The following is a 70,457-nucleotide window of genomic DNA, read 5'->3' on the forward strand; positions in this document are numbered from 1 at the left end:
GACCTTTTATATCTAGGTCATTTAATATGAGAATACGATATGAGATGTTCATCTAAGTCATAGATTTGAAGGGAGTCTGTAAACTTGGACAGGAAAAAATTTATCTTACATTCACTCATCTCTAACTGAAATTTAGCAATTCAATTTTTTTGAAAATCATTATTATGAAGAGTCCATAGGCTTCACTAGACTGCCAAAGGTGTCCACTAAAAACAAAACAAAAACAAAAAACAAAAAACAAAAAGGAACTCCTGATATAAAGATAATTTCTGCTAGAGTGCTTTCCAATTTTTCAAGGATGTTAAATAGTATTTACCCCAGCAGGTGGAGGTGTTAGGTTTGCTGAACATTATACTAACATGTTCAGTTGCTTCTAGATCTTGTGTACCTAATCTGTTATGTCTGTCAACTTTTCTAATTTTTAGCCAGTACCAAATTGTTTTGACGTTTACCACTTTGTAACATGGTCTGAGATGTTAATACTTGGCACACTTCCTTTTTTCCATTATTTCCTTTAAAATTCTTTTTTTTGGTCCCTCCAAATGAATTAAAGTAACTTTTTCTAGTTCTATAAAGTAATCCTTTAGTAGTTTCATTAATATGGACCTGAACCTACAAATTTAGGTAGTATTATTTTTATTTTATTAGTATGGCTAAACCATGAGCAATTAATCTCTCTCTGATATTTATCTTCCTTTATTTTTGTAAAGAACACGTTGTAGGTTTTTTCCCAAAGAATTCCTACGTATGTCTTGGTAAATGGACACCCAGATATTTCATACTCTCTGTAATATATTTCAGTGGAATTTCTTTTTTTGTCACATTGTTGGTAATGAACAAAAAGGTTAATGATTTGTTGGTTTGTTTTATATGACGTTTTGTTTCTATTAATTTTTAGTTGATTTATTTAGAGTTCTCTAAGTCATATCATCTCCCAAAAGAAGTATTTCCTCCTTCCCCCTACACTTATTCCTTCACTTCTTTTACTAGTGTTATTGTTTTATCCAGAATTTCCAAACTATGTTAATAGTGGTGACAATGTATATACTTTCTTTACTTTACCTCTGATACTGGAAAGGCTTCCACTGGTTCACTATTATAGATAAGGCTAACTCTTGGTTTTATATAGACAATGCTTACCACATTAAGGAAAAGTTCATTTATTCCTATGCTTTTGTAGCGTTTAAATGTTGTATTTTATCAAAAGCCTTTTCTGTATCCAGTGATATGACTGATTTCCATTATTCTTGTGATTAATGAGTTATAATGCTTATAGTTTTCCTAATAATTCAACCTTAAATTCCTGGTATTAATCCCAACCTGGTCATAGTGTATAAGCTTTTCTATATGTTGCTCTATCTTCTTTACTAATATTTTATGGAATATTGTTGCACTGATCTTCACTGGTAATACTGACCCATGATTTTCTTTCTCTTCACTATCAGGAATGTATGCGGCTCACAGAAGGAGAATGAGAAGATCCCTTTATTTCCTATTTTTAGAAAAAAAACAAACAAACACAGGTAATACGGAGTTAACTGTTCTTTCAATGTTTAGCAGAATTCAACTGTAAAGCCACCTGATACTAGAATTTTTTCTTTTGGTAGTTCTTCCGTAGGCTGTTTCTTTTTCTGAGATCAGATATTTAAATTACCTATTTGTTTTTCTAAGACAGACCTTCACAACTTGTAAACTTCTTTGGATCACAGATAGGTTGGACTAGAGACAGACTGTCAATGGTTGGTTACCAAGCGTCCCATGACAAACAGGAGAGTGTGCAATGGCAACCCTACATTTTTCACAGGCAGCCTGAAATCCTTTGGTGAGCCGCGTGTTGTGCTGGCCTAGACTAATAATTGGGGTATTTTATTATATTTGGCCATTCCATGCTATTTTTGCTGGCATATAACTGGGTACAACATTTTTTTTCATAATGTCCTTTATTGTGAGTTTTCCTTTTTCAAATCTGATTTTGGAAATTTGGCTTTCCTTTTTTAAAAATCATATTTGCTATTGATTAAAAAAAAAACAAGCTAGTTCCTAGTTTTATTTATCAATTCAACAGTTTTTTTTTTAACCTATCTCTTTTTTATTAATTGTCAGAGACTGATAATATCTAACTTTTCTAAAAATTCTATTCAGGTCATCAACTTCTTTCTTGCTGTTAGTTTTGTCTAATTCTGAAAGTAACATGTTGTGGTCACCAATAGCTTTGCTCTCTCTCCCTAAAATTCTTTAAAGTATTTAGATGTTATGCCATTTGTTGCACATATATTACAGCACTAATATTATTTCCCTGCTTATCTCTTTTAATCATGTTTATTTCCATTGGAACACTAATGCATTGTTGATGGGGTTGTGAACTGATCCAATCATTTTGGAGAGCAATTTGGAACTATGCCCAAAGGGCTATAAAAATGTGCATACCCTTTAACCCCGCAATAGCACTTCTAGGGCTGTATCCCAAAGAGATCACACAAATGGGAAAAGGACCACATGTACAGCTCTTTTTGTGGAGACAAAGAATTGGAAATTGAGAAGATGCCCATCAATTGGGGAATGGCTGAACAAGTTGTGGTATATGAATGTAATGGAATACTATTGTGCTATAAGTAATGATGAGCAGGCAGTCTTCAGAAAAACCTGGAAAGACTTGTATGCACTGATGCTGAGTAAAGCGAGCAGATCCAGGAGAACATTGTACACAGTAACAGCCACGCTGTGCGATGACTAACTTTGATAGACTTAGCCCTTCTCAGCAATGCAAGGATCTAAGACACCTCCAAAGGCCTTGTGATGGAAAATGCTATCCACATCCAAAGAAAGAACTATGGAGTTTGAATGCAGATTGAAGCATACTATTTGCTCTTTTTTTTCCTTCTGTTCTGTTCTCTTTTCTCTTTCTGGTAGTTCCTCCTATTCTAATTCTTCCTTACGATATCACTAATGTGAAAATGTTTAATAGGAATGTATATGCATAGCCTATATCAGATTGTGTGCCATCTTGGGGAAGGTAGTGGGGAGGGAGGGGGAGAAAAATTTTAAACTCAAAAGCTTATGATCAGTTATGACTGTTAATTATATATTTCCCTCCATCATATCCTCCTATATTCCCCCCTCCAACCCTCTGTCCTCGCCTTTTACACAGAACAAGGTGGGAAAAGAGGACTGTGATCATACTAGGAATCTATAATTGAAATGATCTGATTCCAAATTCTGCCCTTCCTCTTTTCATCTAGTCCAGCCTATTCACAAGCTCACACACTTTGTCTCCCTTTTGATTACCCCCTTTATAATCTTCCTTCCAAAACTGAAGTTTGTTTTGCTTGTGACTGTTCCCTCACTGACTCTTAACCTCTCTTTAACCCCATTTCCTTGACATTGTCTTTTTCACCATTGAGTCTGATATATTTCTGCACTAGACTTTGTGTTTGTGTGCTGAACTCTCATTTACCTGAGTTCGAGACGCCCTCTCCCTTCTCCTACATGTTTCTATACTTTTCTAACATACCTCAATGACGGATATAGTAAGTTCCTCTCACTTCTTCCCTCATATATTCCATTTTCCTAAAACCTTTAACATGTGACAAAACTAACTCCAGGCCCACCATTTCTCTTACTTCACTCCCTCTGTGAAACTAGGAGATAGTGTTGACTGAATGTATTTACCTTCCTAGGTTTCTGGTTTTAAAGCTATTACGGTCTTTACATTAGGAAATCTTCAAAGGCCTCTATTATGGTAAGGCAGATGCTGTCCTACAGAATCATACTCAGCTCTGTTATGGTAAAGTATTCCGAGCTGTAAGTCTTTTTCCTTTTTCTTTTTGGTATTCCAGAACCTTCTCTTCTCTGGAGTAGCTTCAATGTAGTCTTGGGTGATCCCTCCTGTGATTCTTCAGCAATTGAATTTTTTTCCTTCTGGTTGCCTAATGTATTCTTTGACTTGGAAGCTTCAGTTCTTGGCTGAGATGTTTCTGGATGTTTTCAATCTGGGGTTTCTTTTGGGAGGTGATTAACGGATTCTCTACTTTCACTTTGTCCTCTAGATCTAACAGAATTGGACAGTTTCATGATTTTTTTTAAAATACAGTGCCTAGGGGTCTGGGGTTTTTTGTTTTTTTTTGGTCATGGTTTTTGGGGAGTCCAAGGTTTCTTAAATTTTGTCTCAACCTGTTTTCCAGGTCAGCTGCTTTAATAGTAGATACTTTACATTTTCTTTTGTTTTCAAAAATATTCTTACTTTGTTCTCATATTTCTTATTGCCTAATGGAAACATCTAGTTCCATTTGCTCCATGATGTTTTTCAAATTTTGGTAAAATTTTCCACATTCTGTTCTAAGCTATTTATTCCCCTTCCAATTTTTTCCCTTCAGCTCCTATATCATTTATAATTTCACCTTTAATCTCTTAGTTAATTTAACATAACTGGAGTCCTTGTGGCCAAGCAGTTTTGTTTTCTTTTTTCCCCCTCCATGGCTTTACTGGTACTTTTGGAGTTATTCTTTTCCAGGTTTACCTCATGGATTTCTCTTAACTCATAGTGTTTCTTCACTGTATTTGGCACTTACTTTTGTTTACTTTTCTATACAGGCTCAGTTTCTAAATTGGAACTTTGTGCTACGGCTCTTGGAGTGGACTGCCAGGGTGTTTCAGTAACTTTGGAAGGTCCTAGGTGAACATGTACTGCCTAACTCACCTCTCTCTCTCTCTCTGGAGGAGCTGGCTCTGTCACCTGCTGTTCCAACAGGCCAAAGATACCACCACGCTAGCTTTAGGCACCAGTTCACAGTATTGGCTTCTTGGCTCCACTCAAAGTACCCACAGAGTTCTGGAAGTTTTCTTGTGTAGTTCCGCCATTTCTCTCTGATTTTCTTTATCATTCTTTCTTCTGATGAATACTAAAAACTTTTCTGAAGTGTTTGTGGGAGAACGAGGTTCCTCTAGGACTTTTCTCATCACCAACTTACCAAGAAGTGTTCTCCAACTAGACTATAATCGTGGTGAGGACAGAAAGGTTTCTTACCACAGTACAACAGGATTTAAAATCTGAAGGAACTTTAGAGCTCAATTCCTCCCAATTTTCTCATTTGACAAATGAGAAAACTGAAGCCCAAAGAATCTGGACGATTTGCCCAACATCACACAATTAGTAAGTAGAACAAAAATTTAAACCTAGGTTTTTTGACTTCAAATAGAATTTTGGTTCCACTGCCAAGCTTAACACTGTCTACACCTCTACAGTTAAAGAGGACTGACTTTGCCTCTGAAGTCCCTGAGGTGTATGGCCCTACTTAAATGACCACTCAATATAGCTAAACTTTTTAAAATATACTAGACCTAGTACTAATACCATGCATTCAGCAAGTATTTAATAAATGATTACTGAATGGACTCTTGTATACTGACTCAAAGTCAGGTTCTGTCTAAAAGTTTAGTGCTCTTTTCACAAAGTCACAATAAAAGTCAACAACAGAAGAATGTCTGCAATAGTTTTTAAGAACTTGCAAATCTGAGAAGGGGTGGCAGAAGCAGGATAAATCAACAGTTAAGATGTTTGTTCTTTATTTTATTTAGGTGAAAACCAGGGTAAAAGAAATAATGAATGTTTCAAACACTACTTACTGTGTAATCCTGGGCAAATCACATAACATCTCTCACCTTAAAGCGCTTTATAAATGTCAATTTTTACTACTTTTTTATAGACAAACACTTTTCAAGGTGCTAGGTATGAAAAGATAATAAAAAATGTTGTTTCTATAGTTAAAGAGCTTACAGTCTAATAAAGCATTTCTCAAGCTTTTTGGTCTCAAGAATGCTTTCACACTCTTAAAATTATTGAAGACAACCCCAAAGACCTTTTGCTTATGTGGATTATCTGTAGATATTTATATTAAAAATGAAAACATCTTAGCATCATTATGAAAAGTTTTTTTTAAACCTCTCAGGGACCCCCAGAGATCCCTAGACCACATTTTGAGAATGATTAGTCTAAAAGCCAGCAAAAGAATGACTGTATTAAAAGAAATTTGAGGACAGAGTGAGTACAGTCATCAAGGGAATCAGAGAAAGTTTCATAACCTGAGCTCATCTTGAGTGAAGAGAAAGATCTTTTAACAGTAAAAGATGTGGAAATAACGTATAATACATATGGGGAATACTGTGCTAATGAACAGTGGTAGGAGAGGGCAGTGAGAGATCAAGGAGATCCCTGGGCTGTCCAGTTTGGCTAGAACAGAAAGCATGTGAAAGGTAGTAAGGCTGGAAAGAGAGCCTGGAGCCACGCTGTTGCAGGCTGCTGAAGACCTTGATTCCTTTTTGGGGTTCCCCTCCCCCAACAGATTATGCATTAAGGAAGATTATTTTGGCATTAGTGTGAAGGACAGACTGGAGATTAAGAGGCCAATTAGGAAGATGTTACATTACTCCAGAGGAGAGGTAAAGATGGCCTGAACCACAGTGGTTACTGTATGAACAGTGAGGAGGAGATGGATGTAAGAGATATCTGGGAGGCAGAATTCCCAGAAGCTGATATCTGATTGGATATGGTAGGTAAGAAAGAGTCAAAGATCATGCTGAAATTTCTAGTATGGAAAAATTAATAAGTTCTTTTTAATACATATGGCATCTTTTCACCTTGATTATACAAAGTATTATAGCTAATGATTTCCAAAACTACCAGTTCACATTCCCAAATGAGGCATCTAAAACATGGAGAAAAAAAAAAAGAAAAGAAAAAGAAAACAGAATGAGGTTTTTCTACCTTAACTAAAGGCTGGAAAAAAGTATTTGCACTGAATTATTAATAGTATTAAATTTCACATTAAGAGATTAACAAAGCTGTGTTACTACTGTCTGCTGGTGTAATCCTAGAAATAATCAACTTTTTAATAATGCCTCTGAATTCTGAGTTCTATAGCCCTTCTTGTAATTCCAATCCAATTCCAGAATCACACATGTTCAAGTGGTAGCAATAAGAGTAGAAGAAACCAGCTATTGTTCACTACCAATTCCAATACTGTAGAGCTTGTAGTATTTGTGGGTGGGAAGGGGGACTACGTTTACAAATAATTATCAAACAAAATGATGAGGTGTACAAACAAAAAACTACATAAGGTCCAAGGAAAGAAAGTTCAGGGAAGACTGCAAGAAAGACACAGAATCTGAACTGGCCTCAAAGCAGTAGGATAAAGATGCAGTAAAATGCAGTGGATAGCATGCTAAATCTGAGTCAGGATAACCTAAGTTTAAAATCCAATTCAGACATTTAGTAGCTATGTGAGCACAGGAAAGTCATTTGCCTTCTTTGGGTCTTTGTTTCTCATGTATAAAATGAAGGAATTGGACTCATTATCAATGACATCTAAGGTCCCTTCTGTCTCTAAATCTATGTCCTACAATCTATCACGTTCCATAAGCAAACAAAGGAGAGTATGTGGATTCTGTGAGAGGCTTACTAGGTCAAGGAAGGTATTAATTTAGGGTCAAGAAAATTAGAGAAAGGAACAGGGACTGGAAAGAAGATAGGGTACATGAGGACAGTTCTCTACAGGTTATTCTCCTAACTGGAATGAGCCAGACTACTCCCCATCTCAGTAAAAGAATCACACAATCACAGAATCATAAATTATTCAAACAAGCACAGATAAGCCACCTCTCAGTCTTCAGAGTATCTTTTTAAAAAGCACTTCCCTTATCCTACACACATATCCAGTGCCCTTTCCTAATGGGTGACCATGAGCTAATCCATTCACCTCTCGGAGGCCCTGTTTCTGACCAATATTCTACGATCTATGATGTGAGCTATATATTCTCATTTGTAATTTCCTATGCTAATGAAACCACAGATCTGGTCCAGAAAAATTCAATAATAACAATACTCAAACTACATACTGCATTCAATTTTTGTAAAAGTGTGAACTTTGTAAACTGTAAAGTATTATACAAATATAAACCAGAGAGGCATGGCCCAATAGAAAAAGCACTGTTTCTAAAGTCAAGGGGACTGAGATAGAAATCACCCCCTGCCCCCTAGCTGACTGCTGGTGTGCCCTCACCCATAAAAGTAAGGAGAGAACTGAGGATTCCTCATTTCTAGATCTATAGTTTTATGATTCCACACACATCCTAGATTATGGTTAAAAGTCTGGTTCAAAGAATTCTTTTGACTACAGAACCAATTGAGTATTTTATTTTTATATCTAGAGGCAATTTCTTGTGCTCATTATGCAATATACACATACACAAACACATACAAATCAACCCATTTTTTTCGGTCAAAAGCCTTTCTTTGCATCATAGCCTCGGTTGACTGTTAAGAATTTCCTTCACTTATGCAATAAGAAATGAGTTCACTCAATGAGTTCATCTTGATTGGGACCCATTAGTAAATACTAATGTAGGAAAAATCCAAATGAAAAGGAAGAAAGTAAAAGCAAAGGCAACAGAATGAGACAGATGTACTCACAGTCTGGGCAGCAGCCATTAAAAGCCATTCGACAAATACCACAATTTTCATCATTGGCAACCCAAAGCCAGGAGGCTACACCATTCCAACACTTAATCTTCACCTTCATGGTGAGTTTGTATCCTAGGAAGGAAAAAGGGGATTATCTTGTTGAATAGTTTGGAGAGGAAACCAAATGGGGTAGAAGTTAAAGGTGACAATCCATTCCATGATGAAGGACCTGGGTAAAAACAGTGACTAAGTGCATTGATTATGTCTTTGTTTTTGTTCCTCATCTTCGAGATTCATAATCAACATAAATCTAGGGGAACAAGGTACCTTTAAAGGGTAGGGGGCATAGCAATACAAAGGGAATGATCTTTTTGCCAAGAAATAGTTTTAGGGCTTACTAGAAATACAGTCATCTCTAGACATTTGTGGGTTTCACATTCCGGTTTTTGGTTATTCGAAGATTGGCCATGGATAATTAAATGGGAATTTTTGGAGATTTGCAGTGTACTTTGGAAAACTACAGATGACTTGTGTATGTAAAGAAAACAAAAAAAGTTAAGTCATAAATGCATAAATACTGTATCACAGTATTAATCTATTTTCTCATTTACTACCATAAGTATATGTACATGAATTTATTGCAAACAGTTAAATTTTGTTAAAAGTTTGCCTAGGCAATGCACTGTTTGGGACCACCTCCTCTTTGTCTACCATCCAGACTCAGTCACATGATTTTCTCCAGCAGTGATTTTTGTATTTTGCAATCTGTAGAAGGGAATCTGCGAAGCAGTTGCTGCAGCTACATGGCAGCTGCAAAGTGGGCAAGATACTACTCTCTCTCATGCAGCAACTGCGATTTTTTTAATAGGTGCAGTGTGTTGTTTTGTGTGTGAAATAAATATAATCTGAACTATTAAAAATAAAGATTTGGGGGTGGGGCCAAGTTATTCCTGGTTTTTTACATTCTCAGGGGTCTAGCACCCCTAATACTCAAAAATGTCAATAGATGACTATACCTTTATCTGCTTGAAGCCTGAAAAAACAAAGCCAAAGGCCTGCCTCAGAGGAGAAGATTCAACTTCCCTGCTCTTTCTTGCTAAGAAACATGCCAGATATTTCCAGTAAGAAGCTTTGAAAGACCAAACAGGACAAGTAGGGAACAGAAACTCCCTATCTATTTGATAGGGGTTTGATACTATGATCAACTAAGCTTTTCCTAAAGGCTTTTTTGAAAAGCACAAAAGTTATCAACTGTTTTTAACTTTCACTTTTAAAATATGCTATACTGGGGCAGCTAGGTGGTGAAGTGGAGAGAGAACCAACTCTGGCGTAAGGAGGACCTGAGTTCAAATCTAGTCTCAGACACATAATACTCACTAGCTGTGTGACTCTGGCCAAGTCATTTAACCCCAAATGCCTCACCAAAAAAAAAAAAAAAAAGCTATACAGAAGTCCTGGGAAGCTTTTACATATGTGTGTATGAATATGTGTATATACATACGTACACATGTGTCTATGTGTACAGACCAAAGAGATACACACATATGTATGTCTACATATATCTATAAACTTACAGATATATATAGTGAAGTAGATCATTACAAGGCATCAAAACAAAAAGGCTTAGGACAGAAGATGGAGGGAAAAAGATTGATCACCTTCTAAAAGTTTGTGTTCTATCTGTACTCACTACCTTCTTTTCCTCCTTCCTGTGAGATAAGGTTTGAGGAAAATTTGGTATACTAAAAGAATCAATGACAAAATAATAAAGTATCTCTTAGTAAATAAAAATAGAGTAATTGTTCCAAGTTTAATTCTCCCCTGAAAAACGATGTTTCCAAAATCCATTCCCGAGTATTCTAGATTACACCACTTCCTGGATGGGCCCAGAGTCAAAAGACCCAAATTCCCATTCAAACTCTGCAAAATATGTGACCCTTGTCTAGCATCTTCACTTCTCTGAGCTTAAGTTTCCTTGTCTTTAAAATGGGGGCAGCAACATTTGGACTACTTGCTTCAAAGGCTTGCTAGAGGAAGGTTTCCTGTAAACCTACAAAAAGGCTATATAAAAACAAGAACTCCTAACGAGAAAAGAAAAGTAAGATTTGAGCAGTCTTGTCTTAGGATGGGAACACAACCATCACCCTAGTAGAATAAAAGCCACCTGAAGGCAAGAGTGGTTCCATTGTGGTTTCTGTATTTCGAGAATCTAGCATCCAGCAGGTGCTTAATAAAAACTTCATTGAACCGAACTGAATACATGAAAAAACACTATGCAACCTAAAGAAATCGTTCCTCCGAGCAGGAGGCCTCTCCTGGGCAAGGGAGCAGGTGGGGAGGGGGTGGCACACCTTAGGCCCAAATCGGTTTCCTTCCCTTTCTGGAGTCGCACCTGTTTGCTCCCCCACACCTAAAATCACAGCCGGCTGACTTGTCCCCGCCCCCTCCCCAGAATTCCCACCGGGTTCAGGCCTCACACCCAAAGCAAGCCTGAGCGTCGGCCGGCGCCCCCTCACTCCCGCCAGCCTGAGCCGTCCAAGGGCCCTCCTCCAGCTCCCGTTGGAGCCCGAGCCCCTCCCCCTGGAGTTCCCGCCTCCACCGGGAATTCCCATCAGAACCTCAGCCCCTTCATCCTCGCACCCTCCCCTGAGTTCCCACCTCCTCGGGAGTTCCCACTCGAGTCCGCGCTCTCCGTACGGCCCACTTCCCGAATTCTCCACTCTCGAGCTCTCGCCCCCCAACAGGACTCGCGCCGAGCTCGCCCCTTCCCGGTCCCGCCGTTTCCCCCCGGGCCGGGGCCCCGTCCCGAGGTAGCAGCCCCTGCTAGTGTTCACCCCTGAGTTCGCGCCTGTCTCCCGGCTCGAGCCCTTCCGTTGGCGCCCTCGTGACGAGTACAAAAGGGCCCAGAGACCTCGGGAATAGCAATCTGCAGCCGCAGCAGAGAGCGAGGGAGGCTCTCACCCGGAGCGCATTCAGCCCGCCCGCGAACCCGCTCCCCCGCCCAGCCGCCGCCAGCCAGCGCCCAGCAGACTCCCAGCAGACTCCCGCCCCACGGCCCGGAAGCAGACCCAGGCTTCCCGGAAGCGCCCTTCAACCTTCGGCCGGGAAGGAAATGACGCGCCGACGTGCTGACGCGCGGGGTTCGTGCCGAGGCCCCGATTCCGCGCCCGCCATGGCCGACAAGATGGACATGTCCCTGGACGACATCATTAAACTCAACCGGAGCCAGCGGGGCGGACGCGGCGGGGGCCGGGGCCGAGGCCGGGCCGGGGCCCAGGGCGGCCGCGGCGGCGGGGGCGCGCAGGCGGCAGCCCGCGTGAGCCGAGGCGGGGGGCCCATCCGGAACAGGCCGGCCATGGCCCGCGGAGGCGCCGGGGGCGGCGGCAGGAACAGACCCGCGCCCTACAGCCGAGTGAGTGAGCGAGCCCGGGGAGGGGGGGAGGCCGGGCCGGGACCGAGCGGGCCGGCCGGGGAGCTTCGAGGCCTAGGGGGCTGAGCCCTGTGAGGCCGGGGCGGAGCAGGGGATAGGACGGTGCGGTGTGTGGGGGCGTGCGGGGTGCGGGGGACGGGGGGGCTGACCCACGACCGAAGGATCGCCGGCCCCCACACTCCACCCACCCCCCGAGGCCTTTTGTTTCTCGTGGGCCACAGAGGTCCAAGGCCTGGAGCCTCATGGCGACCGTGCCGGCGGGAACTGGGGCCTGCTTGGGGCGGCGGGAACGTGGGGGCGGGAAGGAGACCGCCTCCGCCTGTTGCCAGGGCCGGCGGGAGCGGGAAGGGGGCTCAGGAAAAGGAGCACCCGCCAGGCCCCGGCCGGGGTGGGGGGGTACAACTCACCAACCTTTGTATTTGTTTCAGCCAAAACAGCTTCCAGATAAGTGGCAACATGATCTGTTCGACAGCGGCTTTGGAGGCGGGGCTGGCGTCGAGACCGGTGGGAAATTGCTGGTCTCCAATCTGGATTTTGGGGTCTCAGATGCGGATATTCAGGTAAGGAGTTTGGAGACTTCGCCTAAGCGACCCTTGTCGGGAGCCAAGTGCACAGCCTGGATTATGTTGTTTGGGCTTCGACCCTCTAGCTCCGCCTACCACCCCCTCCTTGCTTCAGGGAAGGTGGGCTCGAACACCCTCATCTTTCTGTAGGAAAGGCTGTGCCCATCAGTTGATGTTTTTGCAGTGGTTTAAAGTTCAGGGTACAGTGAGGAGTATGGGATTGGCCTGTGCTGGGCTATGGGGAACTTGTTGAGTTTGTATCTTTTGCTTCCAAGGTAGGCAGGCTTCTTAACTTTTGTTCAAACCTTGCTCCTGGAGGCAAAAATGATTGAGTTGAGCCTGGACAGTTTTTTAGGTAATTTATTTTTGTGCTGGAAACGCTGGCTTTGTTGAGAGAGGAGGTATAATTTCTCTCAGGCGGAAAGAGCAAAGAGGCAGTATTGTTTTGTTTGTTGCAGCCTTGTAACCTTGATTGGCTCTTAGTCAAAATATGTCCAGTGTTAATTCTTCTGTTACGGGTGTGTTCTTCTGCAAAGCACCTGTTTTGGGATTGTCAAAAAACAGTAATCTTTAAAAAACAACCAAACCGAAAAAAAACCCTCTTTTTTGTTAAGAAACTCCTTTCCTGGAGTAAAACTTTGGAGATTGGAAAATGGCTGGGACAGAATGCTAGGCTTTCCTGGGTCATACTTCCTAGAGCCCAGCCATATGGCTTTGCTGTGGGAGGACAGAGCAAGGCAGACAAGCACTCATGGTGTGTCAACACTTTTTTTAAGGTGGTTTCTGGCATCCACTGGAAACCGCTTTTGGTGAACTCCACTTCCCGCTGTGTGCCTGCGGCCGGAGTATCCCCACACTCTGGGTTCCCTCTCCAACTCCCAGCCTGCCGTGAGGTCAGGGCAGTTTCCATGGCAGCGCTTGACGTCAGACTTTGCGGCAGGCTTGAGTAGGAGGAGAGGGAAACGCAGGTGAGCCAGAATCTGCCTTCTGGGGGTGGGTCTGGGATCAGGATTACTGAATCTATGGGCCCTTAAATCTGTTCTAGTGGCCTGAAAAGCTTCCCTTGCTCTGTGACCTGGAGATTGTCCTCATTTCTCAGAACACTCTTTTGTTAAGAGTGGTTTTTCTTATCTGTGAAAAGACAGCCGATGAATATTGCACCCCTCACCACTGGGCAAAGCACTCTATGGCCCATAGCATCATACAGATGGCATGCCCCAAAGTTGGCGTGACCCGGGACAGGCCCAGCTGCTTTTGGAAGTTGCTGTTCTGCTCTCCCTATCCTCTTCCCCCTAGATGTGTGTTCCCTTCCAGGAACATAACTCCTAATATAAATATTTCTAGGGTCCTCTTCCTTGGACATCATGGGAGAGAGCTTTCTTAATCATTTTGCCTTTCTTTCCTATTTTTAGGAACTATTTGCTGAATTTGGAACTCTGAAAAAGGCAGCTGTACATTACGATCGGTCTGGCCGGAGCTTAGGAACAGCAGATGTTCACTTTGAGCGAAAAGCAGATGCTCTGAAGGCCATGAAACAGTATAATGGTGTCCCTTTGGATGGTAAGTTGAGCCTTCCATCAATGAAGGGCTGGGTGCTACGTTTTGTGGAGTGTGGGGCTGTCATCTGCCCATGTAGGAATATGATTTGCCCACTCTGGCCGAGCACACTTTGCATTTGCCCGCTTTGTCTCTCTCTTCCGTTCTGCCACCTTTCGTGCTGCCCCATACATCTGGACCAACCTCTTGTGACCCCCTTCTTCAGATCCTTCCTGAAGATTCACTTCTGTGAGGCCTTCCCAGAACCACCATAGTACACCTCAAAGAGCGGGGCTATAATGATAAAGAAAAAGGTACTGGATCTTTTTTCCACTAGGTCAGCCAGGCGTATTTCCCTCTTCCAACCCATATCCACCAAAGAAAAAGTTACTGAATATTTGCCCAGTTTTAACTTTGTCAAAGAGGAGGTTGGTGGTTTCTCTGTTGCCGTTTGTCTTTCTCAAATGTTTTCCAGTCTTTTCCCATGTTTGTATGTAGAATGAGACAACAAGGTACCCATCCAGTATTATTTGCATGGAGCCTAGAACATTGCTAGTACCATATAATTGTTCTATAGAAAAGTGATTGATGTTTCTTTCCTCTTCCTTTCCTGCAGGTCGCCCCATGAATATTCAGCTTGTTACATCACAGATTGATACACAACGAAGACCTGCACAGAGGTTAGTTTTTGGCTTCCTGGAATTTGTCAGGGCTATATAATCTTCTTGGAAGCCTTTTTAGGCATGTGTAAGTGAACACTATTCCTTTTAATTTTGTATTTAGTGTAAATAGAGGTGGAATGACTAGAAACCGTGGCTCTGGAGGTTTTGGTGGTGGAGGTGGCACCCGGAGAGGCAGTCGTGGAGGCAATCGAGGACGAGGCAGAGGGACTGGAAGAAATTCGAAACAACAGCTTTCCGCAGAAGAACTAGATGCACAATTGGATGCTTATAATGCCAGGGTAAGTACAGGGGTGGAAATGTGGGGTGGTGAGTGGCTCCAGAACTGTGTTGAGAAAGAATAGCCTCTTTCCAGCAACCTGTGTCTCTTAGGGACAGAGCAAGTCAGATTGTTGAGGTGAGGCATTCTCAGTCTTATCTGAGATACCTTTTGCTGTGTGTTAAGATACTTTCTCACAGTGCTTGTCTATTTTTTTTCTTTCAGATGGATACCAGTTAAAGTAGCCAACATATTCCCTGCATGGAACAGGACCCAGGAATCTCATTCTTTACCCTTTTCGATGGAGGGCGGAGTAGAGGACTGTGGCTCTGCTGTCAATGATGGATTTGTTTCTTTTATGTTTCGAAATAGGATTTAAAACTCATGTAAAGGTTTTTTTTTTAATTCTGAAACAGACCTGTTTTGTACCAAGTTATTTTTGGGATAAATTTTACTGGTTGCAGTTGTGGAGAAGGTGGCGTTTTCACCTTTGCCATAATAAAATAGAAATGTGTGTAGAAGTGGAACTGTTTGCTTCATCCCACTGCTAGTGGGCTGTGTACGTGGCGCAGAACTTTCATGTCCGAGTTGGTACGTTACTAAGTAGACGGGATGAATAGCCCCCATTGGGATTGCTATTTGGTCTTAACATACCATACCATTCAAAAAACTGAATCACATTTTGAGAACCCTTTTCCTGGCCCACATGTGCACAGTAGGGTCTCATGTTTTTAGAGGTGAGATTCAAAAGAGTAGATTGGTTATGAGAAATGAATGTAAATTTATTCATCATGAGACAGTGTTAAATAAACTTTTACATAGGAGATGAAAGAGGTTACTCATCAACATTTGGAACTGTGAAAGGTTTCTGAAATTTGATTTTTCTTCATGAATCAAATCCTAGAATTCACTTTTTGAAAAAATCTTGCCACAATACTGGTTTTCCTTGTGGTCTCTTTATGCTTTCTGTGACAAGGAATTAGGGGATAGTTAACTAGTTTCTTGGGCACAGAGCATAATACCTCCATATCTGGAAAGCTGGTAGTCTACAGTAGACAGGATGGCCTGTGACCAACTGGGGTAGTGACAAGCTAATGTTTGCTTATTCTGCTTTGACGTGGATTATTTCTGATCCCAGGCTAGAACTGCCTAGTTCCGTGACAATGCTGTACCAGTGTGCCCTGTATTTCTATTGCGAAATTAGTAGGTAAATTAGTAGCCCATTTCTCAGATTACCTGCCTCTTCCCTTTCCTAATATTTTAAAAGTAAACTCAAGGTGCTCCCTGGCACCCCTGTTCAGAGGGAGTGTTTTTTTGTGCACTAGTAATATAACTGAATCTTAAATTGTTTCACTCTTGTGCTTTGTGGTTGACTGGAATATTCAAGAGAGAAAAAAATATTCCTTGCTTACTCAGGAATTACTTATAAAATGTGTAGAATTTCTCAGAGTGAGCTGGGCTGGTAAACCCCAGCTCACCAATGTTGTGAATTGGGTTAAGAATTTAAGGATGTCAAGCTACTTTTACAGGGACTCCATGTATACCAGAGGCCTTTCCCTCAGCAGAACTGTACCAGTGTCCTATGGGTAAGAAGCAGATGGAAAGTCCATCTGGCCAAAGGATAGGAGTGCCCAAAAAGTGTCAGTGGCATGACTCAAGCTGCCATGCGTCATGCTTAAAGTAGGAAACTTGGCTAAATGGGTGGCCCTTTTAAAGTTAGATACACATCTCATTGTCATGAGGTCTGTGGCCTTCCATTAGTAGCTTTTCTTTCTTCCCATGGGAACTGATACAGAATGTGGAAGTTATTTGACTACTAAACAACTCAAAATAGAGGTTCTTTGAGTCCCTGAACCTCTACTTTCAAGATCTTGGATAACAGTGGGCTAGTAGCTAATTGTTAGGAATCCAAAGAGAGAGGCTGAGGCTAAGCTACCACCAACCCTAGCCCTGTTGTCTCATGGCCTATGGCTAGGATTGATCCCTGAGTGATAAGGAATATAATGGAGATAAATATAGTCTTAAGACTTGGGTTAAAAAAAAAATTGATTTCACAAGCAAAAGGTGAAGGCATGTATAGACTGATTTGGAAAAAAATTTTTTAGTGAATTGCACACTATCTCAGCCAAAAAAATCTTCTTATCCTGGGCTATGGTAAGAGAGGCATAGATTCCAGAAAAAAGGTTATAGTTGCTTTTCACTCAACATTGGTCAGACTTTGTTCAGTGTATTGTGTTAAGTGCTGGGTGCCACAGTTTAGGAAAAATGTTGAAAAGCTAGGAGACATATGGAAAGGGCAAATGGATTAATGAAGGTACCTGAGTCCAGGCCAAATGAGGATAAGCTGAAGGTACTAGAGATATTTTGCTGGAAGAGAATTGGGCAACCTGAGAGCTGTCTTAAAGTACTTTAAATGTCATCCTGTAAAGAGGTGTTAAGATTCATTCTGATTGTTCCCAGAGGGCAGAACTCCAGAACCAGTAAGTAGGAATTCTGAAGTGGCAAAATTTAGGCAGAACGGAAGGGAAAACTTCCCAGCCATTGGAGTTTTTAAAAAATGGAATGGACTTCACCCTTATTAGAGCTACTCAAACATAGCCTGGTTTCAGTTCTATAGTGAGGATTATTTTTTTGCTATACATTTAACAAGACAGGCACTGAGTTCTTTTCCTCATGACAACCTGAGAGGTAGACAAAGCAAATATCATTAACCATTTTGCAGTTGGGAGTCAAAGGCTTAGACAGGTTCAGTGTCTTGGCCTGAAGTCTCACAGCTGTTAGTGATGGATAGAGTTGGAACTGGACCCCAGGTCCTCTGACTGAGAGTCTGCTGTTGTTTTCACTCTGTTCATTACTTCTATAAGATAAAGTGTTTCCTTCTCCAAGTGATTTGCCTGTGGAGTTACTAGGAAAATGGGAATTATAAAAATTGATGGATTGGCTGTTGCCTCAGATATAGTCATAAGAGAGTTTACCTTAGAAAACAAGTAAACCAAGAAAAACCTTTCTCTACATTTATTGTGTGTTTGTAGGCAGAATGATTAATAGAATGAGAGCAGCACAGATAGAATATTTAAACACTTGGAAGCATTATGTCACAATGAATATCTTTTTGAGAACGCTATTCTTGGCCCAGTGGTGCATAGTATGGGGTCTCTATGTATTTAGAGGAAAGGATCAAAAGGTAGATCAGTTAATGAAAGATTGTTGTAAATTTATTCAATATGTGATCAGAGGCAGGCCAAGGAGGGGGTTCTATTTCCTAAATATATTTAAAGAAATACTCAAAGGGGCAGCTAGGTGGCACAGTGGATAGAGCACTGACCCTGAAGTCAGGAGGACGGGAGTTCAAATCCGGCCTCAGATCAAACACTTGACAAGTACTAGCTGTGTGACCCTGGGCAAGTCACTTAACCCCAATTGCCTTACTAAAAAAAAGAAAAGAAATAGTCAAATAGTATACAGCTATTTAATAGAGAAAATGAAACAGCTGAATGACTGAGTACCCACTGGCTTCAGAAGTTTTATAGAAATTATCACAGGAAATAGAGGATCGAAAAAGATTTCTTGGGGCTAGGGTAGTAAACAAGTACAGGGCACTTCTTATGTTTTCGTTGCCCATTTCTTGATTCATTTCATTCTTAACCATTTATATTATCAGTCACTTGCTATGTGCAATATACAAATTAAGTGTTCAGTAATGTTGGTTGTCATTTATCCATCCTGCACAAAATTCTTCTAGCTTAATTTTATTTTGAATTTTTTAATCTTACATTTATTGACTTAAATATAAAAAGGTTATATATCACTGTCATTTCCAGGTATATTATTCAGCTTTCCTACCCAGTGAACGAAAATTGTAACAAAGATATTAAAAGACAGAAGAAAAAAGTTCAGTAAAATCAATAAACAAAATCATAGTATAAGCAACACTCCATATCCATAGTTCCCTACCTCTACAAAGAATGAAGAGAGGTAGGTGCAGTTCTGGTCATCAGAATTAGTGTTGTTTCAACTTTTTACTCTTTCCATATCAAATGAGAAAATATTTGTAAAAGCACTTAGCACCAATGCCTGGCACATAGTAAGCACTATATAAATGCTTATTCCCTTTCCATTTACATTGTACTCATTGTGTTATGTTGTATTCCTGGTTCTGCTTACTTCACCTTGCATCAACTCAAATCTTCCTATGCTTCTCTGAATTCACATTTGTAGTTTCTTATACTGCAATGCTATTCTATTACATTCATCAACTACACTTCGTTTAGCCATTTAATCAATAGGTACCTACCTTGCTTCAGTTTTTTTGTTATCACAAAAAGTAGTACTCTGAATATTATATATGTGTGTGTGTGTGTCTGTGTGTGTGTTTGTGTGTGAACTTTCTGTTTTTGACTTGCTTAGGATATATGCTTAATAAAAGGTATGGGCATTTTAGTTACTTTTCTTGAACAATTCCAAATTGCTTTCCTGAATGGTTGAACTAATTCACAGCTTTACCAACAGTGTATTAATGTTTCTGGCTTTCTCCAGCCCTTGAGATATCAACTGTTTCCATCTTTTATCATCTTTTTCGCCAATTTACTGGTATGAGGTAAAAACTCAAGTTGTTATGAGTTAGATTTTTCTTACTTTTAGTGATTTGGAGTGTTGTTTTATATGTTTGCTAATAGTTAACAATTCTTTGAGAACTTTTTGTTTATATTTGACCACTTATCCATTAAGGAATGATTTTTGGTCATCTTTATGTTAATTTACTAAATATCTTACATTTCAGACCCTTATCAGATAATTTTATGCGCATCTTTTTTTCATCTGATCAGCCCTTTTCTTTATGCTGGTTGCATTGATTTTGTTTGTAGAAGCTTGTTTGATTTTATGTAATTAACATTTTAAATCTTTCGTGATTGCCTTTTATGACATCATTAGGTTAAGAATTTTCCCACTATCCATACCTGCAAAAGGTACCTGATCTGGTTCTCTTCTAATTATTTTATAGCAACCTTTTATATTCAGGTCATCTATCTTAAGATTATTGTGGTATATGATACAAGATATTGGTCTAAACTTCATTTCTGACTTTTCTAGCTTTCCCAGTATTTCTTGTTGAATAGGGTGGTGTCCTGCAGGTAGTTTATGTCTTGGGATTTTTTGAACACTGGGTTATTGAGTTTGATTGTTTCTGATTGTCCCTCCTGTGGTCTGTTCCACTGATCTACTGTTGTGTTTTTTACCAGTACAAAATAGTTTTGATGGTTACTGTTTTATAATATAATTTGAGGCTTGGAAGTATTCTCTATTCCACTTCAATTTTAAAGGTGGATCCCCTCCTTTAGTTAGAGGGGTGGTTGATTATGGTTGTGGAATTTTGTTATCCTACTTGATCAGTGTTTAGGTGGTTTTACCTGTTTTTGTTTTGTTTTGTTACAAGAGAAGGCTCACAGGCTAGGGGATCAGGGACAGAGGCCCCATAGGGTTGGACCTTAGATATCATCTGGTTCATCCCCAAGGTCACACAGCTCATAAGTGGCAGAGCAAAGATTCAAGTCCAAGTCCTGAGACTTCAATTTCACTGCTGTAAAATAATGGGGGGGAGGGTGGGGGATCGAATAAACAAAACTATTGTAAAATTTTTTTAAAAATTTTATTATGAACTTGACAGATATCAGCAAACATGAACATTTCCTTACACAAAGAAAAAAAAAGGATTGTATTATGAATATCTATGATGTATGGCTTGGTTTTTTTAAAGTATAAATTAAATTTAACATGGTAGTTCCAAACCCTGCCCTGCTTTTACGTGTGCCCTTCTGTAGACCATCACCTCTCTGTCAAGAGGTAGAAAGCATGTTTCATCATCAGTCTTCTAGAGTTACGATTGGTCTTTGCCTTGATCAGAATTCTTAAGTCTTTCAAAATAGTTTTACATTTCAGTGATGCAGTCAATGTATCAATTGTTCTGGTTCTATTCACTTCACTCTGTAACAGTTTAGTCTTCCCATGTTTTTCTAAATCTATTCCTGTCATCAGTTCTTACAGTGCAGTAATATTCCATTATGTTTACATGCCATCATTTGATAGGCTATTCCCCAAATGATGGGCATTCACTTTGTTCCCAATTCTTTATTATAAATATTTTTGTACATATGGGTCCTTGCTCTCTCTCTTTTTTAACCTTCTTGGGGTATATTATGAGTACTGTTATCAGTGGGTCAAAGGGTAACACAAAGTTTTCTTTTCTAATTCCAAATGCATTACTTTTGTGCAAAAACTTAAATTTTATGTAATCAAAATTGTCCATTTTGTCTTCCTATGATCTTTTTTATCCCTAATTTGGTCAAAAACGCTTTTCTTATCCATAGTTCTGAAAGATATCCCCTTCTATTCTCATCTAATTTTTTGTGATAAGACTTTTTATATTTAGGTCAGGTATCCATTTAGAGCTTATTGTGTCAAATGGTGTGAAATATTAGTATAAACCTAGTTTCTGAAAAACTTTTCAAGTTTGTTTTTTTTTAATCAAATTGTGAATCTTTTGTTGAATAGTGAATCTTTGCTTTAAAAAAATTTGAAGGGGGTATGTTTTAAAGCAGAGGCATAGATTTCATAGGAAGCAATAACAAAGTTGAAAATAACGAACTAATTTATCCTGCTATCCCGTATCCACAAATTCTTTCCACTTTGTGACCACTTAGAATCACAAAATTGGAAGGAACCTCAGAAGTCATCTTGCCTGATGTGTACCTAAAAAGGAATAGCTGTGTAACAACATTCTCCCACAAAAGTCCAGGTCTGTGTTTGAAAACCCCCAGTTAGAGGGAACTCAAGTTTTTCTTTATTCAGCTAAAATCTTCAATTTATGCCAATCCCTTAGAGCCATAATTCCCTTTTAAATCTTCTCCATTTTAACATGCCAAGACCTTTAACTGATCCTTCTCTGGAATAGTTTGTAGTCGCTTTAAGATTCTGATTAACCTCCTGGACAATCCCCAGTTGGTCAGTATCCTTAGGACTCCCAGAACTGAACACAATACTCTTAATGTGTTCTAAAGAGGGCTGAGGACAGCAGGATTATCACCTTCCTAATTCTTGGTACTAGAGTCTAAAATGGAACTTAGGGGGTGGGAGGTATGTGTTATATTGCACCGTTGGCTCACAGTGAGCTTGTAGTCTACTAAAATTCCAGGGATTTTGGTATAGGAAATACCTAACCAACCACATGTCTTCTCTTTGGTACATGTGTTACTGATATTGTGAACCCAAATGTAGTACTTTTGTCGCTACAAAATTTCATCTTATAGGTGTGGGCTATTCTAGCCTGCCAAGTTCTTCTTGGACCTTGATTCTGTTGTCCGAAACAGTCAATCAGAGGTCAGAAAAAACAAGCATTTATTGTTTTTTCCAACTAATATGTAAAGACAATTTTTAGCACTCATTTTTACAAAATTTTTAATTTCAAATTTTTCTCCCTCCCTCCCCTCCCCTCCCCTCTTTGTAAAAGGCTAAACAGTTTGATATAGGTTATATATGTGCAATCATGTAAAATATTTTCATATTGGTCACAGCTGTGAAAGAAGAAACAGACCAAAAAGAAAAGAAAAATACAAAAAAAATTAAAATAGTATGCTTCAATCTGCATTCAGAGTCCATCAGTTCTTTCTCTGGATGTGGTTAGCATTTTCCATCATGAGTCCTTTGTAATTGTCCTGGATCACTGCATCACTGAGAAGGGCTAAATAATTCATAGTTGATCATCACATAATGTTGCTGTTAGTTTTCTTAGTTCTTCTCATTTCACTTTTCATCAGTTTATACAAGTCTCCTGTTTTTTCTGAAATCTACCTGCTCATCATTTCTTACTGCACAATAGTATTCCATTACATTCATATACCACAGCTTGTTCAGCCATTCCCCAACTGGTGGGCATCCTCTCAATTTCCAATTTTTTGCCGCTACAAAAAGGGCTGCTATAAATATTTTGTGCATGTAGGTTCTTTTTTATGGTTTCTGGGATATAGATGAAGGAATGGTATTACTAGATCAAAGTTGCACAGTTGAAAACAAGCATTTACTAAGTGCCCACTAGGCATGGTGCTAAGCACTGGAGATACAAAGAAAGGCAAAAGGTAGTCCCTGCTCTCAATGAGCTCACTGTTTAATAGAAATTATAATCAACAAAAGGAAGGTACTAGCATTGGGAAGGGTTGGGAAAAGCTTCTTGTAGAATGTGGGACTTTATCTGGGGCCTGGAGGAAGTCAAGACCAAGAGATGAGAAGGGTGAAGTTGCAGGTATAGGGGACAGCCAATGAAAATGCTTGGAGTCTGGAGATGGAGTGCCTTGTTTGAGGAACAGCAAAGAGGCTATTCAATCATTAAACATTTATTTAAGTAGATAACTGTGGTAGGCAATGGAAACACAAAGACAAAAATGGAAAATTCCCTGTCCACAGAGCTTATGTTCTATGAGGAGAAACAACATAAAGATATAAGTAGATCAAAAATACATAGAAATTAAATGCTAGGTAATTTAATGGAGCTGGGGACAAGGATTGTCAGGAACTTTTGTAAAAAATGTTGCTTGAGCTGAGCTTTGAAAAAAAACTTGAATTTCTAAGAAGCAGAGTTGAGCAGAGTACATTCGAGTGAAGATGGACAACCAATGCAAGGACTTTGTGACTAGAATGTAGAGTTTATGAAGGGGAGTGATATATAATAAGTTTAGAAATACAGACTGGAACTAGATTCCAAATCATTGTATAAACTGCAAATCTGATAAACTTTTATCTGATAGGATTGTCTCCAAGACATTGATTAAAAACAACTCCTACTATTCCCCAGTGAATGGGGTAAAAGGATATGAGCAAACATTTCTTAAAAGAATTGCAAACTATTGAGAACCATAGGGAGGGTTTTTCTAAATCACTAATAGTAAGAGAAATGCAAATCAAAACAACTGAGTTTTTTCCTCATAACCCAGCAAACTGGCAAAATGACAAAACAGAAATAGTTTACATTTTAGGGCTATGGAAAGATAGACATCCTAATACAGTGTTGGGAAAGCTGAGGGAGGACTGATCTAGCCATTCTGAAAGGTAATTTGGAATTATGCTAAGAAAGTGGCTATAGTGCCCATATCCTTTGACCCAGGATCCCACTGCTAAGCATATACTCCAAAGAAGAAAAAGACAGAAAAAAAGGGTCTAAGATACTCAAAGTAGCACTTTTTGTGGTAACAACTGTAGGCAAGGTACAAGGGGCCCATTGTTTGGGGAATGGCAAAACACATTGCGGTTCATGAATGTAATGTAATTTAACTTCACCATAAGAAACCATGACTATAATAGGTCTACACCTCCAAACTGTACTTCATCTCCCTGGGTTGGGTTCCCAAAAGGATCACTGCTGCCTTGGGTTCTAAGGGTAATCCCATGGGTATCCCATTTCTACAACTCTGTAACTCAGAATCCCCTGGCAGTGTGTTTCCCATTAACAATCACCAGTATACTAAGTTGGCTCTTATCAAAGGCATTTGCTCAAATGACACTGCAAGAACGTTTGGTATAAAACATTTTGGGGCACGTGCTCTCACATATACACAGATTCCAGGAAAACTCACAACTCTGAAACAGTAGGGCCTCCAAGTTCCCTGCAGGGAGTGATGGTGGTGGTGAACAAGCCATCCTAGGAAAGGCAGGTCACACTCCTGCTAGGCATACTTCTCAAAAGGTCTCTCTTTGCTGGGCAGATCCAATCTTTACTACCTCCAGCCTGGGGTGCTATTTGTGCCCTTTTCAAAAGATAGAGAACTATAGCCCAGGATTGGCAGAAGCTTTGTTACCTGAGGGAATTGGCTTTGAGGTTTATCATCTTCTAAGTTGGAGGTGGGAAAGATATGAGGGATTTAAGAATTCTTCCTGATTCACAGCTCCCCACCTTCAATGTCAGACTTTACTCTAATTTATGGTGACTATTAAGTACTTTACCCAAATATTTATCTCTGTCAGCAAGGCCAAAACCAATCAGTGGTCATGTGCCTAGTAACTGCCAAACCTGGGTTCAGGGTTTCCTAGATTTTTGTTTTTTTCATTTTTGTGAGGCAATTGGGATTAAGTGACTTGCCCAGGGTCACACAGCTAGTAAGTGTCAAGTGGCTGAGGCCAGATGTGAACTCAGGTCCTCTTGACTCCAAGGCTGAAGCTCTATCCACTGTGGCCACCTAGCTGCCCCCAGGGTTTCCTAGTTTTTTAATAGGGCAGCTAGGTGGCCACAGTGGATAAAGCACTGAGGCTGGAGTCAGGAAGATTCATCTTCCTGAGTTCAAATCTGGCCTCAGATATTTAGTAGCTATGTGACCCTGGGCAAGTCACTTAACCCTACCTGCCCCAATTTCCTCATCTGTAAGATGAAATGGAGAAGAAAATGGCAAACCACTCCAGTTTCTTTGCCAAAAAAAACCCAAAAACCCCAAATGGGGTAAGGAACAACAACAACAACAAAGTTTTTTAATGTTCTCCTGTTGGACTGTGCAAATGATTGTTTGGGTTGGGAGAAAGATACTAAAGTGATTTAGTTTGCTGTACTTTTATGCAAATGAACTACTCAAAGTCTCAATTATCCTATTTGCCTGAAATGACCCCATTACCTCCAAAAATGCTTTACCTTTTCATCTCATTGTCTTTATTCTTGCCCCTCTTGTCATGTAAACTTGCTGAAGTCTAGAAGTGGCCTCAAAATATAGTATTATAAAGCAGTAGTTACCAAAACTATTTGGCACCAGTTTAAAAAAATAGAAAACTAGGTGTCTTCCTATTGGGCAACAGCTAAACAAATTGTGGTATTTTTGCAATGGGGGGAGTGCAATGGGCACATGCCCAGATCACCTAAGATGGAATCATCCAAGTGGAAGCTGTTGGGGACTTGTTTCTGAGAGATAGAACTGGCCCATGCACGGATATTCTGTATTGGCCTGCCACTTGGTGAAGAGCAGTCTTTTTCCACTGGCTACACAGCCGGAACAGTAGAGCACCTTTATTCAGCAAGTAACACTACTTGCTAAGAGGGTGGGCCTTCCTTCCTCCAGGACCCTGTTGTCAGCCACGTGGCCACAAGAAATGGGATTAAAGTTTTGGTGTGGTTCTGTTTCTCCTTTACATTTTTAGGTGCAGGGAGTACAGTCTTTGACCCTTGGACTTGAATTTGATGGAACTAATGCTATATGGGAATTGCGTTAAGCTGTGAACCTAATTCCCCTCCCCTCTCCAGAGACTGGGGTAAGGGTCCTATAGAGGGGATTGTGTCATCAGAGGTGTTAGGGAAAATATTTGTGTTTCTTATTGGTATACCCTTGAAGTAAATAAATACTTGTCAGTCAATAAACATTTATCAATGCCTACTATGTGCTCTATGTACTAGGGATACAAAGGAAGGCAAAATCTAATGGGGCAGGGACTGGGGGCAAAAAGGGACCACATGCAAACAAATACATATGATGTTGTGATTAAAGGGAACTAGGGTGCTAGTCACTGGCCCCCTAAAAAAGGGAGCAAAATAATTGGTGGGGATTGAGCCGATGACATAAGAATAGAAACTACCCAATTCTCTAGAGAACCTAAATGTAGGGATCAGATGAAATATAGCAAAACTGATCCTCAGAGTGGGACCAGAGTAACCCATGTTTACTTAGGAATGTGATGGAATAGTATAGTGTCATAAGAAATTATGAATGAAATGGACAGTTCCAGAGGAAACTGGGAAGATTTTTATGAACTGACACTAAATGGTAAGCTGAACTAGGAGAAAAATTTATAAAATGATAACACTATAGAGAAAAGGCAACTTAAAAGACTTTTAGAACTCTGATCAATGTAATGACAACTCATGAATCTAAAAGAATGATGAAACACTACTCACCTTTTGACAGAGAGGTGATAAATTTAAGAAGCAGAGACATACATTTTTAGATACCACCAATTTGGCCATTTGTTTTGCCCAACAATGCAGCTATGGATTAAGGGATATTTATTAGGTTTGTACACAAATGTGCTCAAAAGGAAATGACAGATTAATTAAAAGAAAAGAAAAAACAAACAACATTTGTGCTATGAAATGACTTTTTTTTAAATATAATTTATTGGTGGGCAGTGGTGGTGCTTTGAATTAAAATCCAGGCACTGAAGCACATGGCCAAATAAAAATGGTAAAAACTTCACCAAGGCAGCTAGGTGTATTAATGGATAGAGTGCTGGACTTGGAGTCAGAAAGAACTGAGTTCAAATCCAGCTCAGAAACTCTCTAGCTATGTGGCCTTGGGCAAATCACTTAACCTGTTTGCCTATGGATCACTGCATTGTCAAAAAAAAAAAAAAAAAGTGATCCACTGGAGAAGGAAGTGGCAAACCACTCCAGTATCTTTCCCAAGAAAACCCCATGGACAGAGGTCCATGGGATCACAAAGAGCTGGGCACAACTGAAACAACTGAACAACAACAAAAAAATTCACTGCATTATCTTGCTACTAAAAAAAAAAGCATTACAATGCATCGTCTTAATGAAATCTGTTATTGTGAATGTGTAGGAAGTAGTAACTGAAAAAAATAGCACATTAAACGCATACGATGTAAAGGGAGTGCCATTCGTATTTTTAAATCCACGTGTAGTTGTTCCTCCAGCATCTTCATCCCTTTATCCAGGGATCATAACACAAAAATATTTGAGTTAGTGTTCCCTTACCAGTTGTCTGTGTTTTAGAGCAGACATTAGAACTTGTACAAAGGGCTCTAATAGGCTTCAGTTGCCTGAAGCTGGTAGTGGGGTCCCAAAAATAACATTTTTATCTACAAAAAAAATTTTAATCTACAAATTCAGACCAGCAGAAATACAAGTAGTGGGGACTTCCACTCCTACATATCCATGATTGTGATCTCTGGTATGTCTGATGATAAGATTCATCATAAAATGTACAGTTGTCCTACCACATTCAGAGGAAGTGACTGTAAAAAAAGAGGAAGAGAGACATTAAAACTTCAGGTAGGGCTAGGCCTGAAAGCCACAGACTGAACTGTCATCGTTATATTGGGGAAACAACCCTCCTAGCTCTGTTTGATCCCAGGCAAATGGAATAAAGACTAAAATAAAAAACTCAGTCATGTATCAGAATAGTCAGTCATGTATGAGAACTCCACATAAAGGGCTAGGCCTGGAATCAGGAAGATCTGAGTTCAAATCCAGGCTCAGGCACTTATTAGCTATGTGACCCCAGACAAATCACTTAACCTCAGTTTCCTTAACTGTAAAATGGGGATAGCAACACCTACCTCCTCCTCTGAGAGAGAGAGAGAGAGAGAGAGAGAGAGAAAGACATTCCCTTCCCTTCCTCACATATTGAAAGGGTGTCTTAGCCAGAACATGATCCATATGAGAAACTTTTCCATTCAGTGGGTGAACAAAGTCAAGAGAATCTTGCAATTGCCTTCATAAGGCTGTCCTCTCAGCCTTCCTAGCAACATATATTCACCAGGCTGACTATGGCATTAGATTGTAAGCTCCTTGAGGGCAGAGACAGTTTTGTCTTTTTGTATCCCGAGTGCTTAGCACAGTGCCTAGAATACAGTAGGCTCTTAATAAATGTTGATTGATTGAGGGAAAGGCAGCACTTTTGTAGGCAGCCCTTGGCATCTTCCCATGCATAACAGTTACTGACTCAGAAGAACCAAAAAAAACTTTTATCTGGAGTCAAATTCAGATCAAATAAAAATCATAGTTCTAAAGAGTTTTGGCTTTACACAGGAAGTTTCACTGTTTAAAGATAACATTAATACCATCAAGTTCACAGTATGGCATAGTATGTTACTGAAAAAAAAATTCATCTTTTATACTTGTACAAAGTGTTTCTAAAAATTTCTGACTCTTAACAAGTTCCAATGTAAACATCAATCATCACAAACTAATAATTTCAAAATGAACACAATCACATTCTGAGATTTTATATAGAAGGTGAATGTATGACAATTCACTCTAAAATAGAGAGATACTTGTTAGAGTTGGCCTGAATGGTTTAATATACTGCATGTCAACCTTTAGGGCAAAAACCTTTTATAACTGGGGTCTGTGGATCCAAAAGTCCTGATATTTAGTAGCAGTGCTTAAAGTCTAGGATTCTCTGGTGAAGTCCTTTCCTCATCAGGCTTCAGGCCTTTCTCTCTTCTCCATGGCTAAAGTGGAGAGCACTGGCCTGGGAATGAAATCCTTTACACATAACATCAAACTCTTGTAGCAACTGACAAACTTACCACATACAAACATATAAAGGTCGTCTGTCTCATTTTTCAAGTTTAGGTAGGACATGAGACAGTAAGAAACTGGTACATATGAAGCAATTGTAAAATTGAACATTCTAAATCTATTTTTAAAACTTACTCAAATTGGTATAAGTTTAATACCCTCCCATGCCATGTGATTCTAAACTCCTTATGACTTCACTCTTCACCTGTCCTGCAGTTGAAACACACAAAAAAAGGTGCAAAAACTTCTAAAGATCATTCCACTCACCACTGATACAAGGAATGTGTACACGCTTATGGAAAACGTGAAATCCAGTAGGCCAGGAAGATGTACAACTTTTGTTGTGAGAGAACTTAGCGGGTATCATGTCTAAATAGCAGCCCTTAGTGAAACAAAGCTGGCAAGTGAAGGGCAGCTTACTGAAGTTGGAACTGTACACGTTTTTCTGGAGGGGTCACTGTGATGGGGAGCACCACGAAGCTGACGTAGGTTTCACAGTCAAATCTAATCTAGTCCACAAGCTTGTATGTCTCCCAAAAGAAGAGAATAACAGGCTCATGACAATGCAATTGCCACTTTCAGGAAAGCGCCATGCCACCATCATCTCTGTGTATGTTCCCACTATGACAAACCCTGATAGGGTCAAAGAAAAATTTTATGAAGATCTGGAGACCCGAACTTGTAGTTCTGGGTGACTTTAATGCCAGAGTAGGCACAGACTATCAGACATGGCAGGGAGTCCTCTGGAGGAATGGAATCAGAAACAGCAACAGCAATGGTCACTTACTACTGAAGACTTGTGTCTCATGACCTCGTCACCAACACCATCTTCTGTTTACCTAAACCCAGTAAAACTTTGTGGATGCAACCTCACAGCAAACTTGGGCATTTAATAGACTGTGTCATTTTAAGGAGAAAAGAGACAGGACTAATGGGAAAATATGCTTAAAACGAATGTACAAGTAGAGCCTATATCAGATTGTACACCATCTTGGAGAGGGGGGAGGTAAGGAAGATGGAGAAAACTTAAAACTCAAAATCTTATGGAAGTGAATGTTGAAAACTAAAAATAAATAATTCAATTATTTTTTAAAAAGAGAGAGAGGATGTGAGAGTGATGAGGGCAATGTGTGGCACAGAGTGCTAGACAAATCATAGACATCCCCTCCAACCTAAACATTTACATTCAACAAAAACTGAGTCCCTAAGGCAAGATGACTACCAAAAAACTTAACATCAACAGATTAGAGTGCTTCACCATGACCCAACAGTTTGTTGCTGACTTGGAGGGAAAGCTGAGCTAACTTACATTTGGCAAGAGGGTAGCAGAAAAGGAATTGGGCAGCTTTTAGGGATTTGGTTTATAGCACTTCGTTTACTCATCTGGGATTGCTTTGATGAAAATGATACTAAATGAAAAATGAAAACTCCACAGAGTTTACCAGCAGGATGGTTCATCCATCTCTAAGAAGGCAGCATTCAACTCCATCAAAAGTAAAGTGTGTGTGAAGCTTAGAGAGATACAGGATTCTTGGCTCAGTAACAAGGTAGATGAGATTCAGTTTTACACTGATAGTAACAACCTAAAGCACTTCTGTGATGCCCTGAAGGCTATTTATGGGCCAAAGATCTATGGTGCAACTCAACTACTCAGCACTGATGGAGCACTGATCAGTGATAAGGACATAATCCTAGACAGATGGGCTGAACACTTCCATAACATTCTCAACAGACCATCATCAACCAATGCTAAAGTCATTGACTATACCTCAGGTTGAAGTCAATCCCTCTCTAGCCAAATTTCCAACTGAACAAGAGGTTTTGAATGCCATCAGGCTCTTCGTGTGGCAAAGTGCCTAGTGCCATTTCCAGCAAAGATTTACAAGGCAGGGAGTTCAGGACTCATACAAAAGCTACTGAAATCTTCTGGGTTATATGGCAAGAGGAAGTTATCTCCCAGGAGATCAAGGATGCCCCTATTGTCCGTCTCTATAAAAGAAAATGAAGCAGGTTGTCCTGTGACAAATCACAGCAGGGTCTCTCAGGCATTGCCGGCAAGATCTTGCCAGAACCCTCCTTAATAGGCTAATCCTTCACCCGATTCATCTACCTGAGAGTCAGTGTGACTTCAGAAAAGGCCAAGGAGCAGTCAACACAGTCTTTGCTGCTCAACAACTTCAGAAGAAATGCCAAGAGCAGAACAGGTCTGTCTGTACACAACATTTGTTAATCTGATCAAGGCCTTTGGTACTGTCAGTTGTGGGAGGTTGTGGAAGATCATGACAAAATTTGGTTGCCTAGAGTTCATCAGTATTGTGTGCCACTCCAGGATGGCATACTTGCATGGGTTCTGGATCTCTGGGACAATGATCTCACACTTTCCAGTCACCAATGGAGTGAAGCAGGGCTGTGTGCTTGCTTCCATGCTTTTCTATTTTTTTAAGGAGAGCAAACAGTATGCTTCCATCTGCATTCAGATTCCACAGTTCTTTCTCTGGGTGTAGATTCCATGCTTTTTTTTAGCATGATGGGTTCAATGATGTTGTCAAATACCTTCAATGAGGATGAAAATGGCATCAAAGTCAGCTACGACATTGATAGTAAAGTATGGAACTTGGAAAGGTTACAAGCCAAGACTAAAGTGGAGGAAGAATTAGTGTGACTTTTTTTCACAGATGATTATGTACTCAGTGCAGCCTCTGAGGCTGAGATGCAACAGAATTTGGATGAATTCTCTGCCACCTGTGCTAATTTTGACCTCACAACACCAAGAAAAACAGGTTCTCTACCAGCCAGCACCACACTATCCATGTGTGGAACCATCAGTTACAGCAAATGGAGAAATTCTGAATGCTGTGTATAAGTTTATTTACCTTGGCAATATACTTTCCAGGTATATAGACATAGATGATGAGGTTGACACATATATTGCCTGAGCTAGCTCAGTGTTTGGGAGACTCTGAAGGAAAACGTGGGAGAAAAGAAGCATCAGGCTACTTGCCAGACTGAAGGTCTACAGAGCCACTGTGCTGACCTTATTGTTGTATGCCTGTGAAACCTGGACAGTAAACCAGCCCCATGACAGGAAACTGAATTGCTTCCATTTGAATTGTCTTAGGAAGATTCTGAAGATCTCTTGGTAAGATAAGGTACCAGACACTGAAGTCCTTTGTGGAGCTCAGCTGCCAAGCATTCAAACTCTACTGCAGAGAGCGCAACTCTAATGGGCTGGTCACATTGTTTGATTTCCAAATATATGTTTGCCTAAAAGACAATTTTATGGAGAACTCACACAAGGTAAGTGCCTTGGTCAGAAGAAGTGATACAAGGACACTCTCGAAGTCTCCCTGAAGAACTTTAGTATCAATTTTGAGACGTGAGAGACACTGACACAGGATTGCCCAGCATCAAAAACGCGCTGTGCTCTATGAGCAAAGCAGAATTGCAATAGCTCAAAAGAAATGAGATGCACAAATTTAGAGAAATCTCCATCCCAAATGTTCACGAGGAGTATTTGTTCCCGACCTCTGTTAGACAGCCTTCCAAGCTCATATTGGTCTGATCAGTCACAGTTGGACACATTGCTGTATAGTGATCCAGACATAGTGATGTCATTTTGGTCTTCTTTGAGTACAAAGGACAACAATCAACCAATAAGGTTTTTTGTAATCTTCAGCAAAACTGAGTTATTTTTTCATACACAGTGAAACACATCCCTCACAATATGTATAAGCATAAGGACTACCCAAACCTCTGATAGTAGGCTAGGTCTGGGTCAGTTAAATTTCAGTGTAAGAATGTCTCTAGGCTTACAGACCAACTTCAAATTATTAATCACCACCCTTTCCCTAGATGTAATAAAACAATAAACATTTCTTACTCTCTAGGGAAAGGTATGAGAGAGAGAGGTCTGGGTACATTTGTACACAAATTACAGAAAATCTTCACTTTTAGATAATCCTAGGGAGGTGCCTAAGGCAGCTAGGTGGCACAGTGCATAAAATGCCCAGCCTAGAGTCAGGAAGACCTGAGTTCAAATGCAGCCTCAGACACTAGCTGTGTGACTCTGGGCAACTGACTTCACTCTCTTTGTCTCAGTTTCCTCATCTGTAAAATGAGCTGGAGAAGGAAATGGCTATCTTTGCCAAGAAAAACCTCCAAATAGGGTCCTGAAGAGTCAACCATGACTGAAAAACAATAAAGTGAGGTGCACCTCAAAAAATGCCTGGTAGGGGAAAAATGAGACATTAATGCATTGTGGAATTGTGAACTGATTCAACCACTCTGTAGAGCAATTTGGAACTATGCCCAAAGGGCTATAAAACCATGTATACCCTGTGACCTAACAATACCACTACTAGGTCTTTATCCCAAAAGAGATAAAAAACAAAAAAGAAAAGGATCTATATGTACAAAAATATTTATAGCAGCTCTTTTCTGGTGGCAAAGAATTGGAAATTGAGGGTATGTCCATCAATTGGGGAATGGCTGAACAAGTTGTGATATATGAATGTAATGGAATACTATTGTGCTATAAGAAATGATGAGCAGGAGGACTTCAGAAAAACCTGGAAAGACTTGTATGGACTGATGCTGAGTGAAGTGAGCAGAACCAGGAGAATGCTGTACGCAGTAACAGCCACACTGTGTAATGACTAATGAGGATCTAAAACATCTTCAAAGGTCTCAAGATGGAAAATGCTATCTACATCCAAAGAAAGAACTATGGAGTTTGAATGCAGATTGAAGCATACTATTAGCTATTTTTTTTTCTTCTGTTTTGTTTTGTTTCCTCTTTCTGGTGGTTCCTCCTGTTGGTTCTAATTCTTCCTTACAACATCACTAATGTGAAAATATGTTTAATAGGAATGTATATGTATAGCCTATATCAGATTGCCTGCCCTCTTGGGGAGGAGGGAGGTGGGGGGGGGGAGAAAAAATTAAAACCCAAAAGCTTATGGAAGTGATTGTTGATAAATCAAAATAAATTAATAAAAAAAAATAAAGAGCTAATCCAACTCATGAAAAAAAAATAATTTAGAAGTCCACATTAAAATATCATATGTCTCTGGGTCATGCCAATATACTGACAATACTGTGCAAATCAGTTTACAGTTTTAATGCTATACCAATCAAACTATCAAAGGAATATTTTATGGAAGTGGATAAAATATTAAAATTTCTTTTAAAGGAATAAAAAATATAGACCATTACGGAAAATAATGTAAAAAGGTAGGGATGAAGACGGAATAACACTTCCAAACCTCAAACTATATTATAAAGCGGCAGGATTCAAAACTGTTTGGAAGTGGTTTTAAAAAATTAGAGAAATAGATCAGTGGAATAAACTTGATAAAGAAGAATGAGAAATTATAGAACTTAGTAACCCAATTTTTGATAAACTTCAAAACAAATTCCATTGGGGAAAAAAATCCCTATTTGATAAGAACCGGAAAAAGCTGGGAAGCAGAAGCTTGGCAGAAATTAGGCTGAACCAACACTTTATACCTTATTTGATAATAAATTTGAAGTGGACACACAACCTGAATATTAAAGGCTATTCCATAAAAAAATTAAGAGAAACAGATCATGTACCTCTCATATTGGTGAGTCAGAGATGTATTTACAAAAGATACTATAGATAATTTGATTACACAAAATTGGAAAGGTTTGAAAAGGTTTTGCTTAGGGTGTGAAGGGGTCAAATGTGAAAAGACTTTTGTATCCAATTTTTTGGTTAGGAATTTCGCATCCAAGATATTTAGACAACTAATAGAAATTTGTAATACCGAAAGTCATTCCCCAGTTGATAAGTAGTCAAAGGACATGAATGAAGGGTTCTCAAAAGAAAGATTGTCAACTACTACTAATAAACATACATAAGTGTGTTCCAAATCGCTCTGTCTGGATATTGTCCAGTTTAGGTAACATGACCCTTTGAGAGGACTTTGGAGCATGTCCAGATTGCTTACTGTGGAGTCCTCTGCATCCCCTGCCACATGAACAGAAGTAGCCTCTTTTGATTAGCTGCCTGCAGCTTACAAGTTGGTAAGACTGAGCCAGTCAATCCTCTTTTCCACCACTCTTTTTCTGCTTTTACATTGAACCAGTGAGAGGAGGACTTTCCTTCCTCTCCTTCCTCCCCTTTCCCCAGGCTCCAGAAATGAGCCTAGGGGTATTTATTTCTGTTCTGTGTTGTTTGTCCTCAGTTTCACATGCCAAAGGTGATCCTAGGGACCTGAAGTCTAAGCCTGACTCCAACTTTAGACCCAAGATTGCAGTTGGGGTGAGATAGTCAGCCAGCCTATCAGGGGAACTCTCCTGAGAAGACAGAGTGCCAGTTACTGGGGGCATGGAGTGGAGAGGGCAAGGGAGGCAGGGTTTTGATTTGGAACTGGGATAGTGTATTTAATAATCAATCTCCTCCAACGAGGAGGGTCTCCTGCAAATGAGCGTTAAGGCAGTCTTTCCATTCTGTTCTGGGATGGGCCTGACTCAGAAAGTCTCCTAATAGCTTAGGTTCAATACTTCATCATGACTCCTCTAGAATTGTGTTTGATCCTCATTTAGAACTCTGATCTGCAGGCAGCTAGATGGCGCAGTGGATAGAGTATCGGCCCTGAAGTCAGGAGGACCAGAGTTCAAATCCAGCCTCAGACCCATAATACTTCCTAGTGTGTGACCCTGGGCAAGTCACTTAACCCCAATTGCCTAAAAAACAAACAAAAAAACAACTCTGATCTACGTTGGTCAGAGTTCTAAAGTCTTTTCAAGTTGTTTGTCTTTACAACTTAGAACAGGTAGGTGTTACAGTGGATAGAATACCTGGCTGAAAGTCAGAAGAAATCTTCCTGAGTTCAAATCAGACTTCAGATTAGCCGTGTGACCCTAGGCAAGTCACTTAATCCTGTTTGCCTCAGTTTCCTCATCTGTATCCACTCCACTCCAGTATCTTTGCCAAGAAAACCCCCAAAGGGGTCACAGAGTCAGACATAACTGAAGAATGACTGAACAACAGAAAATCTCCTAACAGCTTAGGTTCGATACTGGAACAAAAGAAGACACTTTTAGGTCATTCAACAGTTAAGAAAAAGAGTTTCGCCTTAGCAGAAGAAGAAAATTAAATAAGGATGAGCATTGAGGACACCCTGAGCTGAAGTGAAGCTCCTGTGCCTGAGTTCCCCTCATAGACCCCTAAGCATCAGAAAGAATCTAGAGCTCCTTATGACTGTTTTATATTCAGGCAACCAGGAAGTGATGTCAGTAGCCTTTAACAGCCAATTAATTTTTTTATTAAAATTTTTTCCCAATCACTAACATTGCTACTTCATCCCTTCCCCCTATTGAGAAAGAAAGAAAACCAAAAATTCTGTTATAAACATGCAGAGTCAAGCAAAATAAATTCCCCCACAGGCAGTGTCCAAAAAATATATATGCTTCACTCTACTCTGTGAGCCCATCACCACTCTGTCGGGAAGTAAGTCTTGTGTCTCATCACAAGTCTTCTGGAATTGTGTTTGATCATTATTTAGAACTCTGATCTAAGTCGATCAGAGTTCTAAAGTCTTTTTAAAGTTGTTTGCCTTTACAATAATGTTATTGCACTAACTGTTCTCCTGATTCTGCTTACTTTACTCTGCTTCGGTTTATATAGGTCTTCCTAGGTTTTTCTGAAACTGTCCCCTTCATCTCCTTTTTTAAAAAATTTATTAACTTTAAGGAGCAGCTAGGTGGTGCAGTGGATAGAGCACTGGCCCTGGAGTCAGGAGGTCCCGAGTTCAAATCTGACCTCAGACATGTAACACGAGCTGTGTGACTCTGGGCAAGTCACTTAACCCCAATTGCCTCACCAAAAAAAAAATTCATTTTAACATTCTTTTTAAATTTTGATTTCCTAATTATTTCCCTCCTCATACCTACTGCCCAATGATCTCACTTCACTCTGCATCAGTTCATATAGGTCTTTACGTATTTTTTTCTAAAATGACCCCCTCATCATTCCTCATAACACAACAGTACTTCATCACAATCATATGCCACACCTTGTTCAGTCATTCCCCAATTGATGAGCATCCCCTCAATTTCCAATACTTTGCCACCACAAAGAGCTGCTATAAATATTTTTGTACATATAGGTCCTTTTCCTTTTTTAAAAGATCTCTTTGGGATAAACATCTAGTAGTGGTACTATTGAATCAAAGTGTATGCACAGTTTTATAGCCCTTTGGGCATAGTTCTAAATTGTTTTCCAAAATGGTTGGACTATTTCACAACTCTACCAACAGTTCACTAGTGTGTCTATTTTTCCTTTATCCTCTTCAGCATTTGTCATTTCTGATAGGTGTATGGTACCTCAGAGTTGTTTTAATTTGTGTTTCTCTAATCAATACTGATTTGGAGCATTTTTTTTCACATGGCTATAGATAGCTTTGATTTCTTCTTCTGAAAACTGCCCATTTATATCTTTTGGCCATTTATCAATTGAGTAATAGCTCTTATTTTTATACATTTTATAAATTTCTCTCATCCCCTTCCCCTCCTATTTCCTCACTGGGTCAGTTACATTTCTTTTTTTTTACTACACAACTGAGTGTGTATACACGTTCTCCCCTCTTTGAACCAACTCCAATGAGAGCGAGGTCTGAGCGTTGCCTGCCGCTCCCCGCCACCGTCCCCTCCACTGTAAAAGCTCTTCCTTGCATGCCTCTTTTATGTGGGAAATTTCCCCCATTCTGCTTCTCCTGATGCATCCTTCTTTCTCACCCCTTCATTTTTTTTAGATCATTCCAACATAATCAACTCAAACCCATGCCCTCTATGTAAACTCCTTTTGATGGTTCTAATAATGATAAAATTCTTAGCAGTTACATGCATCATTTCATATAGGAATATAAACAGTTTGGTATCATTGAGTTCCTTATAGCTACTCCTTTATGTTTGCCTTTTACTCTTCTCTTGAGTCTTCTGCTTGAATGTCAGATTTTCTATTCAGCTCTGATCTTTTCATCAGAAATGCCTGAAAGTCTTCTATTTCATTAAATATTCATTTTTTTCCCCTCTGAAGTTTTATACTCAGTTTTGTTGAGTAGTTTATTCTTGGTTGTAATCCTTAATCCTTTGCCTTCCAGAATATCATATTCCAAGTCCTCTGCTCCTTTAACTTGGAAGCTGGTAAATCCTGTGTGATCCTGACTGTGGCTCCATGAAATCTAAATTGTTTCTTTTTGTCTGCTTGAAGTATTTTCTCTTTGACCTGGGAGCTCTGCAATTTGGCTATAATATTCCTGGGAGTTTTCATTTTGGGGATCTTTCAGGAGGTGACTGGTAGATTATTTAAATTTCTATTTTACCCTCTGAATCTAAAATATTGGGGCGGTTTTCCTTGATAATTTCTTGAAAGATGTTGTCTAGTCTCTTTCTTTGATCATGATTTTCAGATAGTCCAATAATTCTTAAATTATCTCTCCTTGACCTATTTTCCAAGTCAATTGTTTTTCCGATGAGATTTCACATTTTCTTCTATTTTTTTTTCATTCTTTTAACTGTTTTATTGTTTCTTGATGTCTCAAAATGCCTGTTCATATCCTTCAACCATTTATTTATCAGTTGGGGAATGCGAGCCAACCAAGTCTTGAGAATGGTTATAACTTTTTTAAAGGAAAAACTAATTAAACTAGCATGGGGGCAAGGTTTAGGATATTGTTCCTACTACATATTCCTTTCATCATCTCTCACAAACCATTAATGAATTACATGCATAAACCATAATTTATTATGTTCAGCCATTCTCTAATTGATAGACACAAAAGTACTTTGTTTCCAACTTTTTTTTTTAATACTGAAGAGAGTTGTAAATAATATTTTGTATATATGGGTCCTTTACATCTGTCTTTGAGCCTTTGGCGACATATGTCTAGTTGTGGCAACTATGGATCAAAGGGTATGCAGAGTTTAACAACTTTGTGTATGATTCCAAATTCCTTTCCAGAATGGTTAAACAAATTAACAGTTCCACCAAAAGTGCAGTAGTATGCCTGTTCTGCCACAGATCCCCTCCTTCCCAACTGCTTTTTCTTTCTTTTTCCATTTAAAAAAATTATGAAATTAACAAACACGAACAAGAATTTCCATGTATATGGTAGAATAAAGAGGTAAGCATATAAAAATGCAAATATTATGCATAGCTTGCTTTTCTTTTTAAATATATAATAAATTCAACATGTTATTTTCAAGGTTGTCCTGCTTGTTTGTGATTCCTTCTGGCCTTCCTTCTGTTCTCTTCTGTACTTTTCAAAAACATGTTTTAATAATCCTCTTTATTTCCTTTTTCTTTCTTTTTTCAATCTTATTTTGGCTCCCTTCTCACACTTTACTCTTTTCTTAGTCAATTAATCAATAAACATTTATTGTGCCTACTATGTTTTACTCTTAGCATTGTGCTAAGAGACAGGATACAAAGAAAAAAAGCAAAAGATAGTCCCTGCCTTCCAAGAGCTCACAATCTAATGGGGGAAAATAACATGAAGGCAGCTATGTACAAATAAGCTATAAATGGGTTAAGTAGGAAATAATCAAGTACTAGAATTAAGAGGGATTAGAAGAGGCTTCATGTAGCAGGAAAATTTTAACTGGTACTTAAAGGAAGCCATGGAAGCAAAGAGGCAGAGACTAATAGGAAGAACATTTAATATGACGGACAATTAGTGAAAATATCTGGAATTAGGAGATGGCATGTCTTATTCAAAGAACAGCAGAGAGGCTAGTGTCACTGGATCAAAGAGTATGTGAGAATGGGTAAGGCAGAAGACTGGAAGGTTTGGGGTTTGGTTGGGGTTGGGGGGAAGGTCAGGTTATGAAGGCTTTGAATGACACAGGATTTTGTATTTGATCCTGGAATTGAGAAGGAGTCTCTGAAACTTATTGAGTCAGGGAGTAGTAAGTGGTGACATGGTCAGACCTGCATTTTAGGAAGGTCATTTTGACAGCTGAGTGGAGGATGAAGTTGAGACCAACCATCAAGCTATTGCAGTAATCCAAGTGTGAGGTGATGAAGGCCTACACGAGAGAGGCACTACCAAAGGAGAGAAAAGGGAGATGGGTGTAAGAGGGTGAAGTGACTTGTCCAGGGTCACACAGCAAATGTCTGAGGCCAGATTTAAAGTCAGGTCTCCCTAACTCTAGGCACAGTTCTCTATCCACTGCTCCACCTACTTGCCTATAGCATTTCTAGGATTATACTTCCTCTTAACACCACTCCCCATCCTCTTTTCTTTCCCTGTTGACTTTAATGCATTCCTATACCAGACTGTGTTTATATTCAACTATCCTTTGTTCATTTCACATAGGTGTGATTTGATGCCTGTTCTCTCCATCCCTTCCTCCATGTTTGTAAATTCTTCTCATGTACCATAATTTTGGTAAGTATCAAGTTCTACTTTCTTCTCAGTGCAGCTAGGTGGTACAGTGGATTGTGTACTGGGCCTGGAGTCAGGCAGATTCGTCTCAGGTGACAGGAACAGTCTGTAGATGGCATTAGTTCTAAGTAGGGGTCCAGCCTTCTCTGGCAGGCTGGCTGAATACTGTGCCCAAAGGTTGAGCAAAGTGAAAACATGGGGGTCACTCAGACTGACTCTTTTCCATTGGCTGACTTTGTAAAGCTGTTTGGGCTCCTCTCTGAACTTGGCTGCTGTAGCTACTAGCAGACTCTGCTACCAACTCTGCATGCTGCACCTCTAAAGCTCACATGGTTACATTATGGTCCTTTCTTTCTCTTGATACTCATTTACCAAAAATCAGAAAAGAATAAATAACACACAAAAACAAAGGAAATAAACATATACATGGTGGTCAAGCTATCATTAGGGATCTAGAAGCAATCCTTCTCACAGGAAAGCTGCCAGGGAAGAGAATTAGAGATCATCTGCTGGAACTTTTAGTATGCTCAGTCAGTTCCTGCTTAGCCTCTATACAGTTAATTATTGGTCCTTCTGGCTTAGCAGCCAACCTTTGATCAATCTTGACCTTTCAGTCACTTATGACAGGAAAATGATTTCCCATATTTCCATGTGTTTGATTGGTAGTAGTTAGAGAATACTGAATGAATGAATGAAGCATTTATTTAACACTTACTATGTGCATTGCTCTGTATAACCCATCAGGAAGAGCAAATGGTCCTAAGGACTGGGCCCTGATTGGCGAGTCACTCATTATATTCATTTTTGCTATTTTTCTGGTTTAGCTGTTTTTTTCTTTTTTTTTTTTTAACCTCCCTTCAGTGCTACTTACTCCAAGCTTCTCAAATCCCTAAAATCGAGTTTTTCCAATAATGGCTCTAAAGCTATTTAAATGGTAGACAATTCTCTAAAAGAATTTGAGGGCCTTCTTGTCAAGGGGTGGTGAGACTGGAGCAAAATCTACTAAGATTAGTTCTTCTCCTAAGGCAAGGGAGGGAAGTAAATCAAGGTTGACTCAAGGGTGATTGGCCGTGAGGGCTAAGGCTCTAGCTATATAGTTTAACTGGCCACCTAAGGACATAAAAAAGGCCAGCTCAGGTAGGTCACTGGAGTGTGAGTCATCACACCCTTTCCTACAGACTAGACACATTTTTGCATGTGGTCCTATCTACCTAAGTCAAATGCTATATCCCGGTTGAGTATCCTTTCCATGCTAACTGGCAAAGTAAATTTCCTAAATTTCCTCTTGTAACCACCAAATATCTCATTTCATTCCAATCTCAAACTTGAGCTATCAGAATGGCCTCCATGTGGCCTATGATTCTAAATGCTGAAATAAGTAGAGACTTTGAGAATATTTTCCACAGCAACATCAAGATTTCCTGCAGCTTATTTTGTCAAAGTATTGGCCTCAGCAATGTCCTTTTAAACAGCTTTCAGTTTTTCTATACTCAATAGTTTCCATTGTCTTCAAGTATATGCAAGTTGTTGAGCTAGTTTTAAGGCCAAAGCATTAAAATTTAATAAGTGTGCTCTTAAGGAGTCCTGATTATCAGTATAAAAATCCAGTGTCACATATATTGGATCCCCTTTTCAAAATTAAATTATCTCAAATTAATAGAGAGAGGACAGCATTTAAAAGGATTGTGACTTTTTAAACTTTTTTTTTTTAATTTTTAGGCAATTGGGGTTGAGTGACTTGCCCAGGGTCACACAGCTAGTAAGTGTCAAGTGTTTGGTCTGAGGTGGGATTTGAATTCAGGTCCTCCTGACTCCAGGGTTGGGGCTCTATCCACTGCGCCAACTAGCTGCCCCAGGGATTATGACTTTTTAAAAAGTGGATTGCAGGGCAACTAGGTGGCTCAGTAGATAGAGCTCCAGCCTTAGTCAGGAGGACCTGAGTTCAAATCCAGCTGCAGACACTTGAAACTTACTAGCTGTGTCACCAAAAAGCAAAAAGGAAAAACCAAAAAAAAAAGAAGTGGATTGCAATCCCTTGTGGCATGTGGTGACCAAGTGGTTTGATGAGGATGGGATCTGAACCCATAAAAGGAAAAGACCATGTCTTTGGGATCTGGATCCCAAAAAGGAGAAGCTCTGGACTTTCCCACATGGCCAAATCTCTGGCTTTCACCTGAGGCTATAATCCTATCAACTGACCTTTCATTATTGCCTATGACCAATCTCCCAGTTCTGTTACCCTTAACCTAGCCTAGCTCTCCATTGTCTATTTGACTGCTTCTTCCTCCTCTTAATCCTAAGGGAGGCTCCATTCTCCCTTGGCCACCTGGTTTAGGTCCCTGGTGTTCTGTTACCTCACAGTCACCCCAGTTTTCTGGCCACTCCCATCCAGATTGTCCTTAGACCCCTCCTCCAGTCACCCCAGACTACTTGGCCACTACTAGATCCCTCCCACAGTCTTTCGATAAAGTCCATCTGGCCTCCATTAAGGTGCTCAAATTCTTAAGATCTGGCCTGCTTGTGTTAGAGATACAAATGCTTAGATTCCTTAAGCATCTGGCCAATATGGCAGATTCTTTAAATCTCACTCATCCCTGACTGATGTTCTAATAATCCTTGTCTTTGGCTGAAAGAAGGCTTGGGTTGAATTCACTTGTGCAGGATCTGAGCATCGTGATTTTGGGGTCCTAGCACCCCTAAATCTCAACAGCTTTGCTTGCTTCTATGTACTGATAAATTGTTGAAATACTTGTCAAAACAAATTCTTTTCAGAGTTTAGATGAGATTGAGTGCTCCTTAAATTTTATGGAAATACTTCAGGGATATATGTAAAGTGTCTGTGAACCCTGAAGAGAAAACTAGTGAGTTCATCAATACCAGTGGAAGTTGGGAATTAGCCTGGGGAATGCGAGTGTGGAGATCTGGGTTTGGATACTGGACCTAACTAATGAAGAAGTAACTTCCCCTATGTGAGTCTGAGTTATTTTCTCATCTGTAAAATTAAGAGGGTTGTACTCAATGATCCCCAATGCTTCTTCCAGAGGCAGCTGTTGTTGCAGAAAATAGAACTTGCGACTGGGAAGACCTGAGTTTAAATCAGGCCTCAGACACTTATGAGCTCTGTCACTCTGGGCAAGTCACTTAACCTCCGTTTGCCTTTGTTTCTTCAACTGTAAAATGGGGATAATAGCACCTTATTTACAGGGTTGTTGTTTTTTTTACCTCAAACTTTTCAGCATAGCCCTTACAGACTTCAGATAGTCCATAAATATTCATTAAGTGCTTGCTTTATGTTCCAGAAATCTGCTTAAGCATTGGGAATACAAAAAAAAGGCAAAAACCTAAAAATATTTCAACAGTAAAATCATGGACTTTGTGAAGAAACATTAGAAGACATTTTAAGCAAAGCAGAGAAGAAATCAAATCCAAAGGGATAAATTATACACAACTATGAAAATTATGAGAATTGACTAGACCTGTGATTTAAATGTTTTTTCAATTAACAAATATCTATTTTCTCTCCTATATTCTCTATGACCATTGATAGAAAATGGGTAAAAAAGATCCTTATAACAAATGTGCATAGGCAAACAAAATAAATTCTCCCATTAGCCACATCTAAAAACATATCATTCTGCATCCTGGGTCCATCACTTCTCTGTCAGGATGTGGGTAGCATGTTTCATCATTAGTCTTTTGGAATTGTGATTGGTCATTGTGTTGATCAGAATTCCCAAGTCTTTCACAATTCTTTGTCTTTATAATGTTGATGTTATTGCATAAATTGTTGTCTAGGTTCTGTCCCCTTTTTATTCTGCATTAGTTCATACAAATATTCCTAGATTTTTCTAAAATAGTCTCTTTTATCAATTCTTACAGCACAATACTATTACATTACATTTATATGCCATAATTTGTTCAACCACTCCCTAATTGGTGGGGACCCCTTTTTACCCCTACAAAAAGAACTGCTATAAATATTTTTGTACATACAGATCTTTTCTTCCTTCTTTGATCTCTTTGGAGTTATAGGTCTAATCATGGTATCACTGGGTCAAAGGGTGTGCATAGTTTAATCACTTTGGGTGCACAGTTCTAAATTGCTTTCCATATGAGAACATCGGTTAGAACAGTCTAACCAATTCACAATTCTATCATCAGCTTGAGTTGTAAGTTGACTGACAGAACGGGAAGACTTGCCTTTTAGCATGAGGTAGCAAACCCTGAGTTGTCTCTTGGTCCTCTCCCTTCCTGTAACAGTGGCAAGGAAATGGGGGTACATAATTAAAAGAAGAGGTGATTTCCAGCTTTGTCTCATTTCTATTGACCTTTGTGGCAAGTGCTCTATCTCTACTATGCCTCCGGAGGACGGCGGGTGCACTGTGCTGTTTCCCCCAACTTCCCTCCTACTTCTAGATGGAGCATGGACTCAATTAGAGGAGCTTGTGTGTGGGTGATTGACCATTAGTCTCAGAGTGGACATTTTTTGGACCATGAGGCAACCTTGTGTGTTCAGAGTCTTAGGTCCTGGATAGGAAACAAGGGAAACTTCTGCATCACACAAGATATCTACTGACAAGCTGGGGCCCAAATCTGACCATTTTACTAGCAGGCATACACAGGGAGTTCTTTGGAAAGTACAGAGTCCAGGTGAAATGTAAAATGCCTAATCAGCAATCCTACAAACTGCTTTATGTTCTGATGAGGTTTAAGTAGCAACCTCCCAGAAAATTCTAACAATAGTTTTAAGTTATTACTGAATCTTGTCTTAAGTTTATTTCTATCACATGTGTGTTTATGAAGGTTCTGGGTTTAATATTCTCTATATGCATAGAAAATAAATACCTATCCCAAACATGATTCATAAAGTACACTCAATATTTTTCTATTCTTCCTTTTGGGGAATTCCTAGACAGGAGGCTAAACTCAAGTTTTAAATAATTCATCCCCAGCAGCAACAGGGTGAGGGTTTAACTATTCCAAAGGTCAAAACAGGAAGTCTAGTCTCTCTCTCATTAGTCAGTCTACTAACATTAATTAAGTGTCTATCATGTGCCAGGCCCTGTGATGAGCTGGGGATACAAATAAAGCTAAAAAAAAATACTCCTTGCTCTCAAGGAGCTCAGTTTAATGGAGGAGACAACATGCAAACAACTTTGTACAAACTATATAGAGGACACATTGGAGTAATCTCAGAATGAAAGGCATCATGCAGAAAGTGGGACTTCAGCTGAGACTTAAGGGAAGCCAAGAAGGCCAGAAGTTAGAGATATGGGGTAAGAGCATTCTAGGCATGGGGGATAGCCAGTGAAAAATCTGAATCAGGATAGGGAGTGTCCTGTGAGAAGATCAATAAGGAGCCCAGTGTCACTATACAGGAGAGTATGTGGAGAGTAAAGTGTAGGAAAACTAGAAAGATAGAAGGATCCAGGTTATGAAGAGCTTTGAAAGCCAAATAGGATTGTATAATTGATCCCAGAGGTAAGAGAGAGCCACTAGAGTTAATTGAATTTTTAGGAGGAGGAATATAGCCAGACATGGCTATTTTAGGAAGATCAATTTGACAGCTGAGTGGATGATAGACTGGAGACAGGGAAACCAACCAGCAGGTTACTGTAGAAATAGCCCATGTGTGAGGTAATACGGGCTTGCACCAAGGTAGCTGCAAAGTTGGAGGAGAGAGGGAACATATAGGAAAGATGTTATATAAAAGTAGAAGCAATAAACACTTCTTTTTTTTTTCCTCTGGTAAGGCGATCAGGGTTAAGTAACTTGCCCAGGGTCACACAGCTAGTAAATGTTAAGTGTCTGAGGCTCAATAAACATTTCTTAAACATCTACTATGTGCCATACATGTACTGAGGTCTGGTGGATACAAATATGGAAAAAGGTAGTCCTCAAGGAGCTAACCATCTAATAGGGGAAGGCAACATACAAAAGAAAGCTGAAGGGAGGGGGAAGTACCTGGCTCAGGCACATGGTCAAAAGTCAAAGAAATGAAGACATGTCTGAGATGTCTGTCTTGTCCTTTTTCCTTAAATGGAGGAGTTTATGGCTCCACCCTCCAATCAGGGGGCAGAAGGTACTGCTGAGGTATGAATAGAAATGCTTGGACTTGACTGTACATGGAGAGACAGAAAATGAGAAGTTGAGAATGACAGGTTGTAAGCCTGGGAGGATGGTGGTCTTCTCAATAGTAATTTCAATAGATAATGAGTTAGGTTTTAGACATGTTTAGTTTAAGATGTTTACTGGACACTCAGTTTGAGATGTCTAAAAGGCAGTTGGAGAAACAAAGCTGGAGTTCAGGAAACAGGTTAGGCTTGGACTAGTAGATCTGGAAGTCATCTGCATAGAGATGATAACTAAAACAATGGACATGGATGAGATTGATAAATTAAATAAATATAGAGGGAGAAGAAGGGGGATAGCCATCGTTAGCAGGTATAACCTGGCTGAAGATTCAGCAAAAGAAACAAAGCAGTGGTTAGGCATGTAGGAGAATAAGTAGAAAGCAATGTCAGGAAAACCTAGAGATAAGAGAATATCAAGGAGAAGGTGATCAACAATGTCAGAGGCTACAGAGAAGTAAAAAATAATAAGGATTAAGAAAAAGCAATTCGATTTGGCAGTTAAGAGATCATTGGTGACTTTTGAAAAAGTAGTTTTGGTTGAATGATAAGTCAGAAGCCAGATAAAGGAAAGTAAAGGAAAGTGAGAGAAAAGAAATGGAGGCACCTGTTGTAGATTGCTTTTTCAAGTTCAGCCACAGAAATGAGGAGGGTTATAGGCTACCAACACTCAAGTATGGACAATTCAAGTGAGGGTTTTTTGAAACTGGCAGAGATATGGGCATGCATTCACAGCTAGAAGGAAAGTAGACAGCAGCCTGGGAGCAAATGAAGATTAGTGAGAAAGGGGGCAATCTGATGGAGAAGACTGGGTAGAATGGAATTAGCACCAAAGGCAAGTGGGATAGTGAATCAATTAGGGAAGGTCCCTTGCTGCAGTAAGGGCCCAATTGAGATCATGCAACATAAACTTTTAGTGGACCTAGTTAGCAAAATTTCATGATTTTTCTCTGACTTCATTCAGCAGTGCCTTTAGTAGGAACAAAAGCAGTGAATGGTGGGAGCAATCCAAGGCTCCAGTTTGAGAAGACAACCTCCTAAATAGGATTAATCCACAAGATACTCAAGAGAAGAAGATAGGGTAGAGTTAAACTGATTCATAAGGGGGTTTAGGTGGGGAAGGAAAGAGAGTATGGTCGATGCAGGGATGATGGCCTGGGAAAAAAGTGAAGGAGGTTTTGGAGGTCAAAATGAGGACAAAGAACAGGGCTTGCAGTCGAGGGAGTGGAGGAATGACAACAGATTGATCAGATAAAGAGATTTCACAGTTTATGAACACAGATAATTATTTGGGTGCTTAAACACTGTGTGGAACATCTCCATAGATAAGTGGAAATCACCTGGTAACCTGTGGTATAACCTTTATATGGGTTCCAGGGTGGAGAGGGGACAGCCACAGACAGAGCTCCTAGAAACCTGGCATCTTTAAGACTTATAACTCTGACCTTTAGATTCAGAGATCAAACACAACTTAGCATCCTTTCTCCTATGCACTTATATTCTAATTTACTACAGATATTAGTGTACTTGTTTCAACTCCCCTGCTGTAAGTGGAAGCTCCTTGTAGCTTATTTTAACTTCATATTTTATCAAGTGCCTATCTAGTCGCCTGAACTTTTTGTCTGGATCTTTGGTTTCAACACTGTGGAGAACTCTAGTATGGAAATTTCGTCCATTCAATACAGATAACTGGTCTGTAAATTTTAGTCTTATAGTTCTCTGGTGGCACCAAGAGGCTAAGTTACTTCAGCTAGAAGCAGAACTTGAACCAAGGTCTTCCTAACTAGGTCCCTAGATCTCTGTCCAGCATAAGATGCCTCTGTACATAGGGAGCTTATTAAATGTTTACTAAATAAAATGATCCATCAACTATTGACAGATAAGCTAGGTGATGAAATGGGTAGATCGCTGGATATGAGAGTCAGCAAGACCAGACTGAACCCTAGTTCAGACGTTTCCTAGTTGGAATTTGGGCAAATCACTCAAACTCACTCAGCCTTTTTCCTAATGTGTAAAATGTGGATACTAATAGCAGCTACCTCACAGAACGTGAGGAGCAAATGTGATAAAGGTGGAGTGCTTTGCAAACTCTGGGGAGCTCAACGCTAGCTGTCACTATTAAATTGCTCTATAAAATTAATAAAGCGCTCTGCAAATGCTATTATTATTATTATTAAATAAGGCAGCTGAGGCTAACTTAAGCGACTTGCCCAAAGTCACGGAAGGGCGGGGGAGGGAAAGGCGTGCAAAACCCGGGTCTTGAGCCTCCGGCCAGGGAGCCTGACCCACAGACCCCTTCCTAGTCCTACCCCCCCCCCCAACTGGCGGGCGTCACATGCCTAGCTCAGTTCAGGGGCATCCTCCGGTTTCCATGGAGACAGAGAAGGAAGTCTGGCCCTTCGGCCCGCCAGATCCACCCCACGGGCTGTTCTCTGAGGGCCTCAGGCCCGGTACCTGGGAACCCTACCGGCCATGCACGGACACCCCCAAACCGGGGCCAGCGGGGAATGCCTCATAAGTCTCGCCGCCGCCGCCCTCAACAAGATGGCTGGGTGCACACTAGTCACCTTCCTCCAGAGCCCTTCTCTATGGTCATCGCCCACCTCAGCACCCTCCCTTCCCCTTCCCTCCCCGAGGGAAGGTGGGTGGGTGGAGGCTGAGGAAGTCTTCCTTCACCTCCTCGCGCCTCACGCTACTGGGAGAAGTGAGAAGTGGTCTGGGCGCCTGCGCAGGCCCAGGCTGCCCGCCCAGAGGCTGGCGAGCGGAAGTCGCGTGACCCCGGAAGCGACTGGAGGGGGCGCGCGGGCGGGGTGGAGCCGGCCGACTAGGTTCGTCGTTAGTGCGGGAGGGAGCGCGAGAGGCGGTGGACGCATCGAACCCATCGGTGAGTGAGTGACCAAGCTCCGGGGACTCCACCTTCAGTCCCGGAGCCGCCGCAGCTCTTCCGGATCTCCCCGGGAGGGTGGGACGAGGAAGGGAGAGCCGCCGCCGCCGGCTGGATGGGAGGGACGTCAGGGTGGAGCCGCGGCCGCTGCAGCCACTGCTGCTGCCTTTGTTCCTGCCGCCCCCGGCCTGGGCGCGACGTCTCAGCCCGGGGCCCGGGGCCGGGGTCTGGGGTGGGGGCCTCGGGGTACTCCTTCCCCGGTCCTGCTGGGAGGGGGCGGTGGAGAAGGCTCTCTCCACGCAGGGACGAGGGGCATCCGTCCGGGTGGAGGCCGCGGGAGGGGCAGCGCAGCCGCCGGGGCACGGGGGAGGTGACAGCTGCTCGGGGCTTCCTGCTGGCTCCCTAGCAAGGTGGGGGACTACAGGAGGGGGAAGCTGCCCACCCATCCCCGCCCCTTCCTCAGCACATCCCTTCCGGCAGAGCCCCTTAGAGGGAAGAGGCAGAGATGAAGCCCAGGCAGGCAGAAAGAGCCAGGAGCTGGCCAGAGGCACAGATGGCGTCCAAGGTGAGCCGCGCCCACGTGGAGAGGAGAGGAGAGGAGAGGGGGCAGCCAGAGGCAGGGACAGGGAGGTCCAGGCACGGAGGAGCAAGCCCCGGCTCCTGGCAGGAAGCGAGTGGGGCGAGGCGGCGTGCCGAGATTGACAGCCCCTGGAATGGAGGGAGCTCGAGGAGCCCGGGGGTAAGCCAAAGAGGAAGTGACCCTGGAGGCAATGGAGACTTGGCCCTTTGGACCATGTTTAGAATTCAGTCGTTCTTTGCTTTCTGTGCTCCACATTTGCTCTTTAAAATTTTTTTTCCCCTTTTTCAGGGAGCCACCCACACACTAACAGCATCCTAGTGAGACTGGCTGCACAGTATGTTGTAATGGGAGGAAAAAAAAAAAACATTAGATGTCAAAGACGGTGAACTCCTCCCATTACTCTGTGAGCTCCTTGAGGGCAGGAACTGCCTTTTTCCTTTCTTTGTGTCCCCTGTGCTTAGCTCAGTGCCATACTGCTACTGTGTAGTGGGCCCTTTTGAAAATAATTTTGGCCCTCAGTTTCCTCACTTTTTTTTAAAGAGGTAGTTGGACCAGATCAGGGCTTTCTCAACCTTTTTTGTTTGTTTTATGAACTCCTTTGGCAATCTGGTGAAATCTAAGCACCCCTTCCCAGAAGAATGATTTGTTGCCTACATTCCTGGAAGGACATTAAATTTCAGTTAGTGAAAATAGAGATGTGATTTTTTTTTACCCCATCCAAATTCATGGACTCCTTGTCCCCCCCAAAGTGATCCCAGGTTAAGGACCTTTGGATTAGGTGATTTCTTTGGTTCTTTTCTGCTTTAATACTTTATGACCCTAAATACTTACTTTCTGAGATTATACTCACTGTTTCTAAGGAAATGTAATACAGGTTGGAGTTTTAATATTAAATAATTTCTGGGCTGCTTGATTTCTTTGACTTTTGATCCTAAATTTATGCCTCGAGGGATGTTGGAAACTGCTTAAAATCGTCCTTTTCCCATGCCTAAGCCACTTTTTTCTGTGATTGCTCAGTTTATGGGTATTTAGGGAAGTAGAGTTATGGGTCCTTGAAATGGTTTAGTCAGGGCCCTGAGCCCTGGGGTTATTCTAGGAACCTCATTCATTTCCCAGATTGATCTCAGACTCAGGGAGATGATGGATAGTGACCTAGGATGTGAATCTGTTTGATCTCCTGATTTCACATAACATTCACATCTCATATGACTTAGGTGATTTCTGCAAAGCCAAATGCAACATGAATGGATTTTAAGTGGTTTCATGGTGATGCTATAGAAGGATTGGGATGGAAAAGCAAGAAGAAATTTTAAATCAGTGAGCATTTATTAAACAGCTGCCATGTGCCTCACTGCTAGATACGGATGTTACAAAGACGAAAAAGGAAACTTCTGCCTTTGAGGAGGAGCTAAAGGTTCAATCAGGGAAAACCAAATATGCACATAAAAGTCTGTACCAAATTACTTTGTGTAAGGTAAGCCTGGTATGAAAGACCTCATGAGGGAGGGCTTGGAAAGAAGAGAGATATTCTAAGAGAGAGGATCCACCAAACAGGGGGCACAACCTGTGCCAAAGCATTGAGGCAAGGATTGGAAAGTTGTGTGTACAGGGAATAATAGCAAGTAGGCCAGTTTGGCTTGGACCATAGACTGCTTGAAGGGAAGTAACGTGTGATAAGTCTAGAAAGATATGTTGAAGCCAGATTGTAAAGGGCTTTAAATCTCCATTCAAAGGAATGTTCACTTTTATCCTACTGGAAGTACGGAGCCCCTGGACCTTCGTGAATAGGAGAGTGACAGGGGCAGGTTCTACTTTAAGAATATCCATTTAGCAGGTTTTTGGCTTACTGGTTGTAGATAGAAGAGACTGGAGGTGAGGAGACCAATTAAGAGGCTATTCAATTAACCAGCAAGCATTTTGTAATTGCCTATTATGTACCAGGCACTGTGGAATGCAAATAAAATAAATGAAACAATGCCACCTCATTAGTCTCATAACTTTGCCAGGTTATGGTCTACTGGACCCAGATACTTGGTAGCTGAGGGCCTGAAAGCTTCCATGGAAAAGGTGGTGCTTGAGCTGTGTATCAAAGAAATAGAGATTCTTTGATTTGGAGGTGAGGAGGGATTGCATTCCAAATATAGGGGAACAGCAAGTGCAGACAAGGTACGACGAACATGGGAGATGGAAGTGTCACATATGAAGAATAGAGAAAAAGGACAGTTTGGTTGGATCTCAGAGTATGAGAAGGGGTATAATGTCTTACAAGACAGAAAAGATATGATAGGGCCAAGTTGTGAAAGGTAAACAGAAAACTTTCAGTAGTCCAGGCAAGAGGGAGTGATAAACCTGAACCTTTGAATCCCAGCTTCATAGAACAAATCCCCATAGTAAAAGGATTTGTTCTGTAAAACTTGGACTCAGTCAAAAGGCTGCACTCAAGGACTTCGAAGCCACAGGTTCTCCACCCTTGTCATAGAATCATCACAAAGTTGTTTGGATTTTGGGTTTTTAGGAGGTGAGGGAAGAATTTACTCTAAGATGGTGAGCTTAGGTGACTGGAAGGCTGGTAGTACCCTCAATCAATAGAAGTAGTAAAATTAGGAAGTGGAATGGATTTATCGGAAAGATAATGAGTTTGTTTTAGTTATGTTGAGTTTAAGATACCTACAGGACATCCAGTTAGAAATATCTAATGTAGGCCTGGAGCTCCGGAGATTGAATAGGGCTGAATATAGAGATCTGAGAGTCATCTTCATAGAGATAATTGAACGAATATCGTTGGAGTGGAGGACATCACCAAGAAGCAAACTTCTTAACTTGGGATCCATGAACTTGTGTTTGTTGTGTTTATTTTTAAAAATACTTTGATACCTGTGTTTCATTGTAATTGGTTTCCTTTGTAATTCTGTATATTAATAATTCTGAGGAGTAATGAGGTTTCACCTGATGTCCCCCAAGGGGACAATAACACAAAAAAGGTTAAGAACTTTTGATGTAAAGAAAGGAAGAGAGCCCAAGATGAGCCTTGGGGGTCGGGCAGTAAACACCCAGTTGAGAAGTAGGATATAAATGTTGAGCCAGCAAAGGAAAATGAGAAGGAGCAGTCCTGTAGGTGGGGAATGAAACCAGCTATTTATTAAGCATTTACCATGTGCCATTAAGTGTGCCTAAGCATTGAGGATACAAAGACAAAACAGGGAGTTTGTGTAACGATAAGTAATACAACATATAAAGATTGTATATATAAGATGTAGTGCAACTGGAAGGTAATCTCACAGGGATCTTTTGGTTCAAGCTGGGATTTTAAAAAAAAATTTTACAAAAAATTTTACTAGCTGTGTGACCCTGGGCAAGTCACTTAACCCTATTGCCTAGCCAAAAAAAAAAAGTTTTTAGTGATGTCTTCACCATAATTTTATCCAATATTTCTCACCCTCTCAGAGAGCCATTCAATAGAACAATATTTTTAAAGACTAAAAAAAGGAGAAAAAAATCAGCAATATTGATCAATAAATACATCCAAAAAGTATGAAAATATGTATAATGTACCACCACACATATGGACCTCTATACAGGAGAAGGTTGAGGTCTCAATCTTTGGGGATATGCATGTTCTTTGTAATTTCACAACATTGTAATCATTATATACATATACGTTGTTTCCTTGACTCTGCTTTCTCTTTACTCTGAGGAGGTGAGATTTGAGCTTAGTCTTGAACAAAAGCCCAGGAAGCCAGGAGGTAGAGGTGAGAAGATAGAAAATTCCAGGAATGGGGGACAGGCACTGAAAAGGCATGGAGTCAAGAGATAAGGGTCACTGGGGAGAGACAGCCAGAAGGCCAGTGTCACTGGATTGTAGAGTGCTGGGGGGAGGGAGGGAAGGTGGAAGAAGACTGGAAAGGCAGGAAAGGGTCAGGATTGAAAAGCTAAATAGAAGATTTCATATTTGATCCTGAAGGTAATAGGGAGCTGGTGGACTTTATTGAATAGGGTGGATGGGGGCTGACACATTCGGAACTGCTCTTTTAGCATTTTTGTGGAAGAGGAACTGGAGTGAGGAGAGATGAGGCAAGGGAACCAGCCATGGCAGTAGTCAGAGGTTATGAGAGCCACTGTGGCGGCTGGGTCGGAAGAGAGAAGGCAATGTGTATGAGAGATGTCCTCCAGGTACAGATAACCAGACGAGGCACAAGATTGTCTGTGAGAGAGTGCTTCTGGGTGATTGAGAGGATGGTGGTGCCGATGACAGTAAAAGGGGATGGTTTTGCGGTGTGCTGGGGAAGAAAATAAGTTCCTTTCTGGCCAGGTTGAGTTTGAGATTGCTTAAGGGCCATACAGTTTGAGATGTTGAGGCAGTTGGTAATATGAGACTGGAGGTCAGGAGAGAGGTCAAAGCTAAATATATGGACCTGAGAATTATCTGCATAAGAGATGATAATTGAACCCATGGGAGTTTGTGAGATACTATACTGGAGGCAGAGAAGAGAACCCAGGACAGACTTTTGGGGGAACACCCATGGTTTGGGGTGTCATCTCAGTGAAGATTCAGCAAATTAGACCTATAAGCTTCGGTCAGACAGATAGGAAACCTAGCAGAGAGTAATATCAAGAAAACCTGGAGAGGAGGGCCTATCCAAGAGAATGGGGTGATTGGAAGTGTCAAAGTTCACAGAGAGGTAAAGAAGTAAACAGGAGAAAAGTAGAACAGGTTGAATAAATAGTCTTTTGAGCTATGAGTAGTAATGTGAAGAACTCTGGCAAGACCAAGTGGATTCAAGTCTTTCTCAGTTTTAATCACCTTTCAAATAAACTTTAGGGGTCTAGACAAGCCTGGGGCTTTAGCTCTTTAGCAGAGGGAGGACTTTAATGTAAGGATTAGGCCTGGAAATGACTGGCTGTCCAGGATCTAGATACCCATATTTCCTTTATAACTGGGCTCCTCTGGGACCAGGACTAGTGTCGGAGAGTGTAAAAGGTTGCTGACCTCACTGCACTATTCCTTCAATCTCCACTCAGACCTTCTCTAAATGATTTACTAGTCCACTCACCATAGTGATTTTTTTTAACCTTTTTACCCCCTCTTCAGACCTCTCATGACCACCCCTTTCCTCACCCTCTCAGTTGAGAACTTTGCTCCCTCTTTAGTTGAAATAATTTGAGTCCATTTAACAAGAACTCCCCTTTCTCTCCCTCTCATGTCATATCACTCAGATCCCTTCCACTGTCTTCTCCTTCACCCCTTTCTCAAATGAAGAGTGGCCCTCTTCCTTCAAGACTGACCCCTCTAAAACACAAGCGATCCGGTCTCCTACAGGGGATTGCCCCCTCTATGGTTCCCATTCTTTCATTTATCTTAAGTCTCTGCCTGTTTAATAACTGCTTTCTTACTGATGACAAACATTCCCACGTCTCTTCCATCTTCAGATAACCTTGATCACTTGATCTGTCTATCCCCTATTAACTGCCGTCCTATAGCTCTTCTCCCTTTCTCAACTAAACAACTTGAGAAAGCCATATATAATAGGCTCTTCCTCTTCCTTTCCTCACACTTTTCTTAATTCTGTGCAGTCTGGCATTTGACCTTATCATTCAACTGAAACTACTTTCCGAAGTTGCCTCTGATCTCTTTATTGCCAAATCGAATAGACTTTTCCCAATTCTTATCCTTCTTGACCCCTTGGCAGCCTTGATCACTGTTGATCCAGAGGGACTGACCATCTGGGAACAGTGCTTAAGCATGGCACCTTCAGAAGTAATAGATGTGCAGGAAATCTTTATGGGGTGGTGGGTAGGTGCGGTACAGAGGGTGGTGTTGAAGAACCTACCTTTGAGGAGAGATGGAAGTCAGGGTTCTTTTCTGTGTTTTTCATATGTGTGTGCAGCATCCTTGTTCTTCCATGACAGGATGGAGTCTTGAAGACTTATGTCTAGCATGTGTGAGCCAGGACAAAGTGAAGCAGGGCTGGGCTTCTGATGGGGTCCCTCAGCACAAGGACAGGCTTGGCTAAGAGGAGAGTCAATCCCTCCTGCTTTATCTTTGAAAGACTAAGGTTTAGGCTTGGGAACTTGTCTTTGGCAACTCTTTTTCTAGGAAGGAGGCCTGAGATGAGCTTGGTTGATGTTTAATAGGAGAGATTGCCATGGTGGGTATGTCATCAAACTTGAAGTCCTTTGAGCAAGAGCTTGAGTATCAGTTATTTTATGCTCATGGGGTTAGCAAAAGTTCCTTTCTATACTATGTGCTATAGGCACTGAAACAGGCTTTTATGTAGCCCTGTGTTACATCAGTTTATGATAGAGAGCTGTGTAGAATCAAGGGAAGTGAGGGATTGGGTAGTTTCCAGGGACTTCTCAGGAATTCATGTAATAACCATTTCTTAAGTGCCTGCTGTTTTCAAAGCACTTACCTCAAATTTTCTCATGTACCTTGGCTATGGTGATATGCAGCAGTGATTGCTGCAGTGATTGTTGTCCAGGGCAGAGATCTTGCTCTGCAGTGGAGTTATTTCATAATTCGCCTGCTTTAAGGAAGGGGTTGAACCTCAGAGTAATAGAAGTCAAGTCCTCCCTGTCGGTCCTCACAAAACCACAGCTGGGAACTGCAGTGGGTGGTTCTATAATTTTGCTGTGCAGATTGCCTTGTGTTGGCTCCAGGAATAGTGGGTGCAGAAGGGGTGGGGGAGCTTTTTCTTTCTCCCTCCTTCTCCCTTTATCTTCCACCCTCCTTGCTCCCTTACCCACTCTTCTCCCCCCATTCTCTTTCTTCCGCCCCAGCCTTATCTTGAGGCTGTGCTGCTGAACCTCTCCCCTCTTCTACAGGTTTTCAAAGCCCAATCAGGTGGTGAGCATGGCAGAACAAGAACCTACAGCAGAGCAGCTGGCTCAGATTGCAGCTGAGAACGAGGAGGATGAACACTCTGTCAACTATAAACCCCCAGCACAGAAGAGCATCCAGGAGATCCAGGAGCTGGACAAGGATGACGAGAGCCTTCGGAAGTATAAAGAGGCCCTGTTGGGCAGTGTGACTGTTTCTGCTGGTAGGAGCCACTTTGCAGGCCTCCAGGAAGGGTTCAGGGAGTGCTTGCCTAGGGCAGTCTCCATGAGGTGTTGGGCGGATCCTGACATGCACGGTGCAAACTGTGCCCTGCATCTTCTGCCTGGGGTCTCTAGGGGAGCTTGCCTGGGGAGAGCATTCTAACCAACCTACTTTCCTCTCCATGCCTTCAGATCCCAATACTCCTAATGTCATTGTGACACGCCTGACCCTGGTGTGTAGCACTGCTCCTGGTCCCTTGGAGCTAGATCTGACTGGTGAGTACAAGTGGAGGGACCTGAGGACTATGAGAAGGTAGAAGGGGGCCCCCTTGTCATCACTTAGCCTTGATACAAGGCTTCCCTTGGCTTCTGTCCTGGCGCCCTCTGATGGTGACTAGCTAAAAATACAGCCAGAGAGAGACTGGTTTAAAGCCAATCATAGTTGGTAGAATCAAGAGTTGTGAATGAAGTGGGCTGAGTATTGGGGGGCAATGTAGAGCAGTGGTCCAGTGATAGACTGTTGGGAGCAGAGTGCCAGAGGAGAGGAATGGAGGAAAGGAATTCACAGTCACAGAGATTGTTCTCTTCAAACAGGTGACCTGGAAAGCTTCAAAAAGCAGTCATTCGTGCTGAAGGAGGGTGTGGAGTACCGGATAAAAATCTCCTTCCAGGTAAAGCAGAGTGGCTGGGGAGGGCTTCCAGATGAGGAATCTGGGCAGGCTCCATTGAAGGCCCAGAATAACTTTAATGGCTTTGTACCCCTGCAGGTGAATAGGGAGATCGTCTCAGGCATGAAGTACATCCAGCACACTTACAGAAAAGGCGTCAAGAGTGAGTGTGGGAGTGGAGAATGCCTTAGGCATTCCCCACTCCCTGGGGACCTGGGGAGGCTCTGGCTTCCTCATCCGGATCACTTCCAGTGGGTCAGGGCAGCTCTCCTATCTGGGGAGTCTCTAGGCCTATTTGAACAAAGACACCGAAGGACAAAGCCAATGGTTGAGCCTTACTTGTCCCTGGCCGGAGCTCTCGGCCCCTGCCTTGGAATCTTGTGCCTGGCCTGTCAGTTATGTATTGCCTTCATTTGTGCCGACCTGGGGCCCTGCTCAGCTGGCCCCTCTTTCTGCATTGGGATCTAGGGCCACCATCCCCAGGCAGGGCCCACCCTCACCCTGTAAGGCCTAGCCAAGACAGACGTGGGACCAAGCGCACACAGATTGGGAGCTGGGTCTCCTGTGCCTCCCTTGCTTTCCCTCCCTCCCTCACTTTGATGCCGCCGGTCTTTTGGTTTGGTGTCACAAACTCTGGAGGCCCTCGGCAACAGGTTTGGAATTGCCTGGCTACTTCTCCTTTTCAGATTGGGGAAATAAACTCTCAATGTTAGGCCTAGGGGACTTAACCCCACAAATAGCCTGGAGCAGTAGATAACAGGCTCTGCAAGGGTTGTGTCAGTATTCTGTCTCCCTTCAAGAAGGGGTAGGGGTGTCCAGGCTAGTATCAGTATTTGTTTTTTTCCCCACAAGAGCCTGCAGATAGGTGTGATGAAGGATTTCTTGGGAAAACATTCCCTAGGAGATCTAGTTTCCAAAGAAGATAAACCTCTCCTATTCCCCTCCCGCACCCCCACATACATGTGCTTCACAAAGCCAGCTGCTTTGCTACTAAAAATCATACCACATGTTGCCAAACCCTGTCTTCTAGCATATTCACAGATTTCTAAGTTGGGGATAGAGAAAAGGAGACTCAGAAGTAGGCTTTATAGCATGACTTCCATGTCTTTCTACAGTTGACAAAACTGACTACATGGTGGGCAGCTATGGGCCTCGAGCAGAAGAATATGAGTTCCTGACCCCCGTGGAAGAGGCTCCCAAGGGCATGTTGGCTCGTGGCAGCTACAACATCAAGTCTCGCTTCACAGATGATGACAAGACGGATCACCTTTCCTGGGAGTGGAACCTCACCATTAAAAAGGAGTGGAAGGACTGAACCTATGGCCGTAGAGAGGGAGGGAGGGAGGGAGGGAGGCATCCCCAGACAGTGGCCACAGGAGAACCCTACCTGACCCTGACCCTGAACCCCCTACCCCCATCCTACTTTCCTTCTCAACCCCTGATCCCATACCAAAGTGCTGACCGGGGAGTCCCCACCCCCACCTGACTGTCTTCTCACACCCCTGGTCTTTCTCCTCTGGATGGGGGATCCCATTTTTGTCTTCTTGGGCCCCTTTTCCGCCTCCCAGGTGGTTATCGTTGTTTTTCCTGTTGTTGCTTCAGCCCAGTATCTTGCTTGGAGGTGGGGGCTTCAGCCAAGGCCTAAACTTCCTTCAAGTCCCAATTCTTCCCTTGGACCAAAGGGAAAGGGGTTCTGTTCTGGACTTCAACAGGAATTTAAATTCTCTTCCCTCAGCTGCTGCAGCCCCACCAATCATGTCTTGTTTCCCCTTGGAGGGGGGGTGGTGCACCACAGAATCAGGGTAGTGAAGAGACCTCTGGCCTTTCTACTGCCCCTCTGTGTGGCCATCTAGGGCCTGTCAGTTCATTCATTGCTGTCTGTAACCGTGTAACCATGATGCCTTAACATGTGGAACGTGTGCTATGTGGGGAGAACTGCTCCCCCAATCACTAACCTCTGGCTCCCTGTGTCTGCATGAGCATGTGGTTCCCTGTCCCCACCTTCCCTCTGCCTTCGCTAATTACAGCGACTTGCATTGTCTGTCTGTGCTGCTGCCCCTTCTCCCTAGCTTGCCCAGGGTGGGTCTCAGCCCGTCTTTCTCTCCCAGACCAGGGCTCCAGGAACTGCTCCCAACTGGTGAGAGCCGAACTGCCAAATCTCTAACCTGTTCCTTCTTTCTGTGCCCCACCCCCACACTCCAGAGAGCTGGGGTTTTTTCACTCCCTGGGGACCTGGGGAGGCTCTGGCTTCCTCATCCGGATCACTTCCAGTGGGTCAGGGCAGCTCTCCTATCTGGGGAGTCTCTAGGCCTATTTGAACAAAGACACCGAAGGACAAAGCCAATGGTTGAGCCTTACTTGTCCCTGGCCGGAGCTCTCGGCCCCTGCCTTGGAATCTTGTGCCTGGCCTGTCAGTTATGTATTGCCTTGATTTGTGCCGACCTGGGGCCCTGCTCAGCTGGCCTCTCTTTCTGCATTGGGATCTAGGGCCACCATCCCCAGGCAGGGCCCACCCTCACCCTATAAGGCCTAGCCAAGACAGACGTGGGACCAAGCGCACACAGATTGGGAGCTGGGTCTCCTGTGCCTCCCTTGCTTTCCCTCCCTCCCTCACTTTGATGCCGCCGGTCTTTTGGTTTGGTGTCACAAACTCTGGAGGCCCTCGGCAACAGGTTTGGAATTGCCTGGCTACTTCTCCTTTTCAGATTGGGGAAATAAACTCTCAATGTAGACAATTGTGTTTGCTTTTTTCTGTGTCAGCGGGGTGGGGTCTGATGGGTTTAGGATTTCAGTCAGTGACACAGGCTGTCTCAGTGTGAGAAGACAATTCAGCCTCCAACACCAATGAGCTGGAGCAGCTCTAAGATAAAAAAAGACATCAGAAAATAAGGGCCTGGGCCTTCCCGGGTGCCCTACACTTGTTTTCCCTTTCCTTATTCTGTCCGTGGCTTAGAGCAACAAGTCTTCCCCCACGTTATCTTGGACTCCTTCCTGGGCCAGGCCCACAGAAGTGAGCAGTGCAGCTCACCCACTTCTGACCTGCTTCTCTCCATGGTCCACAGTGCCCCACCACCAGCTGTAGGACCCATGTGATAAGCCACTAGCCTGCTCATTCTGGTTGTCTGCCCAGCTGTCCCAGAGCAATCTGTGGGGTGGGGTGGGGTGGGGTGGGGGCTGGGAAGTCCTACTGCTGCTTGTTGTCAATCAAGGTTATCAGCTTCCCTTTGTTGCACCGAAAGAGCCAGGATATAACTACTCCATGCCCCACTCCTTATCTCAGGAACAGCTGTGAGCTAAAAAGGAAAAGTGGGTCCCTGGGCTGGGGGAACTAGAAACCTCCTTTCAGCATGTAACAAAGCCCAGATTTGTAGCCTGGGCCTCAAGGAAACAGCCTGGGGTTGGCATGCTGCCCATCCTTCAGTCAGCTTCATGATATTCGTGGAAAGCTGATGTGTACAAAACTGCTGATCACAATGGGGTTCAAATAAAACAAGGCAGTTGTTACGGTCATGATGGGGAGACGTGTAAGTAATTACTATAAGATGAAGGAATTGGATTAGAAGATCACTAAGCCTCTTTCTAGCTTTAACATCTTATGTTGCTTTTAAGACTGGCATAACTAGTAATTCCTGTGCCCTGTATGTTTCACTCCCCATCTCAATTAAAGAACCAACCCATAATAATGGCAGCTCATGTACACATAGTGTGCACAAAATACAGTGATGTAGTGACGTGCAGAGTTCTGAATCTGGAGTCAGAGAACTTGGGCCCAAGACCCAATTCTGCCTTATATGCTTATTATGCCAGATACTGGGACACAATTATGTGTAAAAAAAAAATTCCTAGTGCTTTTGTTTAAATAAAGACAAGCACATAATTACATACGAGGTTTAAAGAATAAATGCAAAGCAGTCAAATACAAGGTAGTTTAGAAAGGTACTAATGTTTGGGGAGATAGGAAAGGCTTCAGAGAACAAAAATGGTACTTAGGTTGTACCTGGAAGGAAGAGGGATTCTTTGAGAAAGATGTGGAAGGAGTACATTTCAGCCAGTAAAATGGTACAGCAATGGTACATGGAATGATGTCTTGTTAAGAACCAAACTCTAGATCACAAATTGCATGAGGGTTGGTGGGTGGGTAGTGTCCAATGAAGCTGGAAAGAGCTTGGTTGTGAAGGGCTTTAAAAATTAAATGCAGGAAATTCATATTTTATCCTAAAAGGAACAGGGAGCCATTGGAGTTGGAGAAGGAAAGTGACATAGATCTTTGCTTAAGGAAAAGCACTTTGGGAGCAGTGTATTGGATGGACTAGAATGAGGAAAGACTTGAGGAAGGGAGTCAGTAGGCTGTTGAAATCTAGATAACAAGAGGGTGTAAGCAGAGAGACTGAGATCTGAGTGACGTGGAGGTAAAAATGAATATTTGGGGTAAGGAAGAGTGGGAAAAGTAGGGCATAATGCTGAGGTTAGAAACTAGGAGACTGGTGGGACAGGGGTGTCTGACAAAAACAGGTAAGTCACTTAATCTTTGTGGGTCTCAGTTTCCTTATCTCTAAGAGGAATGGGTTGGGGCAGCTAGGTGGCCCAGTGATGAGAGCACAGGACCTGAGTTCAAATCAGGCCTCTTGACACTTGACGCTAGCTGTGACCTTGGGCAAGTCACTTAACCCCAATTGCCTCACTTAAAAAAAAAAAAAAAAGGAAAGGATTAGATCTCAAAGGGCTCTTCCAATTTTAAATCTATGGTTCTATAATACATATATTTTCTTATTTGATCCTCACAACAACCCTGAAAACTAATCAATCAATAAGCATTTATCAAGTGTCTACTATAAGCCAGGCACTGTGCGAAGTGAGCACTGGGGATACAAAGAAAGGTGAAACTAGAGCCTGTCCTCAGGGAGCTCCCAGACTGGTGGGGGAGATAACATGCAAACTGCATCTACACAAGATAGATGTATACACACACAGCATAATTTGGAGAAAGTAGGGGCTGTTATCCCTGATTTGCAGAGGAGGCCCAGAGAAGTTGACTTGCCCATGTTCACACAGCTAATACATGTCTGAGGCAGGATTAAAGTCTAGGTCTTCCCAATGCCCAATGTCACCCTCTATCAATTCTACCATGCTGCCTGTCTAACGACGGGAGAATGAATGCCTTTCCCAGGCCCCTGCCACCAGACTAAATAACAGTAACCAAAGTTTTAGTCAAGATTTAGCCCACTGCAGAATACTATGCAAAAAACTCAAAATACCAACACACCATCCCTATCCTTGTAGAATGTGAAACTCATTGGGAAGATAGGACAAATGTGCAAAGTTTTAGAGGGTGTCCCAAAAGTCTTAGCACAGCTTTTAAGCTTTTAATAGCTTAAAACTGTATTTTAAAAAGCAACAATGGCATTATGCCAGAGGTCCTATAATAGAGGAATGATGAATTTAATCAGGGAAGATTTCTTAGTGATGAGTTCTGAGTTGTGTTTTAAAGGAAATTTAGTATTTTTGAGCAAGGTGTTTTGAGTAAAAAGGAATGTTTGTGAGTTTGAAAATGGAGAAATTAACAAGTCAAAAGATTGAAGAATTGGAAGGCATCCAAGAAATCATCTGGTTCAATGCCCTCATTTTATAGATGAGGAAACTGATGCCCAGAGAGGTCAAGTGACTTGCCACACGGACACAGGAAGCATATCAATTTGAGTGGAGCAGAGAGTGTGTGTTCAAGAGTTGTGAATGATGTGGGGGTGGGTTGCAAGGGCAGTTAGTGGAGGCCCTTGAAGTCCAGGCTGCTGAAAAGTTTGGGTTTGATAAGTAATAGGCGACCCACTGGAGGTTCTGGATCAGAGGAGTGACAGGAGGAAAATGACACCTGGAGACAACTATTCTAAATACTCCTAGTATAAAATGCCAGCAACTTGGATTAACATGATTGAAACTTCCCATTTATATAACCCTTAAGGGTTAGAAAGTGCTTTCCTTACCACACCCTTAAGAAACAGGTAGTGCAAGTATCACTTTCCCACAAAGGCTGTTTATGAATCTGGGGGAGTGTCCAATGGCATGAATTGGGCACTAGGTGGCGCCATAGTGCATAGAGTGCTGCTCCTGGAGTCAGGATGACTCATGAATTCAAATCCAGCTTCAAACATTTACTAGCTGTGTGACCCTGGGCAAGTCATTTTAACCCTGTTGTCTCAGTTTCCTCATCTGTAAAATGCGCTGGAGAATAAAATGGCAAAGATACTGGAGTGGTTTGCCAAGAAAACTCCAAATGGGGTCACAAAGAGTCAGATATGACTAATCAACAACAACAATGGCATGAGTTGAAATGTTGCACTGGGCCCATAAAATAAATCTATAGTCCCTAGGTCTTATCCTAAAATCCTGTGGCCTATATTCTTTTTTTAAAAATTAATTTATTTTGATTTATCAACAATCACTTCCATATGCTTTTGAGATTAAAATTTTTCTCCCCCTTCCTCCCCACTCCCCTCCCCAAGATGTCGTGCAATATGATATAGGCTATATATATAATTCTTATTAAACATATTTTCAGATTAGTGATGTGGTAAGTAAAAATTAGAACCAATAGGAGGAACCACCAGAAAGAGGAAACAAAACTCAACAGAAGAGAAAAAAATAGCAAATAGTATGCTTCAATCTGCATTCAAACTCCATAGTTCTTTTTTTGGATATGGATAGTATTTTCCATCATGAGGCCTCTGGAGATGTCTTAGACCCTTGTATTGCTGGGAAGAGTCAAGTTTATCAATATTAGTCATTGCACAATGTGGCTGTTATTTGTACAATGTTCTCATGGTTCTGCTCACTTCACTCAGCATCAGACCATACAAGTCTTCCCAGGTTTTTCTGAAGTCAGCCTGTTCATCATTTCTTATAGCACAATAGTATTCCACTACATTCATATACCACAACTTGCTCAGCCATTCCCCAATTGATGGGCATCCTCCCAATTTCCAATTCTTTGCCACCACAAAAAAAAACTGCTATGAATATTTTTGTATATGTGGGTTCTTTTCCCATTTGCATGATCTCTTTGGGATACAGAAAGTGCTATTGCTGGGTCAAAGGGTATGTACATTTTTATAGCCCTTTGGGCATAGTTCCAAATCACTCTCCAAAATGGTTGGATCATTTCACAACTTGTGGCCTATATTCTTGACCATCTGCAACGGAACAGCTGCTACCATTCACTGTCACCAACAGAGGAATTCACCTATCTTCCCTGACCCACCCAGCTAAAAGTAATCTCTCTCCCCAGATTTTCTAAGAACATTTTGTCTGGTCTTTTCTTTGCCCCTATCACATTCTACCTTGTACCACACTTATGTTGATTTGAAAATAATAGTTCATCAAACAAGTAATTAGAGCATACCCACCCCAAACACACAGGAGGCTCAGTCTTGTGTTCACCTAGCCAGGGATGGGGAACCTGCAGCCTCAAGGCCACATGTGGTCTTCTAGGTCCTTGGGTGCAGCCTTTTGACTAAGTCCAAGTTTTACAGAACCAATCTTTTTATTTATTTTGTTTTTGTTTTTTTTGGGAGGCAATCCGGGTTAAGTGACTTGCACAGGGTCACACAGCTAGAGCCAAGTGTCTGAGGTCACACTTGAACTCAGGTCCTCCTGACTCCAGGGCCAGTACTTTATATACTGCGCCACCTAGCTGCCCCTAACAAATCCTTTTATTAAGGGGATTTGTTTTGCAAAGTTCGGATTCAGTCCAAGGGCTGAACTTGAGGATCTAGAGGGCCATGTGTGGCCTGGGGGCTGCAGGTTCATCACCCCTGACCTAGATCTAGATTTATTCTGGGACCTCAAAGAGGTGGGAGGGTCAGTCCTTCGGTGTGGCCAGATCGACCCTTTTTCAGTTCTTCAGACATAGAACTTCATCTCCCATGTCCGTGCCTTTTTGTAAGTTGGAATGCACTCCCTCTTCCCCCTGCTCCTCAGTATTCCTATTTTCTTCAAAGCTTACACATGCTATATACACACATACACAAACATACACACAGAATAATTCGGAGGTAATTTGAAGAAAATAGATGCTATTATCTTCATTTACTCAATACCTACTCCATGTCAGGCACCATACAAGACACTGAGGATACAAGGACAAAAAATAAAATATAATCAGTCCTTATTATTCATGGATTCTGTATTTGTGAATTTACTTACTTGCTAAAATTTCTATTCTTGGTATTTCTATACCAAAATCAATATTTACAGCACTTTTGCAGTCATTTGCAGGCCTGCTCAGAAAGGCAAAAAATCTGAGTCACCAGACGCCCACATTTCCAGCTGAGGTCAGACTAGGCAATGCTCTGCCTTCTTGTTTCATCTCTCATACTGTAAACAAATGTCCTTTTTACAGTCTACTTAGTGGCATGGTTTTCCATATCTTTGTGCTTTTGTTGGTGATTTTGCTGTTTAAAATGGCTCCTAAGCATGATGCTGAAGTGCTATCTAGTGATGTGTCCTCTTCAGGTATGAGTTAGAATGTTGTTGGCCATGAGTTCAATGTTAATGAATCAACAATATGGTATGTCCAGGAAAAGGTGATAGAAATTTGCTGATCTGTATGAGATAAGTGCTGAAATAAATGTAACCAACTGGCGGCTTGCAGGAATCTAATCCTATATTTCTCCTAGGACAGTGGATCAGTATTTGCCATCTCAATGTTCATGGGAACTTGACAGAAAATAACTATGGTGGGGTAGCTAAGTGGCACAATGGATAGAGCGCAGGCCCTAAAGTCAGGAGGACCTAAGCTCAAATCCAGCCTCAGACACTTACTAGCTATGTGACCCTGGGCAAGTCACTTAACTTCGATTGCCTCAAAAAAAAAAAAAAGGAAAGAAAAGAAAAACAACTACAGAAAATGAAAATTGACTATATATTTATTCATGTGCATGTGTCTGTATACATACATAAACACACATTCATACACATAGATGCAAAAACAAAAATGAATCATAGGTTCTCAAATTAATGCAATAAATTATCAATTAATCACAACTAGTCATCTGATTAATGGAAATTTCACAAGGCTGCTTTAGTAGTAACTAGGTTATTTGTTTTCAAATATGGTGGGCACTGCTGATTCTGTTCCCAACTTCATCTGTTTCATTACTAGTTAATTAACTGTCTAGTTCATTAGTAAACACCTTGCACATAGTAGATACACGAAAGGTAGCCTGGTATAGTGAAAAGAACATTCTTTCCACATTTAGATTTGGAAGACCAAGGTTCAAATCCTGATACTAGTAGGTTGTGACTTTAGGACATAACCATTTTCTTTTTCTGGGCTTCATCTGTAAAATAAGGGGGATTGTTCTAGGTCAGAGTTAGCAAGAAGGCTTCAAGCAGTGGCAAAACTCCCAAATGTGACCCTAACCAGATTAAAATGCCATTGGGAAAATAAAAATGCAATCCAACACAGATAATGTTAATTTGTGATTTTCTAAGGCTCTGTTTCTATTTGACACCAAATGGTCTAGATGACTTTTAAATCTATGATCCTAAATATTATTGAATTGAACAGAGGGCATAGACTTGTCATTTCTAAACTTCCTATCTCCCCCAGTGCCTAGCACAGTGGACTGTACACAGTAGATGCTTAATAAATGTGTTCTTTTATACTGTATTATCCGAGAAAAACTGTTATGTGCAGGGTGTTCCATTGGCTTTAGTACAAATGCTCAGCAACCTGCTGAAAGAATCCCTACTACTAGTATTGCAAACCTAAATCAAATCAACAAAACAGGTGGGGCCCTCAGCATAGTCACACATTAACTGATATTAGGATGACTAAGGACTCGTATTGATGTCTAACCTTTTTCTTGTGGTAGGGAGAGTGTTAACTCTTTCTTTGGCACATCTCAGGGCACCGGCATGCATGGTGGTTGTTTATTAACCATGAAGGGGGAAGCAGAAGGAATGGGAGGAATTCTAGGGGACATCAGGACCATTCACCTCTTGCTGGTCCCTCCGTTAGCCTGCAGATGAGCATTCGTACGAATATCTAGAACATTTTATTTATGGGGTATTCTTTTTGCATCAGTGATTTTGTTAAATCGATAGAAAAGACAGGTAGAAATACATCATTTCCACTCAGTTTCCAAGGTAGGTCTTGCCTGGGCCAGCGCTGACATCCCTCAGCTACATGGCAAGGTGGAGAGAGCCCTGGTTTGGAATCGGAGGTCTTGGGTTCAAACTGCCTCTGTCATTTCCTACCCTTGTGACTCTGAACAAGTCACTTAACCTTACTGGGCCTCAATTTCCTCATCTGTAAAATGATAGGGCTAGAAAATCTGTAAGGTCCACTTCTATCCCTAAATCTACGGTCCTGTGAATTGTAAAGCGCCTCTCTGGGCCTGTTTTATCAGCTGTAAAATGAGAGAACTGGATTTAGGGAGTAAGGCTCTTCTAAATTCTAAAATCTATATGTCCACAAGATTGCTAACTGCTTTCTGATGCTAACAAAAACGACAGAAAGGTATTTACATAGTGCTTTAAGTTCTGCAAACTGCTTTATGTAATTTATCACATTTGATCCTATGAGGTAGGTACTACTTTACTATGCCCATTTTACAGATGAGGAACCTGAAGCTCAGAGAGGGGAAATGACTTGTCCCTAGTCATTCAGCTAGTAAATGTTGGAGGCAGCATTGGCACTCAGGCCTCTGCTGACTCCAAGTCCAGGGCTCTTTTGATACTACCTTTCTTTTGTGATGGGGACTCTGGCTGTGATAAATTTGGTTGCCTGACTACTCTCTGGTCCTAGGAACCCCTTCCCCACTGAAAATCCTCCTAAAGCTAAGGTTTTTTGTTTTATTTTGTTTTATTTGCTTTTTGGTGAGGCAATTGGAGTTAAGTGACTTGCCCAGGGTCACACAGCTAGAAGCGTTAAGTGTCTGAGGCCAGATTTTGAACTCAGGTCCTCCTGACTCCAAGGTTGGAGCTCTATCCACTGTGCCACCTAGCTGCACCTAAGGTTTTCTTTTCAACTTAAGAATTATTTCTTACCTAGGAAGAATTCTTCCCTAAAACCATCTCTCAATGACTGTGGTGAATGCTGAATTCTTTAGCTCCTATTGTCAGTTGTGAAACTTTCAGGGTTTTGTGTGGTCTGTACCGTTTAGAACAGTGGTTAAATTTGATGCTGATGCAGCAGGCAGGGGAAATTGCTGCATTTAAAAGCAGATTTTTTTTATATTTATCACTGACTTCTAGCACCTTCCTCTGAACCTAACAGCTGCCTTCTTGGCACCCCACAGAAACCCTGTCTCTGTTAACTGGCTGCTTATTTTCTGGGTGAGTCCCTCCTGGGAGCTTATGCAGAGTTTGGAGAAGTACATGTGATGCCCTCATCACCTCTCAGGCCTGAGCAAACAGTCACCTGCTAGAACCTGCTACTCAACTGGGTTTCCCTAGAGATCTGACTTGCTAACTATCAATTAACAAATGTTTATTAAGCTATTACTATGTGCCAGGCACTGCGCTAAGTGCCAAGCAACAAAGAAAAATTGTAAAAAAAGGTGCTTATCATGACTCAAGAGCTTACATTCTACCTGTAGGAGCAATATGTGTTATAAGGCAGCAGATAGTGTTGGACTTGAAGTCTGAAAGACCTGAATGCAAATTCTGCTTCAGGTATTTACTAGCCATGTGATCCCTGCAAGTCCCTTAAGCTTGGCCTCAATTTCCTCATTTGTAAAATGAAAGCTGTGGTGAGGATCAAATGGGATTATGTGTAAAATGTTTTGTAAGCATTAAAGCAAAATACTAGCAATTTATATAATTTAGAAGTAAGTACATACTCTGTATTTTTTACTTATCAGTAGAAGCATACAAAGTAGATGGGAGGTATTCTTAGAGGAGAAGGTACCAGAAGGGTACTTTGGGGGAAGGGGAGACTTGGGCTTTCCTGCAGAAGATGGCAGTTGAGCGGCATCTTGAATGGGCTAGTCACCTTTCTTCATACATTTATCCTTCCTTCAGAGGCAGGGAGAGGGGTGGGTACTGAAATAAGGAAGTGGTGGCAGGTGATAAAGCCAAATCTATTTGGTAGCATCTGTCTTAGGATCAGAGGGAACCACTCTGCTTGGGGGTTAGGGCCGGATCTTTGATCCAGGCAGTCTCAGCGGACCTGTTTGTACATGGGAATGAATAAAGGCCTGGTGAGCTTCTGAGCAGAACATATGCCCTGTGTCATGATCAAACAGCTTTATCCTATCTGCTTTTGGAACACATGAAAGAAATTATGCAGCTCCCAACTCTGCCATCTGCTGCCTCTGTGACCCCGGGCAAGTCACTTCCCTTAGAGTCTAGGCCTCAGTTTCCTGAGCTGTAAGATGAGAAGTTTGGATTAGATGACCTCTGAGGTCCTTTTCTAAGTTTATGATCCTATATCCCTTCTCAAAGAAAGCAAAGAGCATAGACAGCTTGGAGGACCCCTGTTCAGGGTCAGTAAGTTAATCAGCAACCATTTATTAAGCTTCTGTTATGGGCCAGA

The 70,457-nt window shown here is 41.6% G+C and overlaps 3 protein-coding genes across 3 annotated transcripts in view; 2 read left to right on the forward strand and 1 right to left on the reverse strand.

Annotated features, from left to right (window-relative positions):
- Positions 1-11,275, reverse strand: part of ANAPC11 (anaphase promoting complex subunit 11) — a 21,774-nt gene extending 10,499 nt beyond the window's left edge. The window contains exons 1-2 of the mRNA XM_027850233.1: positions 11,114-11,275; positions 8,465-8,587 (exon numbers count right to left, since the gene is read on the reverse strand). Of these exons, the coding sequence (XP_027706034.1) occupies positions 8,465-8,573 (109 nt within the window). The 5' untranslated portion in view covers positions 8,574-8,587; positions 11,114-11,275. The remainder of the gene's footprint in view (positions 1-8,464; positions 8,588-11,113) is intronic.
- A 315-nt stretch (positions 11,276-11,590) lies between these two features.
- Positions 11,591-15,444, forward strand: ALYREF (Aly/REF export factor). Its single transcript, XM_027850270.1, has 6 exons — positions 11,591-11,867; positions 12,314-12,445; positions 13,861-14,008; positions 14,601-14,664; positions 14,768-14,945; positions 15,149-15,444. The coding sequence occupies exons 1-6, from the start codon at positions 11,628-11,630 to the stop codon at positions 15,161-15,163; spliced, it is 777 nt and encodes a 258-aa protein (XP_027706071.1). The 5' UTR covers positions 11,591-11,627; the 3' UTR covers positions 15,164-15,444.
- Positions 15,445-49,536: 34,092 nt separating this feature from the next.
- On the forward strand, positions 49,537-60,657 carry ARHGDIA (Rho GDP dissociation inhibitor alpha). The gene is made up of 6 exons (XM_027850127.1): positions 49,537-49,636; positions 57,039-57,256; positions 57,447-57,530; positions 57,849-57,925; positions 58,022-58,085; positions 59,038-60,657. Exons 2-6 carry the CDS (start codon positions 57,067-57,069, stop codon positions 59,235-59,237), a joined length of 615 nt encoding a protein of 204 aa, XP_027705928.1. The 5' UTR covers positions 49,537-49,636; positions 57,039-57,066; the 3' UTR covers positions 59,238-60,657.
- The last annotated feature ends 9,800 nt before the right edge of the window (positions 60,658-70,457 follow it).

The sequence above is a fragment of the Vombatus ursinus genome, unplaced genomic scaffold, assembly GCF_900497805.2.
Source record: "Vombatus ursinus unplaced genomic scaffold, bare-nosed wombat genome assembly UNPS02008996.1, whole genome shotgun sequence".
Classification (NCBI taxonomy): domain Eukaryota; kingdom Metazoa; phylum Chordata; class Mammalia; order Diprotodontia; family Vombatidae; genus Vombatus; species Vombatus ursinus.

Excerpts from the sequence above, each read along its gene's own strand:
- ALYREF (XM_027850270.1), top strand. The coding sequence starts at position 11,628 with ATGGCCGACAAGATGGACATGTCCCTGGACGACATCATTAAACTCAAC. Across the intron at positions 11,868-12,313 it reads GACCCGCGCCCTACAGCCGA|CCAAAACAGCTTCCAGATAA; the intron begins GTGAGTGAGCGA and ends TATTTGTTTCAG. Across the intron at positions 12,446-13,860 it reads TCTCAGATGCGGATATTCAG|GAACTATTTGCTGAATTTGG; the intron begins GTAAGGAGTTTG and ends TCCTATTTTTAG.
- ARHGDIA (XM_027850127.1), top strand. The coding sequence starts at position 57,067 with ATGGCAGAACAAGAACCTACAGCAGAGCAGCTGGCTCAGATTGCAGCT. Across the intron at positions 57,926-58,021 it reads GGATAAAAATCTCCTTCCAG|GTGAATAGGGAGATCGTCTC; the intron begins GTAAAGCAGAGT and ends GTACCCCTGCAG. Across the intron at positions 58,086-59,037 it reads TTACAGAAAAGGCGTCAAGA|TTGACAAAACTGACTACATG; the intron begins GTGAGTGTGGGA and ends GTCTTTCTACAG.